This window comes from Clarias gariepinus, unplaced genomic scaffold, assembly GCF_024256425.1.
Source record: "Clarias gariepinus isolate MV-2021 ecotype Netherlands unplaced genomic scaffold, CGAR_prim_01v2 scaffold_35, whole genome shotgun sequence".
NCBI classification, from domain to species: domain Eukaryota; kingdom Metazoa; phylum Chordata; class Actinopteri; order Siluriformes; family Clariidae; genus Clarias; species Clarias gariepinus.
The window spans coordinates 98,109-170,000 of NW_026521002.1; the positions used below are offsets into that span (position 1 = coordinate 98,109).

At 39.5% G+C, this 71,892-nt stretch overlaps 5 protein-coding genes across 13 annotated transcripts in view; all 5 read left to right on the forward strand.

The window, feature by feature from the left end:
- The window catches only part of LOC128517115 (ecto-ADP-ribosyltransferase 5-like), a 4,034-nt gene extending 2,310 nt beyond the window's left edge, over positions 1 to 1,724 (forward strand). The window contains exons 3-4 of the mRNA XM_053490910.1: positions 1 to 433; positions 597 to 1,724. The exon at positions 1 to 433 is cut by the window's left edge and continues 289 nt beyond it. Of these exons, the coding sequence (XP_053346885.1) occupies positions 1 to 433; positions 597 to 690 (527 nt within the window). The 3' untranslated portion in view covers positions 691 to 1,724. The remainder of the gene's footprint in view (positions 434 to 596) is intronic.
- A 12,006-nt stretch (positions 1,725 to 13,730) lies between these two features.
- Positions 13,731 to 17,662, forward strand: LOC128517117 (ecto-ADP-ribosyltransferase 5-like). The gene is made up of 3 exons (XM_053490920.1): positions 13,731 to 13,893; positions 13,991 to 15,452; positions 15,616 to 17,662. The coding sequence occupies exons 2-3, from the start codon at positions 14,749 to 14,751 to the stop codon at positions 15,707 to 15,709; spliced, it is 798 nt and encodes a 265-aa protein (XP_053346895.1). The 5' UTR covers positions 13,731 to 13,893; positions 13,991 to 14,748; the 3' UTR covers positions 15,710 to 17,662.
- A 14,651-nt stretch (positions 17,663 to 32,313) lies between these two features.
- Positions 32,314 to 50,001, forward strand: LOC128517116 (ecto-ADP-ribosyltransferase 5-like). Of its 8 annotated transcripts, none has more exons than XM_053490912.1 (6): positions 32,314 to 32,514; positions 46,046 to 46,203; positions 46,676 to 46,760; positions 46,858 to 46,944; positions 48,323 to 49,029; positions 49,179 to 50,001. In XM_053490912.1, the coding sequence occupies exons 4-6, from the start codon at positions 46,879 to 46,881 to the stop codon at positions 49,285 to 49,287; spliced, it is 882 nt and encodes a 293-aa protein (XP_053346887.1). In that variant the 5' UTR covers positions 32,314 to 32,514; positions 46,046 to 46,203; positions 46,676 to 46,760; positions 46,858 to 46,878; the 3' UTR covers positions 49,288 to 50,001. The 8 variants fall into 8 exon arrangements, with proteins under 8 accessions (XP_053346887.1, XP_053346892.1, XP_053346888.1 ...); XM_053490917.1 differs by having other exon boundaries at positions 46,858 to 46,938; XM_053490914.1 differs by lacking the exon at positions 32,314 to 32,514 and adding an exon at positions 32,619 to 32,874.
- Positions 50,002 to 51,566: 1,565 nt separating this feature from the next.
- On the forward strand, positions 51,567 to 59,881 carry synpo2b (synaptopodin 2b). Its single transcript, XM_053490909.1, has 4 exons — positions 51,567 to 52,584; positions 52,688 to 52,899; positions 54,213 to 56,041; positions 58,409 to 59,881. Exons 3-4 carry the CDS (start codon positions 54,452 to 54,454, stop codon positions 58,793 to 58,795), a joined length of 1,977 nt encoding a protein of 658 aa, XP_053346884.1. The 5' UTR covers positions 51,567 to 52,584; positions 52,688 to 52,899; positions 54,213 to 54,451; the 3' UTR covers positions 58,796 to 59,881.
- Positions 59,882 to 66,467: 6,586 nt separating this feature from the next.
- The window catches only part of myoz2b (myozenin 2b), a 6,474-nt gene continuing 1,049 nt past the window's right edge, over positions 66,468 to 71,892 (forward strand). The window contains exons 1-5 of one of the 2 annotated variants that reach the window (XM_053490930.1): positions 66,468 to 66,669; positions 67,607 to 67,715; positions 69,639 to 69,829; positions 70,493 to 70,586; positions 70,713 to 70,896. In XM_053490930.1, coding sequence (XP_053346905.1) covers positions 67,631 to 67,715; positions 69,639 to 69,829; positions 70,493 to 70,586; positions 70,713 to 70,896 — 554 coding nt within the window. In that variant the 5' untranslated portion in view covers positions 66,468 to 66,669; positions 67,607 to 67,630. The remainder of the gene's footprint in view (positions 66,670 to 67,606; positions 67,716 to 69,638; positions 69,830 to 70,492; positions 70,587 to 70,712; positions 70,897 to 71,892) is intronic. The other variant, XM_053490931.1, reaches the window with a different exon arrangement.

Here is a 71,892-nt window from a genome sequence, read left to right on the forward strand (position 1 = left end):
ATAACACGACCTACAGAGAGGAATTTCCCTTCAAGTCTCTTCACTTCCTCCTGACAGACTCCCTGCGACTGCTGAACCTCTCAAACCTCTGTCAGACGGTGTTCTACGGCACTGAAAACATCTACACAGCACCAACGGGGACTGAGGTCCGATTCGGGAAGTTCCTCCGAGCCCAAACTGGCAGAAGTTCTGAAATTGAAGTAGTGGATTCAGAAGGTAAAGGCACCTTGTTTAACATCACTTCCTGTTCGGTGGTTAATCTTGAGGGGAACACGTGTAAATCTGAGCACGTCCAGTGGCTTATTTCTCCAGCCGAGGTCTTCACAGTGCAGAACGTCACAGATGTTGTATCTAAAGATGACACACCGTATAAAGAGATCACTTTAACACACTCACGCTTCCTCAGCAAACCCACCTGCTCCTTCTTCCACAGGTAAGATGATGACCTGCTGTAAGTTCAGGCAGTTATATGGGATTATGAAGGGGTTTTTCATCTTAGATTTTGTAACTTCAAACTATAAGCTTAAAGTCAGCAGTTAATTAGAGTGGATTGTTCCTCTAAAGTCTTTTTCTCTCTGTTTCCTGTGTGTCTGAAGGAACACTGCGGATGCTGCATCCTCCACCTCTCTGGCGTTTCCACTGCTGACCCTGATGGCCTCCTTGCTGAGTCACTTTACTGTGATGGAGTGATGCACATGTTCCTCTACACGTTCATATGAATTTATTAGAACTTTATTAAGGCTTGGGATCGTTGTGTTTATCTCATTACACATCTGAGCAGTTGAGGGTTTAGGGCCTTTTATAATAATAATAATAATAAATAAATAAATAAATAAATAATAATAATAATAATAATAAACATAAGCATTGCATTACCAGTCAGGCTACATGCACTGGACTGCTAGTGTGGATGAAGTATGTCTGGCTACAGTGGGACAAAACATCTAGCATCCAACATGTGGGATTTCACAGAATGCACTGCGGCGTGACGTCACAATCCCAAGCTGTAATTCTTTTAATTCTTTAATTTCTTTTTTTTATAAATCTATGATAAGGAGTCCAGGGAGCTGTCTCAAGTACCAGCAGACAAATAAATACCAGATAATATAAATGTTAAGGAAAGAAATAAAAGCTTGTGTTTTCTCATTAACACGACGACGCTCAGTCGCTTCCGCTGGTTCACTGATTCTCAGGATTAATGGAAAAACACTACAGGGAATCATAACAGATAAAAATATATACATTTAGAAAAGTGTGAGTAATTTCTAAAGGTCTTAACACTGGTTTGGAAATCACTGTCACCCTGATGAGGTTATTGTGACTGCTGTATTACTGCTTTCTTTGACGTAATGAGACAGGAAGTGGGAGAGAGAGGAAGGAAAGAGGAAGTAGTGCGTAAAGAGTTATTACAGTTTGTCCAGAAACCGTGAAGTCTTGTACCACGTGAACTGATTCACTGTTGACTCTGTACTTTGTGTCCAACACACACACATGCACACACACACACACACACACACACATTTACATTTGGGCAGTTGGCAGACGCTCTTATCCAGAGCGACTTACGAAACGTATGAAACAGGTCTCAGACAGCAGGACAGTAGTTTTACTGTAAATGTTTATTTGTTTATATTTACTGTTTATTACTGATGTGAGAAACATTTCATTAAACTTCTCAGATCCAGAGCAGTTCTTCTTCTCCAGCTCCTGGATCTTCTGTATGATCTGGACTCGTCAGTTCTTTATGTGTGTGTGTGTGTGTGGTTGTGTGTGTGTGTGTGTGTGTGTGTGTGTCCAGGTTAAATCCACCCAGCGAGAGGGAAAGTGTTTTAGTGAAAGGCTGTAATGAAGTGGGTGATGTCATGTGTGTGAGGTCTAATACTAAACTCCAAACCCTTAACGCTTTCCAGCTGTGTGAAGCGAGTGTGATGGTCTGAAGGTTCATTTTTCAGATGATGAACAGCACACTGGATTTCTACAGATTTATTCTGTGGCATTTTTAAATTAATTAAATAAAAATTAAAAAAATCAGGAAATTTACACCATGTTTCCCCAGCACTTTTGTGTTTCCTCTAAAAACATTTAAATTGGTGACTTTACACTCATTTCCCTGTGTGTGTGTGTGTGTGTGTGTGTGCTGATAGATCCACCTGATGCCGAGTGTTAAACAGATATTCTAAGAGAAAATAACAGAAAGTCTGGAATGTTCTGAATGAACACCAGAGATTTCAGGAATCTTTTACACTTTAATTGAATGAAGGTGTTTAAACTCTAAACACACATCCTCTTTTCACGACCCCAAACACAGTAGTGCAGGAGGTGGAGCTTTCTGAACTCACTGTGGGATGATTGACAGGAGAGTAGCCCCGCCTCCTGGTCCTGATTGGTTAGATGTAGGTGTGGTTTCTCAGACTTTCTCCTTTGAGACGATGCTTTTGCCAAATATTACACAATAAGCAAACTCTCAGAAACGTGACACACACACACACACACACACACACATTAAATAATATATAACTTATTAAATATAGACACATTTGCATGAGTAATTGATCAATAAAGTTTTTTTTTTTACACTAAAACCTGTTAAAGTTGGTCAATTAATCATTTAAACCCAAACTATATCAAAATCCCAGACTTATTTTTATTTTATGTTTTTTTTTAATAAACCATGCCATAAATGCTCTACAATATCTGAAGTATATAATATAAAGTATATAATGGGATCTGACCCCAGCAGGCAGCGGGAGGTGAGGTGTGGAAGGGCGTTGTTTCTGAGTCGAGTCCTTTCTGTATGTACATGAAGGAGTTCTGTTCCCTCTGTATACACTGTAGAAACACACACACACACACACACACTCTTTACATTCATCTCATCTCATCTCATTCCAGTCTGAGGTTGAAACTGTAAAGCAGTCCAGTTTGTGACTCGTGACCCAGTTCCATGTGGTTACTGGATTACAGCCCACACGGCTGCACTGGAGAATCCTGCACTAAATCTTCTCATTCCCCGGGACTGGAGACAAGCTGCTGAACTCTCACGCTCTAAAGTAAGGCTTATTTCTCCTTATTGACTAGAATCTGCTTTCATACACTGTATTTAAATATTGTAATCCTGGTGCTGTGGGAGAAGAGTGTGTAATATTAAAGCTGTTGTAGAGGGTGAGGTTGAAGCCCTTCCCTCAGTGTGTACTCTCACATCTGAAAACCTGTGCTAGTTATACACACACCAGTGTTCTAGCATCACACACACACACCCATTAATATTATTCCTATAAAGAATATACGTCTCATTTGGAATAAACCATACGTTGGTACCGAGGATAGATTTGGTGTAACATAAGTTTAAACTCAGGGAAAGACTTTACGCTCAGCCTGTGTTTGTCTTCACCTCATTTAAACTCTGTGTTTATGCTGAACATGGCACGCGCTCAGGTTTAATAAACCAGTTAAAAAGTGCTGTCCTGTCACACACTGGTGTCTCTCAGCTTGTTTACTTCAGAGTTAACTTCAGTCCTCCGTCCTCAGGTCTGCTGGCGCCCTCAAGTGGTCACATCTGGATAGTTCATCCTTTAAAGCGTACAGTTTATAGCTCAGTAATTCCATCCTGAATGTAAATTCAATTCATTTTATTCGCTTTTAAAAGTGGCTTTAAAGAATTAAAAGGAAATTATGGTAGGGTAGAGACAGTGCTATATTTTGAAACAATATTTGCACAATATAATGCCTACATTATCATGATAAATAGCATACATGTACTCAAGACCAGACATGACCAAACTGCAAGCTACCAGTGAACCAAGCCAACCTGCCCTCATTCAGTACCTGGACACGCCCAGGGTGCCAAAAACATTGTTAAAAGGATTATCACAGAAATAAAAATTAATTACAGTTTTCTCGAATGCTAAAACACATTTCACAAACGTTTCCTCCATGTTCCCCAATGTCTAAACACACAACACCCTTTTCTAAAGCTACATAAACACAACCACACCTTCTCACTTCAAAACTCAAACTTTCACACCAAAAGAGCAGCTTGAAGCTTAAAAAAATGTAAACACTATACACATCATTACACACTACGGCAAAACAATGCTCAATTTGTAAAAAGGTTCTTTGTTTCATAACTGCCAATGCATATTTTTTTAAACTTTACAGAAACGGATCTGCAGAGGATTAGGCATTTAGATTTGTGAGTTTCATATGAAGAGTATAAATCTATAGAAACGTCCGCATGTACACTACTGTAACTCAGTGCAAAAACAGAATCTATTGCACACAACAGTACTCTCGCAAACATGATCAGGGTGTGAAGTTTTTTTATTTATTTTATTCACACCACACACACACACACCACAATCACTGCGCGGCATCATGTCGCTGAGCTGCATCAGGCCACATCACGTCATCCACATCGCAGGCTATATTGTCTCTCGCCAGGCACCGCGGGAAAAACGCCATGGAATGGCGAATCCATCCTTGAAAGGCCTCCACTAGGATGTCAACACAGGAAAGCTCCATTGCCCTTAGGAGGTTCTCTCTAGTGTATGGTTATCTGTATCATATCATCATAAACCTTCCATCTCCACAATGAGAAGAACTCCTCTATAGGGTTCAGGAAAGGGGAGTAGGGTGGCAGACTGTGTGTCACGCAGAGTTGCGCTCAAAGGAAACCCTATAGACCTGTTTCATCTGCATCTTTTGGCGCCAAAGAACTCAGTCTATTGTGGCCAAGCTGACATCATCAATGCTCTCAAAGTTGACATTATCAGCAATGACTTTTCTGATGAGGTTGTTCTCATGAACCATATCCACAATGAGGGTTTCTTGTGCTGCTGTAAATATGGCAACCCGCCAACCTCTATGTGGCATTCTTTCAACTCTAAAGAAAGAAACATGTGTTGTCAATTGACATGTTTTACAATAACACCTGATTTGAAACCAATAGACTACTTTCACAGGCTTGTTAAACTGTATTGTGACAAAGAAATATATAACATACCTGTTGTGTTGTCTAAATGCCCTGATAATGGTGGCCACGGTGAACCTACTCAGGTTTGGACAGACTCTTAGTCCTGCTTCAGCTATTGTCATGCCATGAACAATGACCTGGTCAATGACTGTTGCTCGCATCCCGTCCGTAATGATGATGCGAGGCTGTCTTGATTTCCTTCGTGGACCTTCTCCTCGTCCTTTTTGGCCTCCTCCTCTTTCTCATGGGCCTGCTCCTCTTCCTCCTCTGATTTGAACTCCTCTTCCTCGTTGGCCTGCTCCTCTTCCTCCTCTGATTTGAACTCCTCTTTGCACTCTGAACTTGCTTTTATACATGTAGTCACAGCATTAGCAACAAGTGTCTTTAATTTTGAGTTGTTGTGTGTAATGAATGACGCCAGGTGTGTTCATTGTGTTTAAATATTGCTGACTGTGGAAAGCATTTTGCATCACATGAGCTTTCATTTGAGAATATGAGCAGAGTTCTTTTGTAACTTGTGTTTTAGCAAGGAAAAATGCGTTTAGATTTATGAAAACGGAGAATTGTGTTTTGTGAGTTGTGTCTTTATGTGAAATGTGTTTATGATATTGGAAAATGATGGCTAGATTTAGTAAATGTGTTTAGACAACTGGTCATTTGGTGATTGGCTTTTGTGTTTTAGCTTTTGAGAAAAACTGTAACATTAATAGAAGGAAAAACATGACAAAACAGGAAATAATAATAATAATAATAATAATAATAATAATAATAATAATAAATAATAAATAATAACAGGCAGGATAGGCAAATTTGGGTGTGATTCTCAGCAGCCAAAAATCTATAAGGTACACCAAAAAGGGCTCAAGAAACAAAATCTTTGTTGTACAGTTTAATTGGACAGCTACAGTTAATTGGGGTTGGGTCAGGTTTCTTAATTGGTGGTTTAAAAGCTGCTAATTTAACACTAGAAGCGCTGCGCCAGTGTGACCTACTTATAACGCGGTTCAGCGGTCATTTGACCGCCTATTGTTTTGAATGGGAAGCTGCTGTTGACACACAATGATCGCTAGATGGCGCTTTCACCCAAAGCAAATAGTTTAGCTCCAAGATCAACCTGCACTTGGACAATGCGCCATTCATTCCCGCGTTGATAATCAGCGATATCTTTTTTCATATTCAACTGAGAACACCACAGAGTCTCTAAGGGGACAAAGGAAGAGGGAAAAAACGGCATAAGATTTTGGAACATACTCACTGCTGAGTGAAGAGCTAATAATTTTCAACAGGGGTTCTAGCTGGTACTATTTGCTGGAGAAAATGTGTCGGTACAGGATCTAATATACAGGTCGATGATTTTAAGTAAAATGAGTTCATTGTCTTCAAGGAGAATAAAGTATTCTAGGTTCTGATCTAACTGATACTGTTAGTTTATCATCTGTATCAACTTAATTGTCTGAATTTTGCCTAATATTTTGGATTTTATTATTCAAAAATTTATGAAGTCCTATATGTTGTAGTTGTTGTGGAGTTCCCTTTCAAAGGCTACACTCGATGCTGCGTGAAAACGCTTTGGGAACATCTTTGTGTGTATCCAACACGCCAAATTTTGGCATACATTATATAACCTCGGTCAGGTGACGGTCTCTGATGAAGCGCACCTGCAGGTCATAAATAGGAGTGAACCTGAAAAATTCCTCAGATCTTTTTGTCTTCAGAAACGCATTGTGATTGCGTGTGATGTGTGCAAGCGAATTTAAAAGTATTAACTCAGTTTTGGGCCCTTAATTATTTGTGTTGTATGTTAATGATATTGGTAAAGTGTCCAATGTATTAAAAATGTTATTATTTGCTAATGACACCACTTTATATTTATCAAGAAAAAATTTGAAACAGCTTCTGAACTCAGTGGAAAATGAAATGCTGAGGCTTAAAAGTTGATTAGATGATAGTAAACTTTCCTTGAATTTGACTAAAACTAAGTTCATAATTTTTAGTAATCAAAAAATAAATCATGATGTGAAAATAAGAGTCAATAATAAGGAAATAGAAAGAGTGTTCGAAATTAAATTTTTGGGAGTAATAATTGATAACAAACTGATTTGGAAACCGCATATTAATTTCATTAAGACAAAAATCTCTAAATCAGTTGCAATTCTTAACAGATTAAAGCATGTATTGGATAATAAAACATTACGTATATTGTATTGTACACTCATATTTCCGTACATCACTTACTGTGTGGAGGTATGGGGCATACTTACAAAAGTTATTTAAACCCTATATCTGTGTTACAAAAAAGCATTTGTTAATAAGGCATATTTTTTTTATTATTATAAACATGCAAATAAATTGTTTATAAAATCTAAAGTTTTGAAATTCGTGGATCTAGTTGATTTCTATACTGCACAAATAATGTATAAAGCCTATAATAATTTACTTCCCAGCTGTGTTCAGAGGCTGGTCAAAATAAAAGTCAGTCAGTACTGCCTAAGAGGAATGTTTTTATGTTTAGTAAAATAAGGGCCAGAACAAATTTTAATAATAAATGCATTTCTGTTAAAGGGGTTCATTTATGGAATAAATGTAATAAGGAATTAAAATTATGTAATTCACCTTATAGATTTAAAAAATGTTTAAAGATAGCTGAAAGTACAATATAACAGAAATTCTTTAAATTAACATGAAGTCCAGTTCAGAATAGGGAGTCAGTAGGTGCAGAGGGGAGATGCGTCTTGAGTCTACTTTTAAACTGGGAAACTGTGTCTGAGCCCCGAACAGTGTCTGGAAGGCTATTCCAAAGCTTTGGAGCTAAATATGAAAAAGCCCTGCCCCCTTTTGTAGATTTTGAAATTCTGGGAATTACCAGAAGTCCAGAGTTTTGTGATCTTAAGGAGCGTGGTGGATTATAGCGTATCAGAAGACTGGTTAGGTATGTGGGAGCTAAACCATTTAAAGCCTTGTATGTAAGTAATACTATTTTGTAATTAATTCTAAACTGAACAGGTAGCCAGTGCAGGGATGATAATATTGGGGTTATATGATCATATTTTCTGGATCTGGTGAGAACCCTGGCGGCTGCATTTTGGACTAACTGAAGCTTGTTTATTGAGGATGCAGGACAACCACCTAGTAATGCATTACAATAGTCCAGTCTGGAGGTCATGAATGCATGAACTAGCTTTTCTGCATCAGATACGGATAAGATGCTCCTAAGTTTGGCGATATTTCTAAGATGGAAAAAGGCTGTTTTTGTGATATTGGAAATATGATTTTCAAAAGACAAGTTACTGTCTAATATCACGCCCAGGTCTTTTACTGTTGAGCTGGTAGTAACAGTACATCCTTCTAAACGCAGGCTGAATTGTGAAAGCTGTTGTGTGCTGGTTTTTGGGCCGATGAGTAATATCTCTGTCTTATCTGAGTTTAGTAAAAGGAAGTTATTGGTCATCCAATCTTTTATGTCCTGGACACACTCTGTTAATCTAGACAATTTAGGTATTTCGTCTGGTTTTGTTGAGATGTATAATTGGGTATCATCAGCATAACAATGGAAACTAATCCCATGTCTTCTAATGATGTTACCCAGGGGAAGCATGTATATTGAGAACAGCAGAGGTCCTAAAACTGACCCTTGTGGGACCCCATATTTCACTGGCATTACACCAGACAGTTCTCCATTTAGATCTACAAAATGGTATCGATCAGACAGGTATGATCTAAACCATTTTAATGCCTGCCCCTGAATACCTATATGATTTTGTAGGTGATCTATGAGAATATTATGATCTATGGTGTCGAATGCAGCACTTAGATCAAGTAAGACTAGTATTGAGATGCAGCCTTGGTCCGAAGCTAAAAACAAGTCGTTCACAATCTTAACTAGTGCAGTTTCTGTACTATGATGGGGCCTGAAACCTGACTGAAATTCTTCAAGGATGTTGTTTTACTGCAAGAATGTGCATATTTGAGCTGATACTACTTTTTCTAATATTTTTGATATAAAGGGAAGGTTTGAAATCGGTCTATAATTTGTTATTTCATTCGCGTCCAAATTAGATTTTTTTAAAAGCTGCTTAATAACTGCCAACTTGAAAGGTTTTGGGACGTGACCCAGATATAATGAAGAATTAATAATGTTTAGAAGTGGCTCTCCAACTGTAAGCATCACTTCTTTTAAAAATCTGGTTGGTATTGGGTCTAACAGGCACGTTGTTGATTTAGCTGAGGTGATAAGTTTATACAGCTCTTTCTGTCCTATACCTGTAAAGCACTGAAAAACTAAATGTGAAGCTCTAGGCTGAACTGGATCATGAGATGCTATTAGAGGTTGAACCTCCGTTATTTTCTTCCTGATGCTATCGATTTTTTCATTAAAGAAGTCCATAAAGTCTTCACTACTAAAATGTTGTGGAGTACTCTCTGCAGGCATCTTACTGTAGGTTTTGTTAGGCGGGCTACTGTACTAAATAAGAACTTGGGATTGTTTTGGTTTCTTGCTATCATTTGGCTAAGATGCTCGGTCCTAGGGTCTCCAAATCCAGTCCTGGAGGGTCAGTGTCCAACTTAGTTTGGTGATTCTTCTTCTCAAACACAGCTGATTTAACTAATCTGTTAATTACTAGGTTCAGTGGGTGTGTTTAGGTGTTGGTGAATTACACACTGTGTTACAAACGGAGCACCAGTGCTGACTATCTGTATGATAGAAGATAGAAGTTTCTTGGGGACCGAAATGATGGTAAATTGTTTAAAACAGAAAGGAATTTTACACCGGTGAAGTATTCTGTCGAAGATATGTGTGAAGATCTCTCCACATAGATGCAGGATTGTAAGCTGAAAACCTGGTTTCTAGCTATTTAATGGAGCTTCTCTCGATAGTTAGACTTTGTCTCCCTTGTCAGTTTCTGGCCTGTTTATATAGGGTTCTCCACTGCTGTAGCCTTCTTTCTTGGCCTGACAAAGGTGTTTTAGTCTGTCTATGGTCCATGGCATGCTGTTGTTATGTGCAGAAGGTTTTGTTTGGCAAACATATATCTTCACAAGAACTGTAAGGAGTCAGCTCATCCAGATTGTTAGGTGCAATTTCGAAAACACTAAAGTCAGTTCAAAAGTCTCTGTTTAAGTAAATCCTGATAGTTTAGTTTTAAGCCAGATATTAGGTCTTCCAGGTTATGCAGTGCATCACTCACATTAGTGATGTGAGCAGGCTGCTTGTCAGTACCATGTATTATAAAAACTACAGCTGGGGGCGGAGCTTTTACTTACAAAGCCCCAAAATTATGAAATAGTCTTCCAAATAGTGTTCGGGACTCAGACACAGTCTCAGTGTTTAAGTCCAGGCTAAAAACCTATTTATTTAGCCAAGCATTTTTATAAATAGATTTGCCATAGGTAAAGGAGCAGATCTGGGGGACTCATGGACGTAGAGTATTATGGTGAACTGGTATGTTTGGATGCTGTCCTCCTCACTCTCATTGATCACTCAGGTTTGCTGACGGTGAGGTGATTGGTTGCTTTACATCTCAGTTCCCCCTCATGTCTGTGTTTCCTTCTGGCTCCTCCCTTAAGTTATGTCACTATAGTTAGTCCTGCTGGAGACCCTGCTTGCACTCTGCACTAAATATACATTCACATTATACATTGTTCGATTGTGACCATACCTAACTGCCATCTCTCCATCTCTTCTGCTCTCTCCTCTGTCCTCTGGACCTCTCTAACTCGTCCTGGAGTCCTGCTTCTGGTTGGAGATCTCATCACATGGACGCCCCGTGTGGTCTTCCTGGGATGCGTGTGGTGACTGGGGTTGGTTCCACTTTTCCACAAAGGTGGTCCTGTCCTCGACTGATGCAGACAGCTGTTCTCTGAGGACCTGGGACTCCAGTCACTCAATAGTTCAGGACTGGAATTTCCTACAGTCTACCTGAGCCTCCAGAAACAAACTGGACTCCATTTAATTTAACACATCACCTGTTATACTGAACTTTCAGTCTTACATAGTATTATGCAGATCAATCCCTGCTATCCGTTATCACCCAAATGAGGATGGGTTCCCTGTTAAGTCTCAGGGAGTTTTTCCTTGCCACAGTCGCCCTCGGCTTGTTTATCAGGGACGATCTGATCATTCTGATTCACACACATTCACATTTCATACACACGTAAATAATTATTTAGATTGTGTAAAGCTGCTTTGCGACAATGTCAATTGTTAAAAGCACTATACAAATAAAACTGAATTGAATTGAACATTAGCCTGGGGTGGAATGTAAATACCATCCGGAATAAAGATGGACGATTCTCATGGTGAGTAAAAGGGTTTACAGTTTATAAACAATGATTCCAGGTGTTGGCTGCAATATTTATTTAGCATTGTCACATGTACTCCAACCATTGCTTATACTGTATAAAGGCAAACTTTCCCTTAAAGCCACAGATAAAGAGGCCATGAGAATTTGGCTTTTTAAATATAAAGATTGTAACCTCAAAGTTTTTAATCAATGCTAAGTGGGGTGTCAAGGTATCTAATGTGTTGTTATTTGTCCAAATTAAGTTTAGGAGATTTTTTTAAACTAGAGTTAATTAGAAGAAGAGAGCTGAGAAAGCAGGAAGAAGATGAAGAGAAGATGTCCGTGTGCATAAAAAAACTCCTGCACACCAGTAATCTGCTGCTGGGTGCGGCAGGAAAAGGAAGAGAGAGAGAGAGAGAGAGAGAGAGAGGGGCGATGAAAAAACAACAGCAAATATCATTCAGCAACCACAGAAGTGGTTTGTAACATGCAGGGGTGCAGTGAGTGAAGGGAGTTGTGTATTGTGTGAGTTCATCTTGTCAATTAAAGGTCCTGTGGTATGTCACCCTTTAGAGACTTTATAAAAGGAATGAGTACACAACAGTATATTATCACATACATTGGATTAGATTTCGATCTTTTTTAAACTCTTTTAAGAGTTTTTTGTCCATCTGTTTCATTTTTTATTTTATTTGCTCTTTGTCACTCTTGTATAGATAAATCTTAATAAAAAGCGCTACCTCCCATTGTGAGGACGATGCTAGCATTTCTGTTTTTTCCACTTTCTTTTCTTGATTTCTGTGTGAGTTCTTCTGCGTTGATCCCAAAGGAAAAGATCCTGCTTCTGGTTGGTGAGTATAATGTTATGCACTGCTTAACCAGAAGTGAAACTCTACCTACTGATCATCTCACTGATACAGTAACTCCACATCTGACATCAATAAAGATTTTTTGTTGAATAATCTGGTCTCTTGAAAGTGAATTAAATATTTAAACCCCAGATTTCTTTATTGTTTTCTTTAGGATTACGCAAGAAAATGCTATAAAATATCTTATGCCATGTTTCAAAGCATATAATAGAACCTAAACCCAGTACGCAGCATTAGGGGAAGTGGGGAATGGCATTGAGTCGAGTCCTTTCTGTAAGTACATGAAGGAATTTGGTTTCATCTGTATACACTGTAGAAACACACACTCTTTACATATATTTTCTTAAAGTCTGAAGTTTAAACCAGGAACTTGTGACAATCTGCTGAATTCTCACTTTCTAAAGTAAGGCTTATTTCTACTTATAGGTGACCTTGGATGACCAGAAAGATGCCTAAAGATGATAGTATGCTGATTTATTTACTGCTTTGACATGACTACTGAAACTAACTAACTATTATTATTATTATTATTATTATTATTCATGAACTAAACTATTATTATTTATAAATTAAAATCTGCTTTCATACACTCTATTTAAATATTGTGGTGCTGTGGGAGAAGAGTGTGTAATATTAAAGCTGTTGTAGAGGGTGAGGTTGAAGCCCTTCCCTCAGTGTGTACTCTACCAGTCTAAAGTTTGGACATTAAAGTTTTTTATTTAATTTTAATTTTAATTGTTTTTACCATTGTATTTTAATACTGAAGACATTGAAAGTATGCACATATATGAAATTATTTAGTCAATTAAATAAAAAAGTGGTGAATAAACAGGATTTGTTTTATGTTTTTGATTCTTTAAAGTTCCCACCTTTTGCTCTGATCCAGTATCAGCTTTGAACACTCTTGGGATTCTCTCTCTGTCTCAGACTCTTAAAGAGCCATCTGTTTCATCATAACATCTGATAGTTTTGGGGACTTTTGGTTTCCTAAAGTAATGCTGAACTTTCCTGTCTCTTTCCTTAACTGAGTGTTTCTTGCCATAATATGGATTTGTACAGTAGCTGCAGTAGCACTAATAGTGGTGTAGACTCTGTATCCACCCTTCATCTGTACAAGACCACTGATGGTCTAAAGAACAGTAAGAAGACAAGAAATGTCACAGATTAACTTTTGCCAAGTCAAACCTGTGAACTGAAAACCCCTCCAGGTGAATCTTATGAGAGGATGGTGTGAGTGTGCCAAGCTCTCATCAAAGCTACATATAACAATTTTAAACAATATAAAATATAAAACATATCCTGGGTTATTTCAAAGGTTTTATTTAATTAATAAATCTATACATGTTATTTCTTAGTTTGGGCGTCTTCATTATTAATTTATAATGCTGAAAATAATAAAAATAAAAAAATACACTGAAAGAGAAAAGAGTAGTTTATATACTAGATGTGTCCATGACTCTTCATTTATGTGGAATTTAATTGCACACTCATAAGCGCATTTTAAAAAATGTAAAGTGTACAGTAAAAGTAATTTTTTTTATGATATAAAGGCATTTTATATTTCAATTTAAAGTATCTTATCTTCTCTTTTTAAAAATTAATTACAGTTAAAAAGTGCTGTCCTGTCACACACTGGTGTCTCTCAGCTTGTTTACTTCAGAGTTAACTTCAGTCCTCCGTCCTCAGGTCTGCTGGCGCCCTCAAGTGGTCACATCTGGATAGTTCATCCTTTAAAGCGTACAGTTTATAGCTCAGTAATTCCATCCTGAATGTAAGTCCTTCTACATGTCTGTATTAAATCATGCGAGTGATTAACGCTGAACCATGTTGAGTGTTCTCTGACCTGAACTTCTTTGTCTCCTGTAAAGACGAGGACGTGAGCCGGTGTGATGGGAGGTGTGAGTGTGAGAGTGCTCGTCTTCATCCACGTCACTGTGTTCTCACTCAGTGTAAGAGTAAGATCTTTATTTTACATAAACTCAGGCTCTTTCTCCCACAGCACTGTTCAGCGGTTCTGGATTGTGATTGGACAGAAGTTGTTGATTAGTTTTCTTTAACAGTGGCTCTGACAGGTCACTAGTGATTTTACACACACAATTTACCCAGGACCGCCAGCGGGAACATGGTGAAGTCTGGACCAAGGGTGACATGCTGGTGGAGCTTCCTTCTCTCTCTGATGGTTTATCACCTTCTTGCTGATCGCGATGCTGATGTGTTCCGCTGTAGAATGTGGTCAGTTGTAAGTTCTGAAAAAACTGAAGTCTTGAAATGAACTGTGTGTGATCTGGCAGAAGAACATTGAGCAGACAGATACAGCATTATTATACAGTTAAAGCCATCATGTTAGAAATGATTTGTCTCCTTGGTGTTGTACTTCCTCTACCTTTTCCTGAACTGACCCCTGGCCCTTTAATCTGTCCCGAGGTTTTATTTTTCCCTCTCAGTGCTTCAACAGAATCTGTGTGAAGTTGGAATTTGTTAGCTTTTGTACAAAACCAACAGCTACTGATACTCTGTGGGGAAATGAATATGTGAAGGAGAACTTGTAGTTGAGTCCATCACATTGTATTCTCTATTGGGTTTATGTGCATGCTGTTGTATTCTCCAGGTGAGAGCAGAGGAGAAGATGCTGAACATGGCTCCTGATGCAGTAGATGACGACTTCTCACAGTGTCGAGACAGAATGCTGAAGGCTGTTACTGAACCGGACGGCCTGCTGCAGAAGGAACTCAATGCTAATAAAGAGTTTAAGGATGTGTGGAATAAACACAGTGGAGGGTGCACAAAGAACATTCCTGGTGGAACATCTCACCACATCAGTGCTCTACAGGTCTATGCAAATTCTGGGACTAAATTCAGAAAAACATTCAATGACTTGGTTTACAGTAAAGGCAGCAATAACACGACCTACAGAGAGGAATTTCCCTTCAAGTCTCTTCACTTCCTCCTGACAGACTCCCTGCGACTGCTGAACCCCTCAAACCTCTGTCAGACGGTGTTCTACGGCACTGAAAACATCTACACAGCACCAACGGGGACTGAGGTCCGATTCGGGAAGTTCCTCCGAGCCCAAACTGACATAAGTTCTGAAATTGAAGTAGTGGATTCAGAAGGTAAAGGCACCTTGTTTAACATCATTTCCTGTTCGGTGGTTAATGTTGAAGAGAACACGTGTAAATCTGAGCAAGTCCAGTGGCTTATTTCCCCAGCCGAGGTCTTCACAGTGCAGAACGTCAGAGATGTTAAATCTGATGATGACACACCGTATAAAGAGATCACTTTAACACACTCACGCTTCCTCAGCAAACACACCTGCTCCTTCTTCCACAGGTAAGATGATGACCTGCTGTAAGTTCAGGCAGTTATATGGGATTATGAAGGGGTTTTTCATCTTAGATTTTGTAACTTCAAACTATAAGCTTAAAGTCATCAGTTAATTAGAGTGGATTGTTCCTCTAAAGTCTTTTTCTCTCTGTTTCCTGTGTGTCTGAAGGAACACTGCGGATGCTGCATCCTCCACCTCTCTGGCGTTTCCACTGCTGACCCTGATGGCCTCCTTGCTGAGTCACTTTACTGTGATGGAGTGATGCACATGTTCCTCTACACGTTCATATGAATTTATTAGAACTTTATTAAGGCTTGGGATCGTCATGTTACATCGTTACACATTTACATTAACAGCATTCGGCCGAAGCTCTTATCCAGAGCGATTCACATTTCATCTCATTACACATCTGAGCAGTTGAGGGTTTGGGGCCTCAATAAAGGGCCCAACAGGGGTAACTTGGTGGTGCTGGGTGCTGACCCCATGTGAAATCCGCCATGTTAGATGCTACGTGTCCATACACACTAGAAATCAGGTGCAGGTCATTTGTATTATTATTTATATTTTTCTGATTTGTATATATAATTAAAGTAAGCATGTGGAGCGGTGATACTGACCAGCTAACGTTAACTCCGCTACACACACACCCGATGTGTGTTCTTATCCTGTGTGTTAGTCCTGATTTAGTCGAGCGGCTCAGATATTATATTAGTAATTGATAGATTGATTGATGAATAAACAGCAGCAGAAGCATCGTTAACAATTAACTAAAAAATTAAAGACAAGAGCAATTAATAAATGTTCATTTACGGATCTACTCATGCATTCTCAGGAGTGAAAAGTTATAAAACACAATACAACTAAATAATTAATAAATCAATTCACTAATGAATAATTAATAGTAATAAGGATATGAATAAAGAATGGGGTGTCTACAGCAGAACAAAACACCAAACACCCAACATGGCAGATTTTACAGTATACACTGTGGTGTGACTTCACAATCCCAAGCACGAATAGTGTTTTTTTTTTCCTTAGCACCTTTTTATTTCCTTTTGAAAATAAATTCGTCCATGATAAAAAAGTCCAGGTAGTCGTCTTGGTTGAGCATGTACTCAGTTGAGCTGCAGACCTGCCACAGCTTTTTCAGTTGTCGAGATGATGGGCTCTTCTGCTGTGAAGGGTCGTACCCGTACACACAAGTTTGGTCAACAGTAATTATCCTCGACATGAAGGACGGGTCATCCATGGCACCGTGACGGAAACGGCAACTTCGACGCGATGTTCCTTCTGTTCCTGGGTCGGCAGCCTGGGCAAGAACTCGTCAGAAGCATTTTCAAATCAGACGCGAGGATTGCCTGGACAAATGCAAGCAACGGCAGCAATGTTGTGGATTGTTCTCCGTCGATCATCATGCACAAGTTGCTGAATGGTTTTGACATTTAAGCTCAGTGAAGGTCTTCGTGATCTCTTGTTGTCTTCTGGTGATGTTCTTCCACTCTTAAAGTGTGTGTGCCACTCTAAACAATTTAAACGACTCGTTGCAGCATCGCCGTAAACTTGCTGAATCAGGTCAAATGTCTTTGTTGAGGATTTCCCCAGTTTTATGCTGAATGTCATGATAAAACAACAGTTGCAGTAATGCACGTGATAAGAATAGCACCAGTTGCACAGCTCCTGATGTACACAGGACAATGTCTTACTACGCAGGTTGTGGATCTGTGTGACTGTGTGTGCAGCTTTGTTCTGCCATCTGTTGGCGTGTTACAGTCTTTTTGATACCCACTCAAAAGTGTTGATGAAAGAAATAAAATTACAGTGAGCTTGTGTTTTATCATTAACACCACAGCGCTCAGTCCCCAGGTTAACTTGTTCTTATGATTTATGGAAAAAGGACCCAGTGAATCATAACTGAGATAAAAAATTTAGAAAATTTGAAAAGTGTAAGTAATTTCTAAAGGTCTCAACACTGGTGTGTGTGTGTGTGTGTGTGTGTGTGTGTGTGTGCCACTGGTTTGCAAATCACTGTCACTCTGATGAGGTTAATGTGACTGCTGTATTACTTGTTTCTTTCACTTAAGGAAACATGAAGTGGGAGAGAGAGGAAGGAAAGAGGAAGTAGCGTGTTAAGAGTTATTTCAGTTTGTGTTCTAGGAACCGTAAAGTTTGCAAAAGAGCACTGAAACGGTATAATCTGAATAAATAAGTACATATTGATTGTCTTTGTTTTAAATTTGTTAATAAAATGTAAAGACGTTTGTCCGGGTTAAATCCACCCAGCGAGAGGGAAAGTGTTTTAGTGAAAGGCTGTAATGAAGTGGGTGATGTCATGTGTGTGAGGTCTAATACTAAACTCCAAACCCTTAACGCTGTCCAGCTGTGTGAAGGGAGTGTGATGGTCTGGAGGTTCATTTTTCAGATGATGAACAGCACACTGGATTTCTACAGATTTATTCTGGCATTTCATCACAGACTTTGAGTCTGTGACAAGAAACAAGACTTATGAGTCTTGTCTTTAAAAAAAAAAAATGTATAGTATGGGAAGCAAAAATAATGGATTTTTAACCTCTGATAGCATCTCACGATCCAGTCCAGCCTAAAGCTCTACATATCTATGCTTTACAGGTATAGGAATGTATAGAGCTGTATAAACTTATCACCACGGCTAAATCAACAACACATTGGTTAATTCCAATTCCAACTAGATTACCAAAAGAAGTGATACACACAGCTGGAGAACCACTTCTAAATATTATCAATTCCTCGCTATATTGAGGTCACGTCCCTAAATCTTTGAGTTGGCAGTTATTAAGCCCCTTCTTAAAAACCTAACCTAGACCGTAATGAAGTAACAAATTACAAATTCAGTAATTTCAAAATTCAGGGACAGGCATTAAAATGTAAATGTTTTGTATGGTACCATTACCATCTGATGCAGAAAAGCTAGTTCATGCATTCATGACCTCCAGACTGGACTATTGTAATGCATTACTAGGTGGTTGTCCTGCATCCTCAATAAACAAGCTACAGTTAGTCCAAAATGCAGCCGCCAGGGTTCTCACTAGATCCAGAAAATATGATCATATAACCCTAATATTATCATCCCTGCACTGGCTACCTGTTCAGTTTAGAATTAATTACAAAATAGTATTACTTACATACAAGGCTTTAAATGGTTTAGCTCCCACATACCTAACCAGTCTTCTGATACGCTATAATCCACCACGTTCCTTAAGATCACAAAACTCTGGACTTATTGTAATTTCCAGAATATCAAAGTCTGAGGTCCAGGGGGCAGAGTGTTTTTAAATTAAGCTCCTGAGCTTTGGAATAGCCTTCTGATAACGTTCGGGGCTCATGTGATTATGTGTGTGTTTGTATGTATGTATGTATACTGTATGTATAGCGTGTGTGTGTGTGTGTGTGTGTGTGTGTGTATTATTGCACATGGACACATACTGATACATTAAAAATACACATGATTAAGATTGTATTGCACAATGTTGAATAATAATTTAAGGAGTCCTAGTGCAGTCATTCCTTTAAAACCAGGACTTTACTGTTGAGAGCCTACTCAGAGCTTTACTTTAAAACAGTTTTTAGTGACCAGAAATGTGGTGTGTTGTGTAATTTTTACATCACTCAGCCACCCACTCGGGTTAAGAGTTCTAACAGCCTAGTGATAGAAACTGTCCTTTAGTCCCTTAGTGCATGTGGACCAGGTCCTGTACCGCCTACCAGATGGCAACAGAGAGAAAGGTCTGGGTGCAGCGTGGTTGTGGTCCTGGATGATGCTACATGCTTTCTGCAGGCATCGTCTGTGGTTCTATATCCTGAGTGGTCGAGAGCGTGCTACCAGTGATGTACTGAGCTGTTTTCAGCTTTATCTGGAACAGTTCCCACACCACACTTAGATACAGTAGATCCCATCAACAGACTCTAGATGGTGCATATGGAGCGATATCCTGGACAATATTCAAAAGGAATAGCTAATTACATTAACGATTGTGTTTCTCATATGTGGACGCACAAAGTGTGACATAATTCAAATGCATTCGCAAACTTTTCATTACCGTTTGCTGTTTCGCCTTCGTGAACGCACACTGACTGACACATTTCATATGAAAAGAAAAGTCCATTTGTATTTCCCATGTCTTACAAGTCATGAGCCTGTCATATTTAAATAGCTAAATCAATCACCACGTGCGCTTTTTCACTTTCTCTGCGTCACGCGTGAAGCCGCCAAAACTCAAACACAATCGCTAATCCATTTACAACTGCATTTACTGTACAACACATTACACAGAAACCTGTCAATCAGCATCAGGGGCGGGTCTATACTGTGGGGCGGGATTGTGTGGGGAGTGACGTCACTCGCAGTCGCCGACCAAGAGGGGGAATGTGAGCGATGGAGGTGAACAGCAGTAACGTCGTGTTATGCACTAAAATGCCCCCTGTCACAGATTGCACCCCCACAAAATCTCTAATATATAACTACATCATAATCAAAAATTTATATAATTATTATTATCAGATATAGTATTACTATTGTAATTAACCCTAGGCACGTGACAAATTAAGCTACTTTTATTTTCACAAAACTTACTAACCACGCATAATATTCTTTTCCTAAAAAATGCAAACACATACATTTATTTTGTTCATGTATTATTGTAGAACAGTTTGTGCTGATTACAAGAAAAATACAGGTTGGTCAATAATATAGTATAAGTAGCTGAAAAAAGCACAAATATCAGAGCATGTCCAAACATCTCAAGAGCCCCAAAATCACCTCGAACCTCAGAGGGTTAATACACGAAAATTAAGACACGCAATACAAATTCTCATATAATGTTTATTTTGTGGCACATTTATTTTGCAGGGGTTTGTTATGTAATACAAAAATGTTTACACTAAATAAATATTGTTTATGATGAAAAATTACACGAAGCGATTTTTATTATAAATAAGCAATATAAAAATATACATATATATCATGTATATATCATATTTTTCCCTATACAACATATCTTTTTTTATTTTGCTTATTTTATAATCAAATTCGCTCGGTGCAATTTGTAAATCATAAACCTATTAATTTATGTTCTAATATAATATTTGATAGAGGTTATGTGTGTGTGTGGGTGTTGGGGGCAGGGGGTGGGGGGTGGGGGGGGGAGCAAGCCCGTGAAGGCATTTTAGCGCATAACATTGAAAAAAATTTAACAGCTTTTTCGTTATGTGGATTACACATCTATAATCCACTCTATCAGTTTTAGTTTGATTTTATTTATTTATTTTTTTTTAAAAATGAATAAATTTTTTTTAATGAATTAATATCAAACTGATCATTGCAAAGGAAAGGGTTGTAGTTATTAGCGAGGATAGAGCGCATTATAGTACAGTTGGTTTTACATTTTATAAATCCCAAATTTCTATAGCAAAAAAGTTATTGGATTTTGTTGATTTATTTGTCATTTTTGCAGCTCATAATAGACTGTACCAAAGTGCATTCATTTTCATACATATCTTTACTATTATTGGTATTTTTATAATTTTAATAAAAACACCCCAACTCTTATTTAACTAATTATCTGTTTTATTGCCCCAAGAATTGTCTGTGTAATTATTTATTTTAAAAATGTACATTGAAATATTTATTAATCAATTAAACAAACTAATAAATAAAGAAATAATCCATACTGTAGCCTAACGGTGTGATATGTTTGATGTCCTGTGAGGTATTCCTCTATAATCTTGTGTATTCTTCTGTAAATAAACACTTGAGTCTTGGTCATGCACTTGTTAGACGGTCCCTTAGTCACTCCATCACTATAAAGCTCGGGTAAACAGTGTTTCTGACAGATTTATCTACAGCAGGCTGTAACAGGAGAAGATCTAAAACAATATATTTATTTCTAATAGTTTCTGTGTTTATGCTGAACATGGCACGCGCTCAGGTTTAATAAACCAGTTAAAAAGTGCTGTCCTGTCACACACTGGTGTCTCTCAGCTTGTTTACTTCAGAGTTAACTTCAGTCCTCCGTCCTCAGGTCTGCTGGCGCCCTCAAGTGGTCACATCTGGATAGTTCATCCTTTAAAGCGTACAGTTTATAGCTCAGTAATTCCATCCTGAATGTAAATTCAATTCATTTTATTCGCTTTTAACAGTGATCAAAGTAGGTTAGGGTTAGAGGTCCAATGAAATATAAGCATGAAAAAAGCAAATGTTTTATATCATATCATATCAATTTATATCATATTATATTATATTATATTATATTATATTATATTATATTATATTATATTATATTATATTATATTATATTATATATGAGACATATAGTTTTATTTACATATTTTCCATCTTCTCATTCATACATCATTCTTTTTCTTCTTTTCTTTTTGTTCTTCTTCTTTTTCTTCTCGGGGTGTTAAACACACCAAGGCTAGGAATATGAGGGAGTGAGAACTATACGTAGGTGACAGTGATGCAACCTACTGGATTCCGACTGCCATGATTTAATAAGAAACTCACTTTGTTGGGGAAACTCTTTCTGGGTTAACAGAGATCAACACTATATACACATCAGTTTAAAGAAACTACAAAATCTTGCACATAATATACTGTATGTACAGTGGAACCTTGGATTATGAGCATAATTCATTCCGGAAGCGGGCTCGTATTTCAAATAACATAAATGGAATTTTTCCATAAGAAATAATGGAAACTTAAATTATTCGTTCCACCGCCCAAAAAATTAAATACATAAAAATAATTAACACAAAATATAAAGTAAAAAAAAACAAAAACTGCAATTTCTTGAAAAAAGTAAAAATAAATCCCCACAGATGTACAGATGTGTTTCCGTTAGGCATATCAGTGTATGTGTGTTTGTGCGACAACTTTTCCCTCTTCTTGTCTTACACAGTAATCCTTCTTCTCTCTTATTTGAGAGGGGGGGGGGGGTAAACTACTGTGCAGGACAAATTTCATACACACACACGCGCGCACACACAGTCCACTTATAGGAGATAAAGGTCCAATGGGAACCTACTCAAAATTGTCCAAAGCCATATTAGTATAAAATTGGGGAAATTGAAATGGACTAAAGAAACAGAAAAAGCAAAGTCTAATATAATTAACATTAGACAGTGATACCACCAGGAACAAACTCAAAGATGATGACAACAGCAAAGGAGATGGAACATCAGAAGATGTTTTACACATCACACACACAATAAACATTATTGTCACACTTAAAATCCAGGTCATAATGGCATAGCTTTTATTAATAGAGTAAGAAAACACCATATTATGTATTCTCCTAGTGTGCATCAATACTAATGGGGTAACAGGAAAGTTATGTCAACTGACTGTTTTGCTGGTTGTTACATTATACCATGTGTGTTATTTCATAGTGTTTTAGTTCATTAGAAGGTGTGTCCTTTTAACTGGTGTTTGGAAGCAAAATACATTTCACACCTCAAAGGGACCTCCTGTGCATCATGGTAAACAGTGGCGAAAAACAGCTGAGCTGACAGGGAGTGTACAGCTGCATATTTTAAACAAGGTTATTATAACAACTGCTGACGGAAACGGGCAAGTCAACAAATTCATCAGAAGCGTGTATGCGGTTTTAAATAACAAACACAGCTGCTTAAAGTTTTGCATAACTCTTAAAGTCACTGGAGCACAAAATATCTAAGGATAGGGCTTGAAATCAGGCAATTGCAAGAAAAAGTAAATCAGTGAAATGAAAAATGTGTAAAAGAGCAGTGTCTTCTAGATACTTTGAATGCAAGCTGCTATCAGAATTTGAAAGCCAAGACATTAGCATAGATTTTGCAGGTCCAATTCTACCCAGCACAGCAAGTAAAATTCCATATATTTCATGTGCCATACTAACCATAAAGACTATGATATGGCCTTCCTCCAGAGCTACTGAAGATGTGGAGATTGTTTAAAATAATGGTTTAGATATGAATAAAAAAAAAAATCCATTAGAGCTGATGGAGCACATGCAGTAATATCTCAGAGAATAAAGTAGATGAATTCTTGAAGGATGAGTGAATCAAGCTAAAAAAGTCAGTAAAATACTAACCCCAGTCTAATTGATACAATGAGAGACCAAAAGGAGAAATCAAACCATGATTTGCTCAAAAATACACATACAGTATCCTTTCCATGGGATTTGGCAATAAAAGAATGTTTTACCTACATTACAAGACCCAAGAATGAAGATCCAGTCAGCCATCAGACTACAGCACCCTCAGGTAGGAAACGTTGTATACAGTAGTGTTCAAAATAATAGCAGTCCAACATCAGTGAACTAACCCTAACCCTAGACTGTTTTGGGGAAAAATTATATTTCTTCATAGTAAATATTTTACTTGTAGGTGTAATGGAGTAATAGAAAACCAACAGACCCAACAGTCATGTCTGGATGCACCTGATTCTGTGTAATTGAATCATTAATTGAAAAGGGGTGTGTTTAAAATAATAGCAGTGTGGAGTTCAATTAGAGAGGTAAATTATTCTGTGAAAAACAGGCGACAAACAAGTTCCCCTTATTTAAGGATAAATGCAGAAAAGGTTGTCCTGTGCATTCCCCTCTCAAAATCAGAGTAAAACGGGTCGTCTAGACATTGTTCAGAACAACAGCGTACTTTTATTCAAAAGTTGATTAGAGATGGAAAAAAACATACAAAGAAGTACAGAAAATGATAGGCTGCTCTGCTAAAATGATATCAAATGCTTTACAGTGGAGAACAAAACCAAAAAGCTATCAGCAAAAAGCCCCTGCAAAGTCCCATTGTTGAAGAAAAGACGTGCTGAAGAGGTTACAGTTCGCCAAAGAACACACTGACTGGCCTAAAGAGAAATGGGGCAATATTTTGTGGACTGATGGAAGCAAGATTGTCCTTTTTGGGTCTAGAGGCCGCAGACAGTTTGTCAGGCCCCCAAACTGAATTCAAGCCACAGTACACTGTGAAGACGGTAAGGCATGGAGACACAAGCATCGTGATATGGGGAAGCTTCTCGTACTATAGTGATGGGCCTATTTATCACATTTCAGGGATCATGGATCAATTTGAGTCCATCAGAATACTTAAAGAGGTCACGTTGCCTTATGCCGAAGAGGAAATGCCCTTGAAATGGGTGTTTCAACAAGACAACGACCCCAAACACACCAGTTAGCGAGCAGCATCTTGGTTCCAGACCAACAAGATTGACGTTATGGAGTGGCCAGCCCAATCCCCAGACCCTACTCTAATAAAAAAAACTTGTGGGCTGACAATAAATATGCTGTTTATGAGGCAAAACCAAGAAATGCAGAGGAATTGTGGTGTGTAGTACAGATGTCACAGATATGAAGCAGTTCTCAGAAATCAGGTTATACAACTAAATATTAGTTCAAAGATGCACAAGAAAGATTAAACTTCAAGCATTGTTTAAACGATAAATTCATCACTTTATAAAGATATGTGATGACACTGCTATTTTTTAACAGACTAATATTTGTTTCTCTTTACTTTCTGTAAACTAATACAGTGATACCTCGGATTACGAGTAACGGGGTTTACGAGTTTTAATAAATTTAACTTGAAAAACGAGCATTGTCTTGGTTTACGCGAACTGAGTATCATGTTTCATGCATGCGCTTCTTGTTTTGACGCCGAACGTCACGTGATCACAACTGAGCCAACGGTTTTCTCTCCTTTGCGCTGCGGAATCGTCTCCCCTGCTGGGTCTTAGTGCTTGTCTCTTACTGGTATAATTAACATCCGTGCACTACATGTGTGTGTAAAACATATTTTATTTCGTGTTTGGAAGTGCGTGTGTACAGCGCGTGTACTGTTACTTATAACACACGTGTGTGCGCGAGTAAGGCAAAAGAAATTCTCAATACAGAGGTTAAAAATCTATTTTCTTCCTTATGCCGGCTATGTGTGTGTGTGAAGCCCCCTTCACAAACACACACACACGCAGAAAAATTAAGGCGAGAGACACACACTCTGCTCTCCGAAAAACTGTGTCGCAAATCTTTTAGAGGTGAGGTGCTGGGTCATTTGTTTGTTTGTTTTACTTTACAGCAGTGATTCTGTTAGTTTGCGCTCACACGAGTGTCTTTAGCGATGTTTATTGCTTTTTTTTTTAGATAAAACAGTGTAGCGGGAGAGAGACGTTGATTTATGACCTCTGTTTACGGAAGTGTAGTCCAGTGCGGGAGATGCATTGTGGGTAATGCAGTCCGGTGTGTGTGAACACGAATGTGAGATGTAAGTTAGGATATTGAGCCTGAGTTTTGTTCTTCAGTAGTTTTTTAGTTGGATTTAAGTGCAGGATCCACCCGAAAGTTTGTACTATAACCTGACAATGCAGAAAATAAAAGAGCGGGCATCGACGTGTTTGTCCATCTTATCATTACACGAGCATGGATTAACGGGCTGTTACGCTGTCGCGAGCAACATAAAAATAAAGCAGAGAAGCTTTAATAATTTAGAGCTGAACAACAGTCTTTCACACAGCGCCTGCGTGCACAAACGGAAACACTTATCTGCCAATATTTTTACTTTTTTGAAAGGTAAAGTGCAGGTTAATTTGTTTTATTTTTACTTTATATTTTGTATTAATTATTTTTATGTATTTATTTTTTGGGGCTGTAGAACAAATAATTTAAGTTTACATTATTTCTTATGGGAAAATTCAATTTGTGATGCAGACAAAAGGTCTAGGAAGAAAACAGGTTTAGTTTTTTTTTACAAAATCTGAATATATATATATATATATATATATATATATATATATAAACTAAAAATTATATATAACAATATATATATATATATATATATATATATATAAACTAAAAATTATATATAACAATATATATATATATATATATATATATATATATATATACATTATATATATATATATATATTCAGATTATATGTATATATATATATATATATATATATATATATATATATACTTTCACTTTACAAAAATGCATGCGATGTTTTGATAAATGCAGACATATTCCACCAGAAAGTCATCGCCTCTCGCAATAATGCAGCTCAAACATAATACACCTGTCCACTAATAAAAAGGAATATTTAAGCATACTGTATACGCAAAATGTTTTCCACTTAAACATTACCGATTAAAACAAGGAGAGTACAGTAGACGAGTAGACGTGCTGAGCTTCAGTTCATTGTAATGCAGACAAAAGGTCTAGGAAGAAAACAGATTAAGGTTACACAATTTGAATTTATTCAGTAAATTTATGAATTACACTCAAAGTATCAAATCCAACAAGTCTGGTTTAATTGGTACCATTAAACATTTTATTTCTATTTATGTTTATGTTTTGCTGCCAAAATAGATTTTAGGCAGAGACGTCTGCTCGGTCTTGTTAATTAGTTTTAAACTCCTCAATTCTGCAATCCCCCCATTAGTGAAACTGGTTCGATAACTTCACACCTATCGTGAATGAAACGTGAGAAAAGGGATTACAGTAACTGGGGTTCTGTGGGCGTCACCTCGGAGCGCGCTGGCACGTTGTACAAAATCATGTTTGCTTCAGCATTGGAAACAATATTGTATTAGGCTTTATTATACAACTTTAATATAACTTTATTAAAGATTATACACTCTTGTCTTCTTGCTCACACACAATAGTGTGAATGTCTGCACCAATCACTAACCATTCAAATATTAAGAATATATATAAATGTTTTACATTTGACTAACTAACAAGCGAATGCTTTAGTTAAGGGCTCTAAAACAACGGCAATATCAATGACAATGGAATATTACAGAACGTGCGAGTTGACGCCCATGCACCGATTACTAACATTAAAATGTTTATGTTTATATACACTCACCTAAAGGATTATTAGGAACACCTGTTCAATTTCTCATTAATGCAATTATCTAATCAACCAGTCACATGGCAGTTGCTTCAATGCATTTAGGGGTGTGGTCCTGGTCAAGACAATCTCCTGAACTCCAAACTGAATGTCAGAATGGGAAAGAAAGGTGATTTAAGCAATTTTGAGCGTGGCATGGTTGTTGGTGCCAGACGGGTCGGTCTGAGTATTTCACAATCTGCTCAGTTACTGGGATTTTCATGCACAACCATTTCTAGGGTTTACAAAGAATGGTGTGAAAAGGGAAAAACACCCAGTATGCGCCAGTCCTGTGGGCGAAAATGCCTTGTTGATGCTAGAGGTCAGAGGAGAATGGGCCGACTGATTCAAGCTGATAGAAGAGCAACTTTGACTGAAATAACCACTCGTTACAACCGAGGTATACAGCAAAGCATTTGTGAAGCCACAACACGCACAACCTTGAGGCGGATGGGCTACAACAGCAGAAGACCCCACCGGGTACCACTCATCTCCACTACAAATAGGAAAAAGAGCCTACAAGTTGCACAAGCTCACCAAAATTGGACAGTTGAAGACTGGAAAAACGTTGCCTGGTCTGATGAGTCTCGATTTCTGTTGAGACGTTCAAATGGTAGAGTCAGAATTTGGCGTAAACAGAATGAGAACATGGATCCATCATGCCTTGTTACCACTGTGCAGGCTGGTGGTGGTGGTGTAATGGTGTGGGGGATGTTTTCTTGGCACACTTTAGGCCCCTTAGTGCCAATTGGGCATGGTTTAAATGCCACGGGCTACCTGAGCATTGTTTCTGATCATGTCCATCCCTTTATGACCACCATGTACCCATCCTCTGATGGCTACTTCCAGCAGGATAATGCACCATGTCACAAAGCTCGAATCATTTCAAATTGGTTTCTTGAACATGACAATGAGTTCACTGTACTAAAATGGCCCCCAGAGTCACCAGATCTCAACCCAATAGAGCATCTTTGGGATGTGGTGGAACGGGAGCTTCGTGCCCTGGATGTGCATCCCACAAATCTCCATCAACTACAAGATGCTATCCTATCAATATGGGCCGACATTTCTAAAGAATGCTTTCAGCACCTTGTTGAATCAATACCACGTAGAATTAAGGCAGTTCTGAAGGCGAAAGGGGGTCAAACACTGTATTATATATATAAATATGGTCTTTGACCCCCTTTCGCCCACTCGTAAACCAAATTGAATTTTTCCATAAGAAATGATGGAAACTTAAAATATTCATTTCACAGCCCCAAAAAATAAATACATAAAAATTATTAATACAAAATATAAAGTAAAAATATAACAACTTAACCTGCACTTTACCTTTAAAAAAAAGTCAAAATGAATCCCGACAGATCATTTATGCACGCAGGCGCTGTGTGTATGTGTGTGTGTAATGTGCATGCACACACATACACACTAACAGAGAGACTGTTTTATCGGAAAAATTACCAAGGAACATTGCTAGTCACACTCGTGTGAGCGCATACAAACGGAATCACTGCTGTAAATAAAAAAAAATTACCTGCACTTTACCTTTGAAAAAAATCGCGACAGAGCAGAGTTTCTGTGTAAGGCAGAGAGTGTGTGTGTTTGTGTGACCCCCTCCCACCCCTTTCAGCTTCCCACACAAATACACACACACACTCTCTGCCTTACACAGAACCTCTGCAAGTACTAAGACCCAGCAGGGGAGATGATTACTTATCGTCTCCCCTGCTGGGTCTTAGTGCTTGCAGAGTTTCTGTGTAAGACAGAGAGTCTGTGAGCGGGTGTGTGTATTCACCCAGCATGGGAGACGATTACCCACAATTCCGCAGCGCAAAAGAGAGAAAAACCGTTGGCTCAGTTGTGATCATGTTACGCTCTGTGGCAAAGTAAGAGCGTATGCGTGATACATGACACCAAGACAATGCTCGTTTTCCAAGTCAAAATTTATTTTAAATCTTTGCTCGTCCTGCAGAATACTCGCGTTACTCGTAATCCGAGGTTCCACTGTATTTTTTTATGTATTTTTTAAAATAACAATAAATACAAACAGAGATAGGCCATATAACAGTTCATTCTTTGTACAAATAAAATTATCAGCTAGTGAACTTGATCGTCTGTCCAAACAACATTTGACCAATGTTTGTTTTTATAACCCATTATTATACAATAAATATCAAAATCTCTGGTTCAGATTTTTTATTTTAGTTGTATAAAATTCTCAGATGTGGAAATTACAATCACTGTAGTATTTCTTTGATACAACAAATTGTTAAGAGTCTTTTATGAAATATAAATTTTTTTATATTTAAAACTGCGTAAAGTGAAAAATGTCTTGTTTCTGCTTGTCTACCTACTATATAAGAAGAGAGTAGCAAAGACTGTGTGTATAAAATCAACCTCCTCATCCACTCCGCCATCATCCACTTTGACCATCTGTTTGGAGGAGATGAAGTCATGAATGAAGCAAAGTTTCCTGAAGCTATTTTAGTAGGCACCTCACACCAGATTAGGACACCTAACATCACCATTATCATCTTTTTTTGGTCAGGATATCCCATTGTCAACATCTGTTTAAAAACTTTATTATTATTATTATTATTATTATTAATAAGACTGTTTCTAGAATTCTAATAATGTTTTAAAGCTACACATTGTTTCATATTTAAAAGAGTTTGATATTTTCCTGGGTTTTACTTTGTATTCTCAGAAGTAACTACTGTACATGTTTGGAGTGATGTTTTGAATAAACCAGGTATTTACTCAATTCAGTTTTAATACAGATAAGTGAACCGTTATAAGCAATTTTGAAGCCAAACTAACACTGACATTTTTACTTATACTTAATGGTTTTACACTTAGTTTTTTTTTTAAAGCTTTACTTATCTGAGCGCTCAGAGGCCTGTGTGTACTGGGTGTGTACTGGGTGTGTACTGGGTGGGGGGAGCAGGTTGCTAAACAAAAGTAAGAGCAAAGTGTGGAAAAATAGATACGCCTATAAAAATTAGATGCGGTTAGCTCCCTAACTCCTGTATAGTGCGGTACCATGAAGACTAACGTTACTAAGATCAGTACCTCAGTAATATCAGGGTGCCTCAGTATAACAATAAGCGCTACCACATCAGCCACATGTACAGTATATAACACTAACTGTCTAAAACTATCTAAAAAATAAAATCATGTGATTGCATCTTTGTGATGGTAAATTACTGGCTCATTTTGATTTTTTATTTATTTATTAATTGTGTATCCAGTTTTCTAGCACACAATGTTCCCTGTTGTTAAACAAATACCACTCTAAGAATTTGGGCCAACAATACAATATTAATTCATTCAACATTTATCTAGTAGGAGTTTTTACAGTGTAGTGTGCATCACATATACTATAATAAATAGTGCAAATAGCAAGTAGCAGTAATGTGCAATAGGATGTAAGGAACTGGGTAAGAAGCATGTTCGTGATTTTATACGATACAGTATCAGATGTTTAATTAGTGAAAATAGCAGTAATGTGCAGTAGGGTGTAAGTAGTTTATCAAAAGCATGTTGGTGCTTTTATACAGTGGATTGCATGTAGTTCAGCTCAGCTGTTTATGAGGGTGATTTCCTGAGGAAAGAAACTGTTCCTGTGTCTTTAGCAGCTGCCAGAAGGTACGAGGTGAGAACAGTTGTGTCCAGGTGTGTAAAGATTTTTCCTGTCTGTTTCCTGGTTCTTGTGAAGTGGTGAAGAGGGGTCAGCGGAGCTCCAGTGATTTTTTTTTTTCTGCTGTTTTTACTGTTTTCCACAATACATCCTCTGCTGGGCTTTTTGATGATGGAGTTGATGTTGGATTCCCATTTCAGTTTATGGAAAATGAAAGTTCCCAGAAACTTAAACGCCTCCATGGCTGACACAGGGTTGTTGGATATTGTGAGGTAAAGTAGTGCTGAGGGTTATCTCCTAAAGTTTCTCCACACTGATGCAAAAATGTTAGATAAAAATCTGTTTTCCAGCTTTTTAGTGTAGCTTGTTTTAGCCACTCTGATCTCCATCGTCAGTGAGGTCCTGGTCTGTTTATACAGGAAGGTGTTTCAGTCTGGCTGTGAACCATGGTTGTTGTTATATTTTCAGAAGGTTTTGGTTGGCACACACACATCTTCAGAAAAACTGATGTCAGACGTCAAAATCTGAGTCAGCTCATCCAGATTACCAGTTGCAGTTTCAGAAACACTCCAGTCTTGTAGTTTCTGCTTTGCTGCATTGGTCCATTTCTTTAATGTTTTGACCACAGGCTTAATTGTTTTAAGTTTCTGCATGTAGGTTGGAATAAGATGAGCCAAGCAGTGATTAAGCAGAGTGTCCCAAAGCAAAGTGTCCAGGCTAAATAGTTTATCTGCCAGGTTATGTAGTGCATCACTCACATTCGCCTGGGGTGGAATGTTAACACCAGCCAGAATAAAGACGGAAAAATCCCACAGGGAATAAAAGGATTTACAGTCTATAAACAATGATTCTACAGCCGGTTTGGGCTGAAGTATGTATTTAATACTGTGAGATCTGTACACCAACCATGATTCATGTAAAAGCACTAACTTTGCCACCTTTTGCTTTTCCAATAAGGAGTAGGACAGTATCCTCAGAGTGACTGTTAGAGTCAGGCAGGGACAGATGTACTGTTACTCTTCCATGCCTCAACATTATGATGGAAAAGTTCTTAAGAGGGGGTGTCGAGGTATCCAATATGTTGTTATTTGTCTAAGTTTAGTAGTTTTTTGCTCTTTGAAGCTGGGGTGCGACAGGAAAAGGAAGTTCTCTGCTCACCCCTGGAACAGATGCAGAGAGAACCAAAACACACTCAACAACCACAGAAGTGTGAAGTCACACAGTGTGTGAGTTAATCAACCTTATCATTTAAATGTCATGGGGTGTGTCACCCTTTAGAGATTATATAAAAAAGACGAGTACACAACAGAAGGTGATCACATGCATACGCGCACTGTGTTTAATTTTTCTTTTTAATTTCATTTGTTCTTCATCACTGTTATAAATAAACTTTAATAAAAGCGCTACCTCCCATTGTGAGGACGGTGCTAGCATCTGTTTTTTCCAACTTTCTTTTCTTGATTTCTGTGTGACTTCTGTGATCCCAAGGGAAAAGATCCTGCTTTTGGTTGGTGAGTAACTGATAACACCACATCTGACATTAATAAAGATTTTTATTTTTATCATTTAAACCCAAACAATATCCAAACCTCAGATTTAATAAAAAAAAAAAAAAAAGTTTTTTTAAAGAATAGATCATGCCATAAAATGCAATAAAATATTTTATGCTTTATTTTAAAAATAATAATAATAAAACCTAAACCCAGTAGACCCAGACTGGAGAAGGGCATTGAGTCGAGTCCTTTCTGTATGTACATGAAGAAATTCTGTTCTATCTGTCTGCACTGTAGAAACACCCACACACACACACACACTCTTTACATATCTGAAACTGGGACTGGAGACAAGCTGCTGAACTCTCACGCTCTAAAGTAAGGCTTATTTCTCCTTATTGACTAGAATCTGCTTTCATACACTGTATTTAAATATTGTAATCCTGGTGCTGTGGGAGAAGAGTGTGTAATGTTAAAGCTGTTGTAGAGGGTGAGGTTGAAGCCCTTCCCTCAGTGTGTACACTACCAGTCTAAATTTCAACACACCTTTTTTCTTTATTTTTATTGTTTTCACCATTGGACTACAATAGAGACTTTAAAATTATATAGATCTTTTAAAATTTTTTAATAAAGTAGTTAACAACAAATGTGGTAAATAAACTAAATTTGTTTTATATTTTTGATTCTGCAAAGTTGCCAGCTTTTGCTTTGATGCCAGATTTGCACGCTCTTGGGATTCTCTCTCTCAGCCTCAGACTCAGAGAGAGCGTCCTCATAATTACCTTGCGTATCATTTAGTTTTTTTTTTTTTTTTTTTTACAACACCAGTGCCAAATTGATACTTGGTCTAAAACAGTACTGGTCTTTAAACCAATAGAAAAAAGCCACAAAATAGCTGGATAACATTAATAACAGATAAAAACAACTTTTTATTGGGGGAAAAATATATATATTTAAATTACAATTAATATAATATGATACAAAACACAACTTATTTACAAACTACCTAACCACAATAATTTAACACCAATAACCAACGTTACAGTAGTTGGTATTCTTGGTCTGCTACAAATCAGCTTTAAATGTCAGTAATTCTTTTGCAAAAATATGACCGTATTTGCTTTATCCAGTAAAACACGACACCTCTCCTGACTTTACTAGTGGTGGTGTGACTGAGGACAGACAAACACACACACATATATATACACACACTGCCAGCTGATGTGCATATACTGTTAAACACGCTGCATCCCACTGCTTTTAACTTCATCCAGTGTTTCTTCAAATGTTTCATTAGGTTTAATGTGTTCCTCTTTTTACACGCAAAAGACGTGTGTTTTAGCTTAGCAAATTAACGCTACAGTACCTTCTGCCATCAGAGCGAGTGTCATTACCGCGTGCATGCGCTGCATTCACACACACGTTTAAAGTCAGAATGTGAAAACAACATTCACACTCGTCGGGAAATGATTTTTTACATCCAAGTCAAACCTGTGAACTGAAAACCCTTCCAGGTGAATCTTATGAGAGGATGGTCTGAGTGTGCCAAGCTCTCATCAAAGCTACATATAACAATTTTAAACAATATAAAATATAAAACATATCCTGGGTTATTTCAAAAGTTTTATTTAATGAATAAATCTATACATGTTATTTCTTTGTTTGGGCGTCTTCATTATTAATTTATAATGCTGGAAATAATAAAAATAAAGAAAAACAAAAACACTAAAGGATAAGATGTCTCCAAGTGCTTGACTAACAGCATACAGTACACTCCTATCATAAAACCTGAATTTCATGGTATTACACAGATCTAATAACATAATTTGTACAGAAAACAAACACAAACATACACACACACACATTGTACATGTGTGACCTTCTTGATATATTTCTTTGACCCGGTTTGTCCCACCCTTCATAAACACACACACTCGGGACTTGGATGATGTTACAATTTATTTGGTTCCTACACACCGAGCTGGACACAGAGCAGTAGGAGACAAAACGGCAAGTTCAGTAATGTTACAGCTCCACCTATTCAGAACACGTTTTATTTCATTACACATTAACACATGGCAAAACAAGGTACATCAAAACGGAAATAAAAGTATCAAAATAACACAAACAAAAGGAAAACACCCTTGACAGATGAATTAATACCCATGCTGTTGAATACCTTTTAAACAGTGCCTGACATTCCCTGTGAAATTATATTTTTAACTTTTATTGTGGAGCTACAACAGATGCACATTACCCACAGCAGTTCTCCATAGTGCTACTGTAGACTGTTCAAACACAGGGGGAAACAGCGCCCCCGGCGGAACCAATAGGAAGCGCATTCACATTCACACAGGATTTCCTTACAGAACCTCAGAACCTTGTTACTGTACATATGTAACCCTCTTTATGTGCTGCCAGACGAGTCTGTCTCTGTCTCGTGTTTGGTGTGTAAGGAAGAAACAGCAAGCCAGCTTTCTTTCTTTCTTTCTTTCTTTCTTTCTTTCTTTCTTTCTTTCTTTCTTTCTCTCTGTCTTTCTCTCTCTCTTTGTTTAAATGATTTTCTTCACATTGGGCCTTAGTTGACAAACAGACAATCCCTTTTCATAAAAAAAACAACTTTGTCATTTTCTTTTCAATTACATAGAAATGTAAGTATAACAAAATAGTGAAAAAATATTACAAATGCATTCACAACTATATTAATTTAAATCCAACAATATAAAGCTCTCCAAAAGAACTAATTAACTACTAAAACATACAATATTGTCTATAGTGTATAACCAAAATGACCAAGAATGATGTCACATCTCTTTCGATAAATGTTCCATAAATAAAATAATTAATTCAAATAATGTTGACGGTTAACATAAATAGCATCATTATACCTTGTCATAGGAAAAAACAACACTGAGGCTAATCAACAAGCTCAACAATTTAGAGAAGGGACCCCATCACACAATGACTCACACAATCTTTCTTTCGAAAGACAAGCAAAATCTTTTGTGGAGTTGCAGGTAATCATCTCCTCTGCTGGGTCTTAGTGCGCGTCTCGCACTGGTGTAATCAACATCCCTTTCAAAGGCTACACTCAAAGCTGCGTGAAAATGCTATGGGAACATCTTGTCATGTTGCCGGTTGTGAAGCATGTGTGTATCAAACACGCCAAATTTTGGCTTATATAACCTCGGTCAGGTGACGTCATCTGATTAGACACACCTGCAGGTTATAAATACAAGTGAACCGGAAACATTCCTCAAATCTTTTTCTTTACCGCATTGTGTGTGTGTGTGTGTGTCAGCTAAAGCATACTAAAATATAAACAAGCAGAATTAAAACTCATAAAACTCGCACCCTTTTGGAGGGCGATATGCATACGTTCTGCTTCGAATGTTTGGGTGAGAAGCACGCTCTCAAAGGGCTTAATGGAGAGTATGAGCACTGTGATCTTTTACCCATGAAGCTGCTTCGCACTCCTCGCGTTCTTTAGGGAACCAGGAGCCATGCTACACTCATGGGGATCACAAGCAGATCTGGCCGAGGCACGAGAGACAGAGCCCCTCTTTTCTCTCACCCTCTCCCCCGATCCCGAAGTCTCTCCTTCCACTTCACGAGTTGAAGAGATTCGTTCTTCTGCTTCTGTGAAAATGGAAGTAGCTTCCTCAGAACGATCGTCTAAAAATTATAGAAAGATAAAGTCATAACGTGCACAGCTGAACGACTGCATATTGATTGGCCACAGGACCAGGCTCACCCAAAACAATGTAAATTAGATGACAGATTTCTGTCGGGTGGCCAGGAGATGGAGCCACAACGCTGATATTCTTTGATGTCTTTGATGACCTCCACAACGAAATATCTCATTCTTGGAATAAGCCTTTTTCTTCCCGTATTTTTGTACCATCGACTTTCGAACATCCATTCGAACATCGTTGATGCAAAAGCACGAGGTTATGTGGTGATGCCCCAGATAAAAGAGATGCTTGCGGGCTATCTCTCCCCTGGAACATCATCCTCATTAAAGAAACCAACACTTCCCTCCAAGCCGTGTAGAACTTCTTCCACCCTGGTGAGGAAAGCGTTCCAAGCAGCAGGTCAGGCCGGCGCTTCCTTGCACACCATGGCGGATTTGCAGGTGTATCGGGCTGATCTGCTGAAAGATTTGAGCACGAGCGGCACATGGAATCACGAAGCATTCACTGAATTACGCTGGGCTACTGATTTATCCCTGCGTGCGACTAAACAGACAGCCCGTGCAATCGGCCGTTCTATGGCCTCTTTGGTGACCGCTGAAAGACACCTGTGGTTGAATCTGACAGGCATCAAGGACAAGGATCGAACATTCCTCCTTGATGCCCCTGTCTCACCTTCCAGCATATTTGGCGACACTGTGAACTCCGTCGCCACTAGATTTACTCGTCGCCCCACACAGGCCACACTGTCTTTTTTTCAAAGAAAAGCCTACATGCCCAGGACTGTAGGGGTGATCCCCCCCCAGGGAGCGGCACGCAACGCTTTTTCCTTTAAGAGCATGCCCCCCCCGGACACCCCCAGGAGGTCGGTGTTCAGTTTCCGCCGCCTCTGGTGTTTCGGAGTACACCGCCCCTTCAGAGATATGTTAGTGCCTCGGTTATATCCTGCTATATTCCAGGATGCCGAACCACTAACAGCCCCCCTCCCCCCTGCGTACTAAAACTCGTACCCCTTTCGGAAAACCTGGCAGCGTGGAAGCTACTGCCAGGAATATCTTCCTGGGTGCTAAAGACTGTAGAGGAAGGCTGGAGTTTGCTCATCGCCCTCCGCATTTCAACGGCGTGGTCTACACTTCCGTGATACTGGAAAGGGTGCATCTGCTGAACTCCGAACTCCAGGCGTTGCTGGAGAAGGAAGCCATAGAACAGGTTCCTCCTCCAGACAGGAAGTCAGGCTACTACAGTCGTTATTTCCTGGTCACTTCACAGACCTTGTCACACTGGGTGAGAGATGCTATTGCTCTCTCCTATGGGGCGCGTGGGCTCACTTCGCCTCTATGAATCAGGGCTCATTCAACCAGGGGAATTGCTTCATCTATTGCACTAGCAGGAGGTATTCCCCTGCAACAAGTGTGTGACGCGGCAGGCTGGTCCTCTCCGCACACAATTGTTAGATTTTATAGTCTGGATGTTCCTGTCACTCCGGGCTCACGAGTCCTTGAGTCAGCTTCCCAGACATAGTTCTGAGACCTTCTCGGCCTTGTATGCACACGCTACACAATGCGGGGTCCAGACACTTGCAGTGCGCCGACGTTGGTACTCTCCTTCCCATAGCGTTTTCACGCAGCATCGAGTGTAGCCTTTGAAAGTGAACGTCTCGGGTTACTTTGCTGTAACCCTGTTCCCTGAAAAGGCGGGAACGAGATGCTGCATCCCAATGCCGCACTTCCCATGTGACCAGACGTCCGTTTAGACAAATCAATCTGAGGAATGTTTCCGGTTCACTTCTATTTCAATTCAATTCAATTCAGTTTTATTTGTATAGCAATTGTCATTGCCACAAAGCAGCTTTACACAATCAAAAGAATTATTTAAGTTTGTATGAAATGTGAATTTGTATGAATCAAAATGGTCAGTTTGTCCCTGGTGAGCAAGCCGAGGGCGACAGTGGCAAGGAAAAACTCCCTGAGATGGCCCATCCCATCCTCATTTGGGTGAAACAGAAAGCAGTAAATGATCTGCATTTATACAGTGTGTAGGGTGGGAGGCAGTTCAGCTATAATAGCTGATGTTAATTGATGTTAATATGGAGTCCAGGTAGTTATTGAAGACTCAGTTAGACTTGTAAGAAGTTCCAGTCCTGAACTATCGAACTGTCAAGTCCCCAGAGAAACAGTTGCCAACACCAGTCAAGGCCAGAACCATTTTCTAGGTAGAGAGAATCATTCCCAGACACCAGACGCATCCCAAAGAGCCAGACGCATCCCAAAGAGAGCTATTTATAACCTGCAGGTGCGTCTAATCAGATAACGTCACCTGACCGAGGTTATTTAGGCCAAAATTCGACGTGTTTGATACACACATGCTTCACAACCGGCAAAATGAAAAGATATTCCCATAGCGTTTTCACGCAGCATCTCGTTCCCGCCCTTTCAGGGAACAGGGTTACAGCAAAGTAACCCGAGTAACCCCATTTTCTCTCTCTATCAGCCTGTCATTAGGTGTGTGTGCACGAGCATCATTGGACACCATGCCCCTTCACACACACACACACACCTTCTCCTCGCACCTTAACACACACACTCTGCTAAATACAGAAATACTGCTCTGTCATGATTCTTTTCAAAGGTAAAGTGCAGGTTAATTAATTTTTTTTTTTTACTTTACAGCAGTGATTTCATTAGCATGCGTTATTAGCAATGTTTCTTGCTAAAAAATTTTTTATAAAACAGTCTTTCTGTTAGTGTGTGTGTGTGTGTGTGTGTGTGTGTGTGAAACTCAGAAAAGAGAGGAAGGTTTATTCTGTAGGAAGAGAAGAGGGGTGTCTGATTCATCCTTTCCTCTTACTTTAGCTTCACACACACACACACACACACACACACACACACACACACACACACACATTCTCTGAAACACTTATCTGTCTGGATTTATTTTTATTTTTTCAAGGTAAAGTGCAGGTTAATTTGTTTTATTTTCAGTGAATATTTTGTATTAATTATTTTTGTGGGGTTTTTTTTTTTGGAACGAATCCGGAACGAATTATGCTTGTAATCCAAGGTTTCACTATATATACCAAAATGTATATAAATATTTTCCTAAAATTAAAATATAACTATTATTAAAGACGTGAAAAGAAACATAGCCATATGCATGTGTTTGTCTTCACCTCATTTAAACTGTGTGTATTTGCTGAACATGGCACTCGTACGTCTTCGTACGTCGCTAACTCAGTTAGCTGGATTTGATTGTTGTGGATTTGTCCTGATCTTGGATTGTTTTGTTCTTCGATGCGCTTCTAGCATTTGTTGTCATAGCAACATATCCGTAAGCTTGAACCTACTCGGAGGCAGGTTTATTTCATGTAAACAGGATTTAGCCTGCGCCTGGGGGGGTCAGCGCATAACACGTGTTACAAAAAAAACCAAAAAATTGAGCCGCTCTTTTTCCATTCCGTCAACCAATCAAAGGGCTTGTGATCAGTTTATATACTGTCGATGCATATCGCCTTTTAAACCAATGCACGAGCGCGCAATAATCCTAGACAACTCAATCCAGATATACTAATCATCAACAACAGGTGAGCTCGAAGAACCGAATTAGCCCGATCGTAATTAGCACGATGATCTCATCTTAGATGTGTCAGTTTATCTCGGATGTGTCAAGCGACGTACGAAGAACGGACCCCTGGTGTCTCTCAGCTTGTTTACTTCAGAGTTAACTTCAGTCCTCCGTCCTCAGGTCTGCTGGCGCCCTCAAGTGGTCACATCTGGATAGTTCATCCTTTAAAGCGTACAGTTTATAGCTCAGTAATTCCATCCTGAATGTAAGTCCTTCTACATGTCTGTATTAAATCATGCGAGTGATTAACGCTGAACCATGTTGAGTGTTCTCTGACCTGAACTTCTTTGTCTCCTGTAAAGACGAGGACGTTAGCCGGTGTGATGGGAGGTGTGAGTGTGAGAGTGAGAGTCTTCATCCTCGTCACTGTGTTCTCCCTCAGTGTAAGAGTAAGATCTTTATTTTACATAAACTCAGGCTCTTTCTCCCACAGCACTGTTCAGCGGTTCTGGATTGTGATTGGACAGAAGTTGTTGATTCGTTTTCTTTAACAGTGGCTCTGACAAGTCACTAGTGATTTTACACACACAATTTACCCAGGACCGCCAGCGGGAACATGGTGAAGTCTGGACCAAGGGTGGCATGCTGGTGGAGCTTCCTTCTCTCTCTGATGGTTTATCACCTTCTTGCTGATCGCGATGCTGATGTGTTCCGCTGTAGAATGTGGTCAGTTGTAAGTTCTGAAAAAAACAGAAGTCTTGAAGGGATTTACTGTAAAAATAAGAGCCTACAGTAACTCCACATGAACTGTGTGTGATCTGGCAGAAGAACATTGAGCAGACAGATACAGCAGAGAGGAGGATGTAAATGACTTACACTACTGATGTTCATCTCTGGAGCTCCAGATTATAGAGTCGATTGTGAAGCAGCTCAGATTCAGCTGCACACTTTACCCAGGGGCAAATGGAGTTAAAGCCATCATGTTAGAAATGATTTGTCTCCTTGGTGTTGTACTTCCTTTACCTTTTCCTGAACTGACGCCTGGCCCTTTAATCTGTCCCGAGGTTTTATTTTCCCCTCTCAGTGCTTCAACAGAATCTGTGTGAAGTTGGAATTTGTTAGCTTTTGTACAAAACCAACAGCTACTGATACTCTGTGGGAAAATAAATATGTGAAGGAGAACTTGTAGTTGAGTCCATCACATTGTATTCTCTATTGGGTTTATGTGCATGCTGTTGTATTCTCCAGGTGAGAGCGGAGGAGAAGACGCTGGACATGGCTCCTGATGCAGTAGATGACGACTTCTCACAGTGTCGAGACAAAATGCTGAAGGCTGTTACTGAACCGGACGGCCTGCTGCAGAAGGAACTCAATGCTAATAAAGAGTTTAAGGATGTGTGGAATAAACACAGTGGAGGGTGCACAAAGAACATTCCTGGTGGAACATCTCACCACATCAGTGCTCTACAGGTCTATGCAAATTCTGGGACTAAATTCAGAAAAACATTCAATGACTTGGTTTACAGTAAAGGCAGCAATAACACGACCTACAGAGAGGAATTTCCCTTCAAGTCTCTTCACTTCCTCCTGACAGACTCCCTGCGACTGCTGAACCCCTCAAACCTCTGTCAGACGGTGTTCTACGGCACTGAAAACATCTACACAGCACGAACGGGGACTGAGGTCCGAATCGGGAAGTTCCTCCGAGCCCAAACTGGCAGAATTTCTGAAACTGAAGTAGTTTCAGAAGGAGGCACCTTGTTTAACATCACTTCCTGTTCGGTGGTTAATGTTGAAGAGAACACGTGTAAATCTGAGCACGTCCAGTGGCTTATTTCACCAGCCGAGGTCTTCACAGTGCAGAACGTCACAGATGTTGAATCTAGTGATGACACACCGTATAAAGAGATCACTTTAACACACTCACGCTTCCTCAGCAAACCCACCTGCTCCTTCTTCCACAGGTAAGATGATGACCTGCTGTAAGTTCAGGCAGTTATATGGGATTATGAAGGGGTTTTTCATCTTAGATTTTGTAACTTCAAACTATAAGCTTAAAGTCAGCGGTTAATTAGAGTGGATTGTTCCTCTAAAGTCTTTTTCTCTCTGTTTCCTGTGTGTCTGAAGGAACACTGCGGATGCTGCATCCTCCACCTCTCTGGCGTTTCCACTGCTGACCCTGATGGCCTCCTTGCTGAGTCACTTTACTGTGATGGAGTGATGCACATGTTCCTCTACACGTTCATATGAATTTATTAGAACTTTATTAAGGCTTGGGATCGTCATGTCACATCGTTACACATTTACATTAACAGCATTTGGCCGAAGCTCTTATCCAGAGCGATTCACATTTCATCTCATTACACATCTGAGCAGTTGAGGGTTTAGGGCCTCGATAAAGGGCCCAACAGGGGTAACTTGGTGGTGCTGGGTGCTGACCCCATGTGAAATCCGCCATGTTAGATGCTACGTGTTCATACACACTAGAAATCAGGTGCAGGTCATTTGTATTATTATTCATATTTTTTGTATACATAATTAAAGTAAGCAGACGTTCACATGACCATTAAAATAGACAAGAGAGCACTTAAAGGGTATGATTTGAATAAATAAGTAAATAAATATGTATCATCATCTTGGTTTTCAATTTGTTAGTAAAATGTAAACAATGCTTCTGCTGCTGTTTATCCATTGAGATCCTACACATTCACATTATGAGACAAAATTATAATCATCTATCATAGCTTTCATGTGGAGCGGTGATACTGACCAGCTAACGTTAACTCCACTACACACACACTCGATGTGTGTTCTTATCCTGTGTGTTAGTCCTGATTTAGTCGAGCGGCTCAGATATTATATTAGTAATTAATAGATTGATTGATGAATAAACAGCAGCAGAAGCATCGTCTTGGCTTGGTATCCTTTAGATGTGTGTGTGTGTGTGTGTGTGTGTGTGTGTGGGGTTGTGTGTGTGTGTGTGTGTGTGTGTGTGGGTGGGTGGGTGTGTGTGTGTGTGTGGTTGTGTGTGTGTGTGTGTGTGTGTGTGTGTGTCGGGTTAAATCCACCCAGCGAGAGGGAAAGTGTTTTAGTGAAAGGCTGTAATGAACTGGGTGATGTCATGTGTGTGAGGTCTAATACTAAACTCCAAACCCTTAACGCTTTCCAGCTGTGTGAAGGAAGTACGATGGTCTGAAGGTTCATTTTTCCAATGATAAACAGCACACTGGGTTTCTACAGATTTATTCTGTCATTTCATCACAGTTTAGTAGTGAAGACTTTATGATTCTTGTCTCTAAAAAAATGATAGTCTCAGGAAAAAAATAATGGGTTAAGGACTGTATAGAACCGTATAAACTCATCAACAATGTGTTTGTTAGATCCAATCCCAACTAGATTACTATAAGAAGTTATACACACAGCTGGGGAGCCGCTTAAATTTTTTGATTTATATCACGTCCCTAAATCTCTCAAGTTGGCAGTCACTAAGTCTAAGTGTTCTTAAAAAAGACAGACCGATTTCAAACCTTTACATCTAAAATATTAGAAAAGTGGTGCCAGCTCAAATATGCGCTTACTTACAGTACAGGAAAATCTTCTAAGAATTTTGGTCAGGTTTCAGGTCCCATCATAGTACAAAAACAGCATTAGTTAAAATCATGAATGATTTGTGTTTAGCTTCAGACCAAGGCTACATCTCGATACTCATCTTACTTGATCTTATTGCTGGGGTTAGGGTTAATGCATACAGTAATATTCTCATAGATCGCTTACAAAATCACATAGGTATTTGGGGACAGGCATTAAAATGGTTTAGATCATACCGGTCTGATCGATACCATTTTGTAGATCTGAATGGAGAACTGTCTGGTGTAATGCCAGTGAAATATGGGGTCCCACAAGGTTCAGTTTTAGGACCTCTGCTGTTCTCAATATACATGCTTCCCCTGGGTAACATCATTAGAAGGCATGGGATTAGTTTCCACTGCTATGCTGATGAAACCCAGTTATACATCTCATCAAAACCAAATGAAATATCCAAGTTGTCTAGACTACCTGAGTGTGTTCAAGAGATAAAAGATTGGATGAACAATAATTTTCTCTTACTAAATGCAGATAAGACAGAAATATCACTTATTGGTCCAAAATCCAGTACACAACAGCTTTCACAATTCAGCCTGCGTTTAGAAGGATGTACTGTTACTACCAGCTCAACAGTAAAAGACCTGGGCGTAATATTAGACAGTAACTTGTCCTTTGAAAAGCTAGTTCATGCATTCATGACCTCGAGACTGGACTATTGTAATGCATTACTAGGTGGTTGTCCTGCATCCTCAATAAACAAGCTACAGTTAGTCCAAAATGCAGCCGCCAGGGTTCTCACTAGATCCAGAAAATATGATCATATAACCCCAATATTATCATCTCTGCACTGGCTACCTGTTCAGTTTAGAATTAATTACAGAATAGTATTACTTACATACAAGGCTTTAAATGGTTTAGCTCCCACATACCTAACCAGTCTTCTGATACGCTATAATCCACCACGCTCCTTAAGATCACAAAACTCTGGACTTATTGTAATTCCCAGAATTTTAAAATCTACAAAAGGGGGCAGGGCATTTTCATATTTAGCTCCAAAACTTTGGAATAGCCTTCCAGACAGTGTTCGGGGCTCAGACACAGTTTCCCAGTTCAAAAGTAGACTCGAGACGCATCTCTTTAATCTGGCATACGCGTAACTCATCCCATAACCTCATACTTCAGTACATCTACTGTAAATGCACACTCCTATCTAGTGCTGCTAATATCATAAACGGCATCTACACTAATTCTTTCCCACCTGTACTTCCTATCTCTACCCATCCCGAGACATCTGGAGATTGTGCCAGCTTCAGTAGATAAAGGCCAACCCTGCGAGGATCCTGAGGCATCCAGAGACGGACCAGCTCCAGCTGGATTCTGCTCCATTATGGTTTGGGTTTATCAAAGGAATGATGTCAACCTTATGTGGACTTCGAGGATGACAACAACCTCCTAATTAACACACACACTAACATTCTACAGTGCATCTGCTGTTCTACATCACACTGTAGACGGTACATAACTGCAGAAAGGACATTGTTCATATCACACCCGGTGTTTAGAATAATCCATAATCACACTCAAGTGTCACTCAAATGAGGAGGGGTTCCCAGTTTAGTCTGGTTCTTCTCAAGGTGTCTTCCTCACAGATGCCTCAGTGTTCATTGGTAAAAGCGCTATACAAATTAATTTTAATTTAATTTTAATTGAGAGGTTAAAAAGCAGAAAACTGTTGAAAAATGTTTCCTCAGCACTTTTGGGTTTCCTCTAAAAACATTTAAATTGGTGACTTTACACTTATTTCCCTGTGTGTGTGTGTGTGTGTGTGTGTGGTGATAGATCCACCTGATGCCGAGTGTTAAACAGATATTCCAATGAAGGTGTTTAAACTCTAAACACACATCCTCTTTTCACGACCCAAAACACAGTAGTGCAGGAGGTGGAGCTTTCTGAACTCACCGTGGGATGATTGACAGGACAATAGCCCCGCCTCCTCCTCCTGATTGGTTAGATGTAGGTGTGGTTTCTCTGGTTTCCCCGAGCAGCACCGAGGTCAGACTTTCTCCTCTGAGACCATGCTTTTGCCAAATATTACACAACACACACACACACACACACACACACACACACACAGTTGCTCAGGTCCATCTTTTAGAATCCTGTAAGGAACATTCCAGGAACTTCTGGAAAAACATTTTGTGCTGTGAAAGTTCTGCTTTTATTAAACACACACACACACACACAAACACACACACACACACACACACACACACACACACACACACACACAATCTAATAGTTATCTAGTACATTAATTTAAACATGGATTCATTGATACATTAATGTATTATTTATTTAATAAAAACACATATACATATGGAATTGATCAGCAAATATTTTATTTTTTCATTAATCAGCCCAACCCATTAATTTAAACCCAAACTCTATCAACTATATATATTTTTTGGCTGTTTTTATAAAGAATAAACCATGCCATAAATTCTCTACAATATCTGAAGTATATAATATAAAGTATATAATGGGATCTGACCCCAGCAGGCAGCGGGAGGTGAGGTGTGGAAGGGCGTTGTTTCTGAGTCGAGTCCTTTCTGTATGTACATGAAGGAGTTCTGTTCCCTCTGTATACACTGTAGAAACACACACACACACACACACACTCTTTACATTCATCTCATCTCATCTCATTCCAGTCTGAGGTTGAAACTGTAAAGCAGTCCAGTTTGTGACTCGTGACCCAGTTCCATGTGGTTACTGGATTACAGCCCACACGGCTGCACTGGAGAATCCTGCACTAAATCTTCTCATTCCCCGGGACTGGAGACAAGCTGCTGAACCCTCACGCTCTAAAGTAAGGCTTCTTTCTCCTTATTGACTAGAATCTGCTTTCATACACTGTATTTAAATATTGTAATCCTGGTGCTGTGGGAGAAGAGTGTGTAATATTAAAGCTGTTAATGGGGTTGAAGCCCTTCCCTCAGTGTGTACTCTCACATCTGAAAACCTGTGCTAGTTATACACACACCAGTGTTCTAGCATCACACACACACACCCATTAATATTATTCCCATAAAGAATAAACGTATCATTTGGAATAAACCATACGTTGGTACCGAGGATAGATTTGGTGTAACATAAGTTTAAACTCAGGGAAAGACTTTACGCTCAGCCTGTGTTTGTCTTCACCTCATTTAAACTCTGTGTTTATGCTGAACATGGCACGCGCTCAGGTTTAATAAACCAGTTAAAAAGTGCTGTCCTGTCACACACTGGTGTCTCTCAGCTTGTTTACTTCAGAGTTAACTTCAGTCCTCCGTCCTCAGGTCTGCTGGCGCCCTCAAGTGGTCACATCTGGATAGTTCATCCTTTAAAGCGTACAGTTTATAGCTCAGTAATTCCATCCTGAATGTAAGTCCTTCTACATGTCTGTATTAAATCATGCAAGTGATTAACGCTGAACCATGTTGAGTGTTCTCTGACCTGAACTTCTTTGTCTCCTGTAAAGACGAGGACGTGAGCCGGTGTGATGGGAGGTGTGAGTGTGAGAGTGCTCGTCTTCATCCTCGTCACTGTGTTCTCACTCAGTGTAAGAGTAAGATCTTTATTTTACATCAACTCAGGCTCTTTCTCCCACAGCACTGTTCAGCGGTTCTGGATTGTGATTGGACAGAAGTTGTTGACACACACACACACACACACACACACAAACAATAAAATTAGATGTCAACTATGTTAAGCCTGATCATAACCTGTAGGATCAGAACACAAATGCACAGGATGACCATTGACCTTCCACAGCCTTGATGAAAATGAGAAAAACATTGAGGTAGGAACGTTGCTGAATCTGGGTTTGTATGAGAACCGGTCAGGAACTACAGCAGCCTGATGGAAACCAGTATTGTCCTAGTGTATCATGGCTGCTCTGGCTTTGCTGGCTTCCTCTGGTGTAGTCAGTACACACAATCTCACAAATTATCCAAGAATGCCAGCAGGAGCATGGTGCAGTCTGGACCAAGGCTGGCATCCTGGTGGAAGCTTCAATTCAGTTAAAAATGTAAATCAGTTTTATTTGTATAGTGATTTTAACAATTGTCATTGTTGCAAAGCAACTTAACAGAATTAAACATTTATGAAAATAAATGAAGCTCAAGAGGAGGTTTATGGATGTGGTGTGGGAGCACAAATAGAAGGTTGAAGTGACGAGGAAAGATGTGGAGGAGTTAGATAGAGACAAATGCTCTGTTGTGGTGACACCCAACAGGAGCAGCCAAAACAGAAAAAAAGGATGATTGAAAGTCCTCAGAAAACAGCCGTCTGGACCAGCCAAGTCCAAGACCATTTTCATAGTAAAGTGAAACCATCTCCAGTCACCAGATGTATCCGAAGCAGACAACATGGGTCACCATGTGACGAGATCTCCAACCAGAAACAGGGCACCAGGATGGGTCCAGAGGGCAGAAGTGGTCTGGATCCCTCTCTCTCTGATTGTTTATCGCCTTCCTGTAGATATTCCACATGCTGATGTGTTCTGCTGTAGAATGTGTTCAGTTGTTGAGATTCTGACTTCATCAACATCTGATCCTCATAATTTCTCCTTTGTATCTCAGTCAGGAGAATGATATTTCCATCTCTTCCTCTTCTGCTTCCATTTGTCAACTGTAAGTTCTGTAAAAGAAAAAGTTCTAATGGGATTTACTGTAAAAATAAAAGCATATAGTAACTCCAAATGATTTGTGTGTGTGATCTGGCATCTATAGGAAAGCAAGAAATGCAAATCTGTGACCCAGAAAAACAATAAAGAAAATCTGAGTTATATTGGAAGTAATTAAGAAACATTGTAATATCCTTAGAAATAAATATGTTGCAGGTCAACATATTTATTCTGCATCATGGCCTTGTGATGCAGAACTTTGTAGTTGGTCTCATTGTCTTCTCCATTGGGTTTATGTGCATGCTGTTGTATTCTCCAGGTGAGAGCAGAGGTGAAGAACCTGGACATGGCTTCTAATGCAGTCGACGATGCCTTCTCACAGTGTCGAGACAAAATGCTGAAGGCTGTTACTGAACCGGACGGCCTGCTGCAGAAGGAATTAAATGCTAGCAAAGAGTTTAAGGATTTATGGAGTAAACACAGTGGTGTGTGCAATAAGAACATTCCTGGTGGAACATTTTATCACATCGATGCTCTACAGGCTTATGCAAATTCTGATTCTAAATTCAGAAAAACCTTCAATGACTTGGTTTACAGCAAAGGCAGCACCTATAAAGAGACATTCCCCTTCAAGTCTCTTCACTTCCTGCTGACAGACTCTCTGCGACTGTTGAATCGCTCAAATCTCTGTAAGACGGTGTTCTACGCCACCAGTAACAGCTACACAGCACGAATAGGGAACGAGGTCCGTTTTGGGAAGTTCATCAAAGCCATAATCACCCTGAGCTCTGAAACTGAAGTTGTGGAGTTAGAAGGTGGAGGCACCTTGTTTAACATCACTTCCTGTTCGGTGGTTAATGTTGAAGAGAACACGTGTAAATCTGAGGAAGTCCAGTGTCTTATTTCTCCAACTGAGGTCTTCAAAGTGCAGAAAGTCAGAGATGTTAAAACCGAAGATGCCACTTATAAAGAGATCACTTTAACACACTTACGCTTTCTCAGCAAACACACCTGCTCCTTCTTCAGGTAGGTCAAGAAGATAGAAGTTAATTCTATTGGTTTTTAATTTAAACTCACAAAGTCTTTAACCATAATAACAACTGCAAAGATTAAAAAAAAAAGTCTGGTTTTTTTTTCTAAATGCTTTTTGTCTCATTTTGGGCTTGGATCTGAAGGTCAGATCTTCCTCCTGTTGGTTCCTCTGCTCCATTACTGAGTTTCAGGATTCTGGTGGCAGTGATCTTCTCCCTTCTGACAAGCCTTGTGCTCAAGTCCCTGCTCTAGATCTCAACAAGTTTTCATTTATTAAATCCAGAGTTTGTTCTTCTATGTTTTTGACATACTTTTCTTATTTAGTTCGCTAGATTAAATGTTTACAGGTTGGAGTTTGCTGTTCTGTAAACCTGCAGTCATGCATCAGGCTACCAGGCTGAGCTCTGAGCCGGGCAACATTCATTTACAAACACACAGCTTGGCATCTCAACATATTTTTATGTAAATCATCTCAATGGTCATGTGACCTTAGCAGCCGTTATGTTGGCTCTGTGGTCTTCTCATAATATCTCATCTCATTTCCTGTAAGCTTGAAGTTGAGTGTTTTGTAAGGAACACATTGAGAACTGATCTTTATCTTAAACTAGTGCTGGATCACATTCAGTTCTGTAAAGGAAGCAATTTTACTTCAATTAAACTTGTGATTAATGGGGTCATAACATTGTTCATGCACTAACACAATACAGTATAATATAATACAGTATAATATAATACAGTATAATATAATACAATATAATATAATACAGTATAATATAATACAATACAATATTACAGAATAGATCAGAATAGAATAGATTACTTTATTTAACGTTTTATTTCAACGCTGACCATCATCTCATTCATACATCTTCATATTAATGTTTTTGATTTACTGCTTTAATTGTCATTTATGTTACATCATATTTCATTCTTCAACAAAGATTAAAACAAAAACCTTAGAAATTATTTTTCAGTCTGCCTTCTCTATCTCTGATGTTTTTCTTTTTTTCATATAGTTTCATACAAAAAGGAAGAGTTTGGCATTGGACCAGCAGATAATAATAATAATAATAATAATAATAATAATAATAATAATAATAATAATAATAATATTATTATTATTATTATTATTATTATTATTATTATTATTGTGTGGTCAGAGTGTTAAACACAGGCTTTAGTGGACCGTCGTTAATCACGTTCTTCACTTTCCACTGGGTCAGGAATTCTGAAGAGTCTGAAGTAACATGGCTTTTAGCGCCACCTATAGAGCTTCCTCCTAGAGTCTCCTCAGCTTCCCTGTCCTTTAATCTTCTCCTTCCCTGACCAGTCACTTCCCCATTATAAAAGACTCTTAACATTGCTTTCTACTCTCCCTAGTTCTTGGGGATGTGCCACCATACTGTGCTCGACAGTCTCACTTTCCAGGCATTCCTCACAAAATCCTGTATAAACAGTGTGCTATTAAGGTTCCTCTGTCCATTTCTCAGTCTGATAATTAATAATCCCTCACCTGCTGCTGTCCTTTAATCTATCCTGTCCAGAATTATTCTGACATCACAGTGATAACCAGAGCCACAATCCAGAATTTGCATATTAAGACATGATGAGTCTGAAGTTGTGGAGACTCTTTTGTGACATCACAAACTGAGAACATTCATAGCTCAAATAAAGATGTTGTGAGAATAACACAGTCTTAGAGCAACTACAAAATGTTGCACTTAAGAGGCCTATAATAAACTTATTTTGTGAGAACTTTATCTTTTTTAATAACCTACAAGATTTTTTATTGAACTCCTTATTTATGATGTGATATTTTCAGAAAGCTTACAAAAGTTCAGTAAGTAAATACACACATTTCTGCACAGAGTGCCTCACATTCAGCCTGTGATCTGTGAGGTGTTGGGTGTGTTGCGCCCAGTGTGAGGTGTGAGGTGTCCATGGAACATTATTCATGCTCCTGAAGTTAAACAGTTCCTACAGTAGCAGCTCCTTAGACGGATGTCTCTACACAGTCCTAACACCTCATTAGAACATTTTCCTCATTTGTTTCTGTTTAGTCCACCTTTACCCCCTCTCTCTTCTTGCTTCTGCCTGTAGCTGCCCATTGGGCGACTTAAATGGCAATGTGGCCCATCAGAAGATGAAAAGGTCTGGAAAAATGTCCTACCCAACTGTTTTGTTTGGCTTCCAGGATGTGAATGCTGCTTTAGTCTTCAGGTCCAAACACTGAATACCATTCCATTTAGAGAGAGAGAGAGAGAGAGAGAGAGAGAGAGAGAGAGATGAACTGCTCCACACTTCACCATACAAAACTCCCCGATCAGGCAGAGAGAAAGCTTTGCTCCAGCTTCTCACAGCTTTTCTGAATCTCAGCTAGTGAACACTGAGAAGAACGTTATTGAAGACATCTCAGAGCTCATCACTTCGACAAAACTCACATACCTTTTAATACATGCTTATACACTTTTACTGTGGTGTAGAGCTAAAGCTTTATTCCTACTTTCATTTTTCTTTTTCTTCTTCTTCTTCTTCTTCTTATTATTATTATTATTATTAGGCTTGTTAAAGTCTGCACTGTTTGGTTTTAAGATGCTTTGCTAAATCCCATTGCAATGTAAAGTGTTGATTAAACACCATCTATAACACACAGGTTTGCTGGTGTAAAGATACCTTCTCTCCTGGGTTCTTGGTTCCCATCCATGTTTTTCTTTTCTCAGCTTAGTGTTCTTTGTCCTCTTCGAGGGGTTTTCACCATTGTTCTCTCAGAGGGCTTATTTCCACAGGGTTCTGTTCCAGCATTCTCTGCCAGAGTTCCTTTTCATCACTTCCACAGTACTTGTGGTCCCTGTAGTCCAGATTGTCCCAGTTGTCCATATTAGGGCTGTGAGCAAACCTCTGCCTCACTGTTTAACATCTAAGGAAAGGTCAGAAATGTCTGAAATGCTCTCTTTGTTGTTGTGTTTCAACTCTGTATGAACATTTAGATTGCACATTTTCATTTAAACTTTTATTTAAAGTTAGTAGATCAAAGGAAAAATAATGAATTATATTAAACAAAGCAGACTAACCAGGGTTTACAATATAACTTACAAACTACATGAAATTTGAACATGTCTTTGATATGGAATCGACACAAGGCTACTTTATCTCTCTTTTAAACCTTTATAGTGTTATAATATACTCAGGAGATACCGGCATGTGTTACATTCTCATGCTGATTTTGACCAGTTTAAGGAAAACAACAGAGGGGTTTGCCAATAATTAACAGGCTCCCACCAGAAACTTGAGCCAACATCCAAAGAACCTTGAAGGAACTCTTTAAAGTGTATTAATCGAATTCCATGCATTATGTCATTCCTTCCACCAAAAACATTAGCTTTGGGGAACATTGGCCAGTGTTGGAGCAGGGTGTTTTGGATTGATTTTAATTTATGCAACATAAAAAAACAATTAATAAAGAGAAGATGTGCTAAAGGTGATCCCAGTGGAGGAACATGTGGAGAACCCTAACCCAAATGAAGCTGATTCCACAGGAGAACCTTGCAGGTCAGAACCTTATCCTGATTCCCTTTCAGCCCATAAATATTAAAGCAACCTCATCAAAGTTGATTCTATGGATCACCCTATCCCAACTCTTACTCTAACACAGGAAACAATCGGCGTAGGAAACTCTGGAAGAAGGTGAAAGAGGAGGAGAAGATGGAAGAAAAAGAGGAGGAGGAGGAGGGAGAGTGACAGCACTACCCGTGTCATGTATCTTGGGTGGAATTCAAACCCAGAGTGCTGAGCAGGCAGGGCAGGAGCTCGGCTCTGCTCGTGTTCACAGAGCCATCAGACCACGGACGGGACAAACACAGACACGTAAGTCCATCTGGTCTTTCTTGACTTACTCTCCCAACATATCACTGCCTACATGTTGTGTATGTGTAGTGTCATCTTGCACTCTTTCATTTCCTCATTCAGTATTGTAACAACAGGTTTTAAAAGGACAAATGTTTTTTCGACCTATATATTTTGTGGTTTTGAAAATGACTTGATGATAACAAGCGATTGTTTAACGAAACCCGAAAACCTCAAAGCACTAAGCATCATGAGGAGAGAAGTCTCTGAAAAGTTTCTGAGGCATGACAAGCCTGACTGCAGGATGGATGTGTCTCGAACACATCATCAGCTAATTTCTTAGCAGCGTTAATGAGCTTTTGTCTGCTTCGTAGTGCAGGTCTTGATTAGGGTGTAGTGCATTATACACGGGTGTAAATCCCCTGTGCAGACGCGGCACTCCTCTGGATGTTTACATAATCATCAGTACAGATCATTTTGCTTTGGGTTTATTAATATCCTGTAAATGATGAAAGCTGATTCAGATCCATTAGTCAGGTCATCTCTTCCATGACTGAGATGATTTAGACCTCTCTTCTTAGACCTTGCTACAAAAAAAATGACATTCCTCTTTTTTGGAAGAAAAGGTGTTTCAAGATTCTCAGTTCAGCAGTAAAGAGAAACCTGTAGCACAAAGAGTCACGGCTCCCATCTGCGGAGCTTTGACAGACACCAGCATGTGCAGTTTGTCATTTGATCTTTCTTGGCTTGGACTTGCTCATCCACTGCAAAGTGAACATTTCTCTCTCCACTCCATCTATAGCGCGGTCGGGCCAACCCGAGGTTAGTGACGCTGCTCTAAGAGCAGCTTCGGTATTGCCAGAGGTTTTTATAGTCTTTTGTATGTTTGAGGTCTTAAAATAAAGCCCTGGAATGGGCAATTGTGCCAGACTGCCTTAAAAAGTGGGTTTTTGGAGTGGATACGAGATGATTTAGCACACTGAAGACTAATAGTAACATCATACTCCAATAGTGAATAAAGGAGCTTGGCTGCTATTCACATGCTCATGCTTTTAAACCAGATGATCTGGTTAATGCTGGCCTGAACCTTAGTGATTTATGTAGATCTAAAAATTGACCATGAAGGGTGAGACACATCTATGCGAGTTTGTCCAACACACATCTATGCCGTTTTTTTCCTCCTAATAATTGTTCCATATTGTAATAGACACATGATCAAGTCAAATCAAGTTTATTAGTCACTGGATTTTTTAAATTATATTATTATTATTATGTTGTATTTTGTACGTTAACACATTTAAATGGTCTCTTCTTCCTCTTCTTTTTCCCCTTAGGCTTAAGTCTGAGCAGAAATCCATTTGAATAAGGAGAAAGAGTGTTAAAAAGTGTTAAAAGAGTGTTAAAAAGGTAAAGAAGAGCCACTGAAGATTTTTTAAAGAGGTATCAGTCTGATAGCAGCATAACATGAGACAAGTGAACCTTACTGACTGAATAAAAAGATTATAATTCTTCTTTAATCGCAACTATAATCAAGAAGCAGGAGAAATATCAATATATCCTAACTGAAGAAAACATGGAACACCTTCCACAGACAAAAGGCAAAGGGTTGTTGATGTTTGCAAGGCGCCGTCAAAGGATTGATGAAATTGCTGCAGAACACGAGGAGCTGAGAAGTAAAGGCATACCTGTAGAAGCATTTGTGGAACCTGATATTGATGCATCTTTAAAGCCTCCACCACAGCTAGCCATTCCTCCTTTCCAGCAAAATGGAGAAAGCAAGCAACAACTGAATTATCAAGATCATCAAACTCAACAGCAGATCATTCATCATCTAAACACTGGTATAAATGGCCTGGATTCCTGTCAAGAGTCTTCAGCATCCAAATCCCTGGTGTCCAATAGAACAGCTAGGCCTTTTCTCAGTGGTTTAAATCAATCCCAAAGCCCAACTATGAAGAAATCTGAAACTATTTTCAGAGTTCCTGTTCCAGTAAACACAAGTCCACAGGTGTGGTCACCTACAGGAGATATTATTGCCTCCCGTGATGAACGGATTGCAGTACCAGCTATCAAGACTGTAATTCTGCCTGAAATGAAAAGAAGAGGTGCAAATAAAGTCAACTCTACAGAACCTGCAGAGGAAGACTACTTCAGTCTTGGTGCAGAAGCTTGCAATTTTATGCAAGCTCCAACCATCAGACAAAAACATCCTCCACCAGTCCTTCCCAAGCCTACGATCAACCCACATTGTCCACCCTGGTCTGCAGAAGACAATGCCACAACTAGTTCCCTAACACCATCCAGTCCTCTTCCTGCACAACAGAACTGGGCCCCACCTCAACCACAGCCAGCTACCAAACCCTGGGCTTCTTCACCATCTCATCCCATGCCACAGCAGCATGTGTCCAGCTATCTACCATCTAGACCATCACCTAAACCATCATGGTCATCACAACCACAACAGGGACTCACTACTGCAGTTCCATTGCAGTCAAATCGCCCGTGGACTAAACCACAAATTGAAACCAGTTCTATAGCTTCGTGCCCACCTCCACAAGCAAGGTCTTATGTCCGGCCATCCAAAGCTCCTCCAGTTTCTACAATCTCAGAAATAGGTTCCTCTGATGGTCCAGTCCCTAAAGGGAAAGGTGCAGAGCTCTTTGCTAGGCGTCAGACCCGTATGGAAAAGTTTATTGTGGATGCTGAGACTGTCCAGGCAAACAGAGCCAGATCCCCCTCACCCACACTGTCCATGCCAAGCACTTGGAAATATTCCTCAATAATCAGAGCCCCTCCTCCAGCCTCCTATAACCCCATAGTGTCCCCTTTCTACCCTCTGGCAGCACAGAAACAATCTCCTGCTACAACTAGCCCAAGTCCAAATCAAAAAGGAAAGAAGGAGAAACCAAAGAAGGCACCAACAACCCTCAGTGTTATGGATGTGATGAAGCATCAGCCATACCAGCTGGACTCATCCCTCTTTACTTACAACACCAATGCTGAAGTGAAAGGTTTGAGCCCTAAACAATCTTCAGTTCCTCATGTGGAGTCCAAGCAACACCAGGCCTATAGTCCCACCTATCTATATGCCTCATCCCCAGTCCCATCTACAGGAAGCGCTCAGTCTTTCCCACAGGGTGCTCTGGCCAAACCCAGTGGACCGGTGAGTGTTCCTTATCCCTTCACCCATCAGTTTGCTGCAGCTGAGGCTCGTCCCTCTGCACACGCTGCAACCAGGAAAGTACCAGAAGGCCCAGCAAGCCAAGTCTTCAGCAGCCAAATAACACCTCCCTTTAGGACTGGGAGCAGTGCCTCTCTGCCCACTTCTTCTTTCCCTCTGAATAGTGAAATTATTTCCAGAAGTAGTTTACCAATGGCTCCAAGGCCTAAGTTTTCTGCAAAAAAGGCAGCTGTTAGTGGAAAGCGCTGGAAACCAGTTGTGATGTTGCACTAAAAAGAAAAACTGAAAATGTAGACAGTGAAGAAACAAAATTATAACTGAAGCATCTTGTAGGACCAGAGTCATAGTTTGAGAGTATAAATGAACCAGGAGACAATCAGTTAGTCAGTTAGTTAGTCTGTGAGTCAAGCTGTGGAAGTTTCAGCTGTTGTGTTCATCTAAATAATTTGCCATGGAGTTGCTCTATACAGATGATATGTCAGATGATATGTTAGATGATTTTAATTTAAGCTTAAAGATAAGTGCCGGTGCCAAATGTGCAACATCAAGAGAAAGAAAGGCTTTTTTTTTTTCGGTTGTTTAAACTTTTCTAGTTTTCAGTCTTGTATTTATTTCATACAGATTCAGATAGAAAGTGATTTATTTTTGTAATCTCCAGAAAATATTTATAAATGATAAGAAATATATTATAGCACTTTATATTAGACTGTGCTGTTATTGTCTTTACCTCTTGAGGAAACGTGTGTGTCTATCAAAGTCAGGACAGGACTCGAGGTTGATGCATTATCTGTTTTAATAAAAGAAGAAAGAAAGAAAGCCTGGGATTTGGAGTTAGAAATAATATCACTCACTGCTCAACGAAGCCAGAGCTCAGACTTTTGAAGCCTTTAGTAAGTTATCTGTCATGTTTCCTGTTTTTGTGTCGTACTTGTGCGCGTCCCTGCTGAGCAGAATGTAATCTTTTGTATATAAGTGAGTCAATTCATGAAGAACAGATCTGTTTCCAGTCTTGTGTAAAAGTCATAACATAATCCTGGTTTGTTCCATTTGGCCTGTTCTTCTTATAATTCTCTAAAATATTGCACTTCTTCTTCTCTGACTTTTCCCCTGCCTTATTAAACATTTCTCCCAGCTCTGTCTGTATCCTTTCTTTCAGCTTTGTGTTCTCTCTTGTGTACGCTTGCAGTTTATGAAACGCCGGGTCCTGAGCTACAAAAGTATAAGAAATACATTTTTGGAACATATCATAAACCAATTCAAATGTTTCAGATGGAAACTTTCTCTCAAAATCTCACTTTTTAAGATGCCTTTATGCTCTTTTCGTAATGATAATTATTTTTAATAACTAGCATTAATGGTGTCCAGGGTGTTATTATCAGAGATAAGTCAGTCTGGTTAAGAAAATAATAATAACAATCTGGTAATTAGGAATCCTGCGTGAGAAGTACTGTAGGTGTAGTAGACAGTTTTATAGACAGGCATAATATAGTCTATATGAGCTGATCTGCCTGCATGTTGCTCACTTTACACTGCAACAGAATGCACTCTCTCCTAAATATAGCGGCACACACTTCTATCTTTACAACACGCTCTCCTTATTAAACACTGCTTCTGCTCAGGAACGCGATCAGGTTCACCCCTGCAACACACCAACTGCCTTAGACAAGAGGTAAGTGCTGAAAAAAGGTTTCCCTGGTGATCCAACCAACGAGCGCTGCTTCAGTCATTATTACACTCTGGATATTTATGCTACGACGTTCAGAGTTTGATGATTTATTATCATTTAAACTTCTTAAATACAGCAGCTGTAGATTGTGTCAGAGGAAGTTTCCGTGTGATCCAGGTTCTCCAGTGTCCCCTGGACCGAACATAAACAGTTATATAGTTTTACAGTAAAGTACTGAGTAACAGTGTGGTGTGATGAAGCAGAGTTTTTCCTACCAACCTCCAACTCCTATAACAGCGGGACACATTTACTCCACATTTGTAGTCATTTATGTATTAAAGAACACCCTACAGTATATTTTTTAGTGCAATGTAAGGTTGTCTAACTTCTGCGAAACAGGTTTCTTCCCTTTATAACTCACACGTTAGCTGAACTCAACAGATGAACCATATGGTCATGTTCTATATCTTACAGTTGTCTTTAGGTGTCGTTTATCATCCATCGCATGAAAACCTTACATGCAGACAGTCATTTTGTGCGGCAATATTAAGAACAGCCACTAGGTGACAGCAAAGGCAGCAACCGCGAGATAAGAAAAGACGAGAGGAAATCCTGACATACTGTACAGAGCATCTGACGTTTCTGATCTGTTCTCAATGCAAATTCTGTCTTTCCTTGTGTAGATCTACAGCAGGAGTCGGTCCATGTCCCTGCCCTGGAGACACTCCTCCATGTCTCCAGTGTCTAGTCCAGGTTTCCACCCCAGCCCCGGACTCGTGAACCGGCAGATGTCCTGGGCTGAACCTCCTGCAGCTCCCCGGAGTCCTCTGCTCCTGGTCAACCAAGGCTTCGGCTCAGAAAATGTCCAAAGTCCGACGAGCGGCAGTTTCCAGTCCAGTCTGCACAGGAGGTCTCTGTCGGAGGACAAGCCGGTGACTTACGGCCCACCGTTCAGACCAGCGCAGCCCCTTCCACACAGCAGCAGACACGCCATGACCTGCTCTCTTCCCAGGAATTTCTCCCCTCACTCTGAGTATTCCCAAACACACCGAGTCAGCTGGAGGATGTAGAGAAGTGTGATGATGTCATCGTCCTTTCACAGAGTTCTGAGTGTGAACGTGTAGGCACGGGACGTTAGAGATGTCGTATGCAGGACTGATGGATTCAGTGAGAGATGTAGAGTTTGATTACACAGAGCCAGAGGTCTTTATGATGATCAGCACAAAGCAGAAGTGAAAAAGAACGAATTAAAGGAAGTTTGTAGGTTTGAATTAAGTTTCAGAGTAAACTGAGAGACACGCTTAAAACACTCGAGCTAGCAGATCACCAGCACGCTGTATACTGGTCTAATGGCTAACAGTTTTATAGCATGTTCAGTATAGACTGGGGTTTTGGATGCATACGGTTAATGTTGCTAAAAATATATATCACAGTTACTTTATTTATTATTTCATGCAAAATTGTTTAATTGCAGCTTTGCAGTAAAACATGTCTGAGCAAAGACACACCAAGACAAAGATCGGTGTATATACACTGTAATGTGCACATGTTCTCCATTCATAGTGTGTGTGTGTGTGTGTGTGTGTGTGTGTGTGTGTGTGTGTGTGTGTGTGTGTGTGTGTGTGTGTGTGAAATGCTCTTACCTTCACTCTTAAACATAGCTCTGATTTCTACTGGGGTTCTTTTTACCATGTGACTTTCCCAGGTGTTTAGGTGATCTAGGATTAGGATTAGATGTAGTATTTAAATCCAGTGTTGATGTATACTCACTAAAAATACTTTTGGTAAAATGTTACTATAATAAAGAGTGATTCGAAGGAAGACTGATGAATGTAAAGAATCCTATAAAGCGTTACAGAAGGCACATTTCATGGTGTTTATTGAGTTCTCGGAGTTCTTATAGTCTTGGTTTGAACATTAATGTTTAGTCCAGAACTGATGACGTCACCGGAGCTGAAGGTTCTCTCACGTCTACTGATTTTTGTCACTGTATCAATGTTATGCTTGTTAAAGTGATAGAAAGTAGAGAAGTTACTCACCGTGTGCAGACTGAGTTCCTGTCACTGATGTGTGTGTGTGTGTGTTTACCAAATGAATATGTTCACATTAAATACAGGAAGTAAACAAACAAATCAATAAATAAACTTATACATTGATTCAGCTAAAACTCTCTGGTTTCTTTTAGGGTCGACTATTATGCAGGATGTTTACATGGTTTTCTACTGTATACACAAACACACACGAGCACGCGCACACACACCTCTGTGTAGAAAGCTGTGCTTGAACATATTGTTCAGGATGACCTTCCTTTATGAGGTCATAAGCAAATGCTTTTTAAAGGACTGATTTGTATGGACCCTTCACTGTCCAATTCCCAGCTCTGTGCCAAGGTATTATCACACTCCTCCCCTTTCCTCCACAAGTCCGCCTTCACAGTAGTAATGTGTTCTGAACTCCGATACAGCAGGTGGCAGTATTCTAGGATGTTATTTTTCAATCCACTTATTAAGCACAGAAAGTCAGCCTTCACATTATTGCTAATATTACTGATATGTAAAATTATAAGCGAGTGTCTCTCACACAGCTCAGACATCAGGAAGGTTAATTAGATGAGAGGGGAGAAAGCGTATGTTATTGAGTACGGATTGAGCGTACGTTACAGTATGAGTGTGTACAATATGTAGAACTTTTGTTAAAGGCTGCGTTCACATTACAAGCCACATCGTTCAGTTCTGATGTTTTGGTCAGATTAAATTTGAATGTCATGATGGTTCATATTTATAATTACACGTGACTTTTATCTGACACTGTTGTGGACACGTCTGTCCAATGTGAACATTCATTCATTTCAAACGCTGAATGTGATTTACAGTAGCAGAACCTTGGGGTTTCACTCTGGAGGACAGCGAGCAGTTAGAAGAAGGAAGAACACTAGATGCCTCACTTTAGCTGTTGATGGTTAATATTCAATTCAATTTTATTTGTATAGCGCTTTTAGCAATTGTCATTGCCGCAAAGCAGCTTTACACAATCAAAAGAATTATTTAAGTTTGTATGAAATGTGAATTTGTATGAATCAAAATGGTCAGTTTGTCCCTGGTGAGCAAGCCGAGGGCGACAGTGGCAAGGAAAAACTCCCTGAGATGGTAATAGGAAGAAACCTTGAGAGGAACCAGACTCAACAGGGAACCCATCCTCATCTGGGTGAAACAGAAAGCAGTAAATGATCTGCATTTATACAGTGTGTAGGGTGGGAGGCAGTTCAGCTATAATAGCTAAAGTTAATTGATGTTAATATGGAGTCCAGGTAGTTATTGAAGACCCAGGTAGACTTGTAAGAAGTTCCAGTCCTGAACTATCGAACTGTCAAGTCCCCAGAGAAACAGTTGCCAACACCAGTCAAGGCCAGAACCATCTTCTAGGTAGAGAGAATCATCCCCAGACACCAGACGCATCCCAGAGAGACACACGGGGCATCCATGTGACGAGATCTTCAGCCAGAAGCGGGGCACCAGGATACGGTCAGACAGGTCCGGAGGGCAGAGGGAGTCTGGATCACTGGCAGCTCAGGAACGACATGTGTAGCTCGACAGAGAGAGAGAGAAAGAGTGAAAGGGGGGGACAGGAGGAGAGAGGAAAAAGAAAGAGGGGGGGAAAGAGAAGAAGAGGAGAGATGGCAGTTAGGTATGGTCACAGTCACACAATGTATAATGTGAATGTATATTAACTGTAGAGTGCAAGCAGAGACTCCGGCAGGACTAACTATGACATCATAACTAAAAGGGAGAGCCAGAAGGAAACACAAACATGAGGGGGAACTGAGATGTAAAGCAAACAATCACCTCACCGTCAGCAAACCTGAGTGATCAATGAGAGTGAGGAAGACAGCATCCAAACACACCAGTTCACCATAATACTCTACGTCCATGAGTCCCCCAGATCTGCACCTTTACCTATGGCAAATCTATTTATAAAAATGCTTGGCTAAATAAATAGGTTTTTAGCCTGGACTTAAACACTGAGACTGTGTCTGAGTCCCGAACACTGTTTGGAAGACTATTCCATAACTTTGGGGCTTTGTAAGAAAAAGCTCTGCCCCCAGCTGTATTTTTCATAATACGCGGTACTGACAAGCAGCCTGCATCCTTTGATCGAAGTAGGCGTGGCGGATCGTAAGACACTAGCAGTTCGCTCAGGTACTGCGGCGCGAGACCATTTAATGCTTTATATGTCAAGAGTAGTATTTTAAAATCAATGCGAAATTTCACAGGGAGCCAATGGAGTGAAGATAAGATAGGGGTGATGTGCTCATATCTTCTGGTTCTGGTGAGGACTCTCGCTGCTGCATTCTGGACTAGCTGAAGCTTATTTATGCATCTAGCTGAACAACCAGACAGTAAGGCTTTACAATAGTCCAACCTAGAGGTGATAAAAGCATGAACTAGTTTTTCTGCGTCGTTTAGCGACAATAAATTTCTTATTCTGGCAATATTTCTGAGGTGAAAGAATGCTGTCCTGGTAATATTTCTGTATCTACATGAGCTTCAAATGAAAGGCTGGAATCAATAATCACACCGAGGTCTTTTACTGTTGCACTTGATGGAACAGAAAGGCCATCTAAAGTTACGGTGTGATCTAAAATTTTACTCCTAGCTGTATGCGGTCCTATGACAAGAACTTCTGTCTTATCCAAATTAGGCAAAAGGGAGTTAATTAGCATCCAATTTCTCATGTCCTGAACACATTGCTCAACTATGACAATTGCTAAGCTGTTTTTCCTCATCAGGTTTTGCTGAGACATATAACTGTGTATCGTCAGCATAACAATGAAAACTAATACCATGCTTACGGATTATGTTGCCCAGAGGAAGCATGTAAAGGGGAAAAAGCGGTGGGCCTAAAACTGAACCCTGTGGAACACCAAACTCCACTAGAGAACATGCAGAATAATCACCATTTAAGTCTACATACTGATAACGATGGGTCAGATAGGATCTGAGCCAGGAGAGGGCTGTACCCTTAATTCCTACTACATTTTCTAATCTGTGAAGAAAAAAAGCGTGATCAATGGTGTCAAAAGCTGCACTGAGGTCGAGTAATACAAGCATAGTTACACAACCCTGATCAGAGGCCAATAGGATGTCATTTACTACTTTAACGAGCGCTGTCTCTGTACTGTGATGAGGCCTAAATCTGACTGATACAGTTCATGTATGCCATTTCTTTGTAGATATGAGCATAGCTGCTCCGCTACTATCTTTTCCAGGATCTTAGAGATAAAGGGGAGGTTTGATATTGCCCTGTAATTGGACAGCTGACAGGGGTCGAGGTCAGGATTTTGGAACATAACCTATGCTGAGTGAGGAATTAATTATTCTCAACAGGGGTTCTATTATTGCTGGTACTATCTGTTTAAGAAAATGTGTCGGTACAGGATCTAATATACAGGTTGATGAATTTGAAGAAGAGATGAGTGAAATTAGTTCATTCTCTTCAAGGGGAGTAAAGTATTCTAGGTTCTGATCTGACATGGCTAAATTAACTTCTGCATCAATTACATTGTTCGGTTTCAAAACCTCAATTTTATGCCTAATATTTACAATTTTATTATTAAAAAAGTTCATGAAGTCCTCACTATTGCATGATGTTGTTGTGGAGATTTCTGCAGTGGTCTTATTTCTGGTTAATTTGGCTACAGCATTAAATAAGAATCTAGGATTATTTTTGTTATTTTCTATAAGAGTGGAGAGATATGTTGACCTAGCTACACTAAGAGCTTTTCTATAGTGAGATAAAAATGTAAGTCGCTCTGGATAAGAGCGTCTGCCAAATGTCTAAATGTAAATGTAAATGTATAGTTCAGGATGCTCTCCTTCCATGCTATTTGAAATACTAGTAATTTAGTTTGACGCCATTTACGTTCTAATTTCCGAGCGGTCTGTTTTAAAGTGCGCGTGTGATCGTTATACCAGGGAGCAAGTTTCTTATCTCTAATAATTTTTCTTTTAACTGGAGCTACATTATCTAAGGTATAGCGAAATGTCGACTCTAAATATTCAGTCGCCTGATCGAGTTCTGTGGGGTCAGACGGTGATCTAATCGAAGTTGGGAACTCTGGGAGGTTACCATACTAATATAAGTATGGTATCTGAACCTTGTGGAATTTTATGGCTTTCTTCATTATACAGTATACAGTATATGCAGTATACATTTATACTGTTAGTATTTTTTTATTTTATTTTATTTTTCCCTTTTTTTTTTTTACCTTTATTCTGTTGTTTCTTAATTTTTAACTTTGTACTGTCCACTTGCCTGCCGTGGCAAAACAAATTTCCCACTTGTGGGACTAATAAAGGTTTATCTTATCTTATCTTATTCATGTTTTTTTTGTCATAACATGTGATCTAACCTTTATCTAAGTCAGGAGTATTGACAAATATAATGTAAAATAATAACACAAAAAAATCTTATCTTTTGTGTCTTTATTGAACAAACTGATTCAACATTCAGAATCGTAGTGGAAAAAGTAAGTGAACCCTTGGAATTAATAACAGTTTGACCCCGCCCCCTTGGCAGCAATAACCTCAATCATTTGCTTCCTGTAGCTGTAGATCAGACCTGCACATGGTTCAGGAGGAGTTTTAGTCCACTCTTCCCAGCAGAACTACTTTAGCTCTGTTCCTTATCCTCTGGACGTCCCGTGTGTGAGACTCTCTTCAAATTCAAATTCAAATTTAAATTTTATTTGTCACATACACAGTCATACACAGTACGAAATGTAGTGAAATGCTTATACGACTGCCATTGACCCTAAAAGAGAATTAAAGTTTACAAATAAGAAATAAATATGAATAAAAGAAATACGATAGAAAAATTAAATAGAAAAATTAAATTAAACTAGGAAAAATAGAACTAAAAATAAAAATAGAAATATGATGTACATAAAAATAGAAATATACTGTACAAATTGAAATATACTGTACTGGGTGTGCAAATATGCATAGAACAAAGTGTCTTTGTGCAGAGGTTATTAAAGTGTCTTTGTGCACTGGTCCAGGATGTAAACGTAAACATGAAGTGTAGATATGAAGGAAGGTGTGCGTGTAATTGTCCATAGTGTCCATGGATGTAAAAAGATGTCTTCAAGTCCCTCCACATCATCTGTACTGGGTTGAGGTCTGGACTCTGACAAAAGGAGTTTTTTTTTTCTGAATCCATTGTGTTGTGAAGTCATGCTGTTGCTCTGGTGTTTTGGGTCTTAGTCTTGTTTCATCACCCATCCTCTACAGTTTCATTAGGGAATTCATCTTCCCCTCTATGACTGCGAGCTGGAAACGCCCTAATGTAGCAAAGCAGGTCCAAATCATGATGTTTCCTCCACCATACTTCATGGTTGTGATGATGTTTTCATGATGGTGTGCCATGTCCGTTTTACACCAGATGTAGAGCTGCATAGTTCAACCTTAGTTTCATCAGTGCACGAAACCTTTTTCCGACACGGCTGTGGAGAGTCAATGTGCTCTTTCACAAACTTCAGGTGTGCAGTGATGGTCTTTTTAGTAAGCAGCGGCTCCCTTTGTGGTGTCCTGCCATGGACTTGGTCAATGATTTACGTCCTGTAGACTCATGAACACAGATGTTATCCAGTTCCAGTGACGCCCTCAAATCTTAGCTGTCACTCGAGGTTGTGTCTTTACCTCAGTGATGAGTCTTCATTCTGTTCTTCGGGTCTTTTTGACTGGGCGTCCACTTTTTGGTAGAGTAGACACAGTCCCAAGTGTCTCCATTCACCATTTACTGTAGACTGGTGAGTTTCTAAAGCCTTTGAAATTACTTGGTAACCCTTTCACGCTTTATGTCAATCAACAATTCTTCATCAGAGATTGTTTTATTATTTTGTCATGCTATATATCTTCCTTCATTGCACTAAGTCTATATATATTATTCAGTATATAACCCTTTCTGTGTACAGTTTACATACGCTGATTATTTATTATGGGCCACAATATCGTCCTTATTGCATCACCTGTAATCATCTGCTCATTTGCAGTTACTGTGTTTTCCTCCCTCACTGCTAAGTGTATTTTTGCCTCGTACTATACATGTGCAGTGACAATAGAGTCTAATCTAATCCAATCCAATCCAATCCAATCCAATCCAATCTAATCTAATCTAATCTAATTTAATCTAATCCATTCTAATCCAATCTAATCTAATCTAATCTAATCCAATCTAATCACTGAAAGCTCCTGAAGTCTCTTTAATCAGTCAGAGTGTCTCTAGTCCACACCTCCAAACTCATCTTCTTAACAAGACTCCAGCTACACCAACACCTGACTCCAGTTAGCTTTTCTGAGGATTCACACACTTTTCCACCAGCACTATCAGGTTTTTATGGCTGTTCTCAATAAAGACATTTGATTGTGTTATTATATTAAGCTCATTATATTTGTTAATACTTTCAACTTAAATGAAGATCAGATCAGATTTTATGACAAATAGAGAGAAAGAAAGAAAGAAAGAAAGAAAGAAAGAAAGAAAGAAAAAAAAGAAAGAGAGAAAGCTTTTAAAACACACACACACACACACACACAAGCACACACACATACAAACACACACACACACACACTTATGTCTCATGGCATTGTCAGGATGTTGAACCCGTGCTAAAATTAGTCTATTGATGTAAGTTGCCATTCCAAACACTCACACACACACACACACACACACACACACTCCCCCAGAGCTGAGTGTGGAGTGTAAAGGAGGAGAAAGAAGTCTGTGTGTGAACTGGACTCCGAGGTGACCTCACAGCGTCCAGGTGGAACTGCAGACCAACACCAACACACACACACACACACACACGCACACACACACGCACACACACACACACACACACACACGCACACACACACATACACACACATACAACATACACACACAGGTAAGACCTTTATCATATATATCTGACTAATCAAGCTGTGTGTGTGTGTGTGTGTGTGTGTTTCACATGATGACCCTGTGACCTCTGAGGTGCAGTCTTGTGTCGCTATAGTTTTCATTGGTGTTGTTTCGAAGTTCCGTCTTATCAGTTTTAATGAGTTTACCGTGTGTGTGTGTGTGTGTGTGTGTGTGTGTGTGTAAGGGACGAGCTGAGTGATGTGAAAAGATCAGAAGCCCAGAGGTCAGTGTGTGGTGTGTGTTCTCGCTGGTTATCATTAGAACATTTAATAACGGATACATGAATCTGAGGTTCTGAGGTTCTGAGGTTCGGCTCGGCGCGGTGTGAAGTGTGAAGTGTGTAGTCCACATCCGGGGACGTGATGTCCATCAGAAACACACACACTTACACACTGAACATGTGACATACTGTGTACTCGAGTCCTCTAAGATCTCACGCTTATTTTAAAGTGACCTTTAACCTTTTAATTAGAGACATGACGATGAGAAATAAACAGACTTACAGCAGTGTGTGTGAGAGGTGTGTGTGTGTGTGTGTGTGTGTGTGTGTGTGTGTGATATCTGTATTAAAGTATTACATCTTTTATTATACTGTGTGTGATATCATTTTAATATTTATTGCTGTGAGACGGAACGTCTGATTAAACCTCAGTCTGAGTGTCACTGCAGCTCAGAACTAAAGTGTAATGGAGATTTCTCTCTCACTGTTTTTGTCTCTCTCTCTCTCACACACACACACACACACAAACACACACAGTCGTAATAAAACTATAAAAAATAAAGTAGTTGTCGTGTTTAGGAGAATAATTAAAGGAACAGAGAGTCAGGGAGAACCAAGTCCAGACCATTAGATTTACACACTCGTGAGTCTCTGGACTTTCCTGTCCTTCTTCACTTCACGTGTTGTTTCGTCCCTGCAGCTCGTCTCCACTCTGCCCCTCATCATGTCACGGTTCAGCACCCTGTCAGCCCAGGAGAGAAAGAGGCAAGCGGCCGCCATATGCAGTGAAATCCACGGCACGAGCAACGGTACAGACTCCACACCAACACCAACACTAACACTAACCCCAACCACAATCACAACCATAATCACAACCACAACACTAATCACAACCACAATCACAACCATAATCACAACCACAACACTAATCACAACCACAATCACAACCATAATCACAACCATAACCACAACCACAATCACAACTATAATCACAACCATAACCACAACCACAATCACAACCATAACCACAACCACAACCACAACCATAATCACAACCACAATCACAACCATAACCACAACCACAATCACAACCATAATCACAACCATAACCACAACCACAATCACAATCACAACCACAATCACAATCACAATCACAACCATAACCACAACCACAACCACAATCATAACCATAACCACAACCATAACCATAACCAGAGCCGGACCACTTACAACACCACTAACCATAACCAGACCACTTATCACAACCACAATTCTAACAATAACATCAACCATCACCACACCACTAACCATGACACTAACCCTAACCACTAACTCTAACCATGTAACTCAACGTAAAAATACCACTAACCATAATCACCCCACTTACCACTAACCCAAACTATATCACTAGCCATACCAGTAATTATAACCATAACATTAACCCCGCCCATAACCATAACACTACCATAACACACCAATAACTCTAACACTAACTCTAAACATAACTACACCACTACTAACTTACTAACACCGGCCATAACACCAAATTTAACCATCGGACTAACACTGACTGACAAAAAGAGATGTTCAAGTCCCACATTTTGGCAGATAAAGGACATTTGAGCGCAGGCGACGGTGAAAGGTGTGTTTTGGACGTTAGGGTGAAGGCCACAGTTCTGAGATCAGGTCCTGAAACAGCACACGGTGTTCCACCTGGTCAGTGCAGTGAGCCGGGTTTGGAGCGCTGTTCATGGACACATTCTTCTCCACTAGCCAAAAATACGTGAGGCCTCTGTGCTCGCAGCAGATCTCTTTGTGGAGGGCGTTTGGAGAGGTTTATTTTAGAGCAGAGGGGCGATGTAGGGGGAGAGGGGGGAGGGGATGGGGAGGCACGGTGGGAGGCGGACAACTGCAGTGAGTTCAGCGTGAAGATCATGGACAGCTGCGATGCTTTCCATCTCCACGGCCAAGCAGTCCACTGTTTAAATCCGTCCTGACGTCCCGCTGGAGTCCACAATGCACCACACCGCTCTATTACTGCAGCCACAATTACCCTCATAACCTACCCCCAACCCCACCCTGTAAACCCACCCCACCTCCTCTCCCCCTGCCTGGACATATTTATTTAAGCCCAGTTAGTCTTCTCGTCCTGCTGAAACGGAGAAAAGCACAGGAAAGGAAAACAGGACACAATCTGTCCCACAGTGCTGAGATCTGCGATTTGATTGGCCAGAAGATGTTGATTACTTCTCTGTAACAGCGGCTCTGATAGAAGAGCAGGTTTATTACATGTTATAGCGCTCTGATACGTTAGCGTGTTCAAAGACGCGCACAGAGCAATGTTTTCTGTAAGGAGAGAAGTGTTCATGTTCCATTCGTGGAAGGAGTCTCCAGTGTCAGAATCGAACATTTTAAAATCTTGTTCCTCAGTCACATGACATGAGAGACTGGTGAGGAAACGAGTGTTTATACAGTAGCTGCTAAAACAGAAGTGACAACAGGAGGTCACATTAAATGTAAGAACACGGTAACTGTGGGAACGTTGCTGTAGGAGGAACACACCGCTCGGAGACGTGCCGTTAGAGGAAACTAATCAGCTTCAGCAGGAACGTAGCTGTGTTTATCACTCTCCTCTAACAGCACATCCTGCAGTGACACTAACATGATTATAAAATCCACCCTGCATGCTAACATTACCGGTTAGCATCACATGTTGCTGCTGTGTTTCTCAGCCACGTTATTCCTCATACGTTCAGGTGATACGATGGACCTGGGGAAGAAGCTCTCCGTCCCTAAAGACATCATGCTGGAGGAGCTCTCTCTGCTCTCCAACCGCGGCTCGCGCCTCTTCAAGATGCGGCAGCGCAGATCCGAGAAGTACACCTTCGAGAGCATTCAGAACGAAGCCAACACCATCTTAAATGCAAGTCACTGTAACACACACACACACACACACACACATACACACACAAGATTTAATGTTTTGTTCCAGCTTGAGATGACGGTGTAATGAAGCATAACGGCCTGGTTATCAGTGCTGGTGTTAGCATGACATTTTGAGATGCTAAGGCTAGCGCAGCTCTGCGCGGACTGAATGGCAGTCACACGTGTGAGACAGCGTAGGACACGTGGACATCGCACCCTTCCAAACCTTCCTCTGAGATATCACGAGCGCTCGCCGTCCACTTCACTTATCAGAGCCAGGGAATGTGTGTGAGACGCGATAAATGTCTGTGTGTGTGTGTGTGTGTGTGTGTCAGGGTTCATGTAGACCCACAGACATGTAGACATTACATATGATTTCAACACCAACTGCAAGTGTTCATTCATCTCATCATCACGGCGTTATTAAGACATCATTAAAGTCGTTAAACCCACCTAAAGCATCTCGTTAATCTGAAGTGTGTTCGTTTAAACGGTCTTTCATTTCAGTAGAATTAAAGGTAACTGTGTATCGTTTCCACTGTGGTGTGGAGGGCTGTGAAGCTGCAGAGTGAAGACGAGGGTGTGGTTTAGTCTTTAATTCACACTCCTCACATTAAACTCATGGTTCTCCTTCACGTTCCTCACCTGCTCTGTTCTCCAGAGTGAAGATCAGACGAACGCTGAAAGTGCAGAGAACAAAACTCCAGACACACCAGATGCCAGGAACCCGTCTAACCCCCAGGAGATCGCCCCGGGTACGACGGTCACTCCACCACACTTCACTTTCTGACTGATTCCTCCATGAGCATGAAGCAGAACCCATCACCATGTTCTCACACGAGGTGTGTCAGTCCTCACCCGAGCTCGGTTCTGTGTTCCAGGTTACGGAGGTCCGCTGCAGGACGTTCCACCCGAGAGGTTTAACGCTACGTCTCTGCCCAAATCCTACCACTCCCCCTGGGAGGAGGCCATCATCAACGACCCGGCGCTGGCCGACACGCTGAAGCTCCACATGCCTGCTCTGGAACCCAGAGCCGAGATTGCTGACTTCAAGAGCTTCAACAGGTTCCACCTGCTTCTCCTCTTCTATAAGACTGAAACACACACAATCTACTGATCATCAATAATAATAATAATAATAATAATAATAATAATAATAATAATAGTCTAGAACACTGATCCTGAGTGACGGGACGTCCGAAAGGTTTTAGAGTTAACGTTAGAGATCCTGATTACAGACAAATAAAATCACCATAAACACACAGTTTACTCTTTATATTAATTATTTCTTCTTTTTTATTAATAATAACTGCATTGACCAGAAATGTTATCATAATTATTAATACATCGATTATTATAACTAAATTCATATGACAAAAATAAACAAATAAATAAATAAACAGTTGCATCAAATATATATTTTTTCAAAAAATCCTAAAATGTTATAAAATTATAACATCTACTGTTTTAAAAGTGATGTTTACTATTTAAAACAGACTTTCTTCATTATTTATTTTGTCTATTTATAATTTTAAAAGTGTCATTGATTTCTAAATATTTTAATGAGTAATATAAAATATAAAATATAAGTTTCATATATAAATGAAAATGACATTTGAATATAAACACAGATTAAATAAGTGACTCCTGTACAGTTTACTAAATACAGTGTATATTTTTGCACGCCGGCGCCCTCTCATGTATGGTGTGTGTTTTACATCATGTCTAAATTAAATGAGGAGGCCTTTATTTATTTTTTTAACTAAATGAAAAAAAATCATTCATTACTTTAATATTTTCATTTCAGCAGACCAAAATAATAATGTGGAACTATCTTTTAGTCTAAAAACTAAGTTAAATCTTAAACTTAGTGAGAACTCTTACCTGTGTGTGTGTGTGTGTGTGTGTGTGTGTTTGTGTTTCTCTGAATTCTACACAAATTCTGATATAAAATTTATACAAAATGTCTTTATCACAGCTCTTAACAGTTTTTTATTATGAATATATAATAATGATAATAATAAAGATGATGATGATGATGATGATGATGATGATGAGAGT

Bases quoted from the DNA above. Each gene is read 5' to 3' on its own strand.
- LOC128517117 (XM_053490920.1), top strand. From the start codon at position 14,749: ATGCTGAACATGGCTCCTGATGCAGTAGATGACGACTTCTCACAGTGT. The intron at 15,453-15,615 runs GTAAGATGATGA...GTGTGTCTGAAG, and splicing joins ACCTGCTCCTTCTTCCACAG to GAACACTGCGGATGCTGCAT.
- LOC128517116 (XM_053490912.1), top strand. From the start codon at position 46,879: ATGGGAGGTGTGAGTGTGAGAGTGCTCGTCTTCATCCTCGTCACTGTG. The intron at 46,945-48,322 runs GTAAGATCTTTA...TGTATTCTCCAG, and splicing joins TGTTCTCACTCAGTGTAAGA to GTGAGAGCAGAGGTGAAGAA. The intron at 49,030-49,178 runs GTAGGTCAAGAA...TTGGATCTGAAG, and splicing joins CACACCTGCTCCTTCTTCAG to GTCAGATCTTCCTCCTGTTG.
- synpo2b (XM_053490909.1), top strand. From the start codon at position 54,452: ATGGAACACCTTCCACAGACAAAAGGCAAAGGGTTGTTGATGTTTGCA. The intron at 56,042-58,408 runs GTGAGTGTTCCT...TTCCTTGTGTAG, and splicing joins TGGCCAAACCCAGTGGACCG to ATCTACAGCAGGAGTCGGTC.